Source organism: Bidens hawaiensis, unplaced genomic scaffold (genome assembly GCF_021521415.1).
Source record: "Bidens hawaiensis isolate Kalapana, Puna unplaced genomic scaffold, B.hawaiensis_p1.1 tig00041938_1, whole genome shotgun sequence".
Lineage (NCBI taxonomy): Eukaryota > Viridiplantae > Streptophyta > Magnoliopsida > Asterales > Asteraceae > Bidens > Bidens hawaiensis.
In genome coordinates, this window is record NW_027497442.1 from 16,398 (window position 1) to 88,486 (window position 72,089).

Below are 72,089 nucleotides of genomic sequence, written 5' to 3' on the forward strand. Positions count from 1 at the left end.
CAATGTTCATTAGATGGTTAATGTGATTATATTATTTTTTTTCTTTAAAATAATGTATATTATGGATTTGATCCTTTTTCATATAGTTACATACAATATATTTAGTTAAGTCTACATTTCATTTCAGTGACGGATCTAGAACCAAATGTTAGGGGTAACACTCAAAAAAAATTTTACCCTTTTCATACAATGTAAACTAAACAAAATTAGAAGCACGATGATAAATAAATTTGAACACATGGGTTGCGTATTTCTCCCCTTTGGTTTTTGAAAGCTTAAAATTGAGCCATCACATCCTCTTATTTTACTTTATCAAGCATTTCTTTTTCGACGGCATAAAGTAAAGCATTGTTCAAATACTCCTCACCCATTCGATTGCGCAAATCCGTCTTGATAAGCTTCATTGTAGAAAAACATCTTTCAACAGTTACAGTTGCATCTGGTAAAACCAACGCTAGCTTCAATATACGATAAACCAAAGGAAAAGTGGCGTGTTTTCCAGTTTCCACCATTACACGAGCAAGGTCACACATTCTACCCAATTTTGCAAATTTATCATCTTCCTTTAAAGTGTGATAAAAGGTCGTAAGGTCACCCGAAATACACCCTCCTTTTTCATTATTAAAGTCATTCGGATACATATTAGAAAATGTCACTATCTTCGATATGCCAAACTTAGAAAACGAATCACAAGTATTTAAACCAGACATATGTTCTACCAAACTAGTTGAGATCGCACTAAATCTATTTCCAAGTTCTTGAATTTGCATATCCAAACGGTATTAAAAACTTCAACCTCAAAATGATGTTGATTAGTAATGATATTCTTTCGGTTTCGTTGATTACCATAACTTTCCGTCATATCTAGCATCATAATCTTGTTTTTTTCACAAAAAATTTCACTCTAGCCAACATCTTGTCAAGCCCGTTTTGTCTTAGATTATTTAATGTCCGGTTTGTTCCACATATCAACTCAGACGCTTCTAACAAGTCTTGATTTTTATTTTTCTGAAGATGTTTTGATAGAGCATTTGTGAGGCCAAAAATATCGTCTAACAAGTGTATATAAAATACAAAATCAAGACTCTTAAAATACTTAAAAATACTTTTCACATTAGTTCGTTGTTGCACACTCTCCTTTTCTTCTTTAATAAAAACAAGGACCTCAACAACTTCCGGAAATAATTTTAAAAATTTATGATTATTCTATATTGACAATTTATATAAACAATTATAATTTTAGTTAAAAGTTAAAGAGAAATTATAGGTCAAACTGGTGAACAACCTCTTCTCGGCTGCAGCGTGGAGCGGTGGAGGTCACCTAGTCAGGTGACCAGAGGAGGAGGAGGGCAGACCTATAGAGGACAGCCCGTAGTATCGCAGTGGTGTCTAGTCACGGTGGTGGCAGTTTTTGATTAATTGAGGACCAACATTTTTGTTTTAAGTGGAAAATATATTATATTAGGTTAATGAGTTTTATTGGTTTGGGCTTTAGTTGGGTTGAATTTTTAAATTGGTTGGGCTTAAAACGCATAGGGGTAACACTATTTTTTTTCAAGGGTAAAGAAACACGAAAACCGACCTAATTTTTTTTACACTACCGACAAGAAGTTGAGGGGTAGCGGAGGCTACCCCTTCTATTAATATACATCCGCCACTGTTTCATTTGTTTTGCCTACACTATATTGTATAAGCGAACTGATTCCTACACAACATTAGTTTTAGTTATCACTACACAATATTTGAAAGTTTGTGTACACTACATTAGTTTAGTCTACACCACATTAGATATGTCTAAACTACGTTAGTTATGATCACACAAGTGTGTCTACACTATATTACTTTTGCCTACACTATTTTAGATATGCCTATACTACATTAGTTATGACTACAAAACATTTAAAAATAATACTACACTAAATTAGAAATGTATGCCCTACATTAGTTATGACTACAGAACATTTGAAAGTATTCCTAAACAACATTACATACTACGTTACTGAGATAATCCTACACTACATTAGTTGATTAAAACAAAAAGAAAAAACATTATGTAGGCCATTAAAAAAATTATATAGATATATGTTGGTTGTGTATTGAAATATATTTTATTAAATATATTTTGAATTTCCCTGAAAATGTGATATTCAAATTTGAGATTGAACTATCTACTAAATAATAATAATAAGTGATTTAAATAATAAAAAAGAAAGAAATTCAATACAATTTATATGAAATATAACAATTTAAATAAATATTTGTAACTTCCCCATGAAAAATGGCTTAGCCATATATAACGAAAACATCCTTTTACTATTATACCCATGTCATTAAATAAATAATAAAATAAAAGATAATTTGTGATTGGTCGAATTCATTTCTCGTATGAAGAAATACTTATGAAAAGAACATAATTCTATATATATATATACACACATATATATACATATATATATATACATATATATATATAGGGGAGAGATAATTTGAGAAACTTGTTGAGTTTTAGGAACTTTAAGAACCTTATTCTTAAAAAAAACATTTAATTAAATAGGTTAGATTATGTGGTTAATATTAAATCTGATTACAAAATTAAGTATGAGTGAGAATAAAGATGTATAGTGATTACACTAATTTAAACGTTCGTTATACCTATGTAAAACGTCAATTCGGCACGTAAAAAATGTTATAATTTTTTTACGTACATGTAACATACGTATATTACATATATGCAAAAAAATAAAAAAATATATTTGTTACGTTGAGTTCTTAAAATTCAAAGTGGTTTTCAAAAGAAATCAGCCATATATATATATATATATATGGTAAGGTTAATGTACAAATGAAATTAACATGTTACATGTGAGAATCAAGTAGAGTAATTATATATACAAGTAGAGTAATTATGTAATTACTCTATGATGTAATTACATAATTACTCTACTTGTGTATATATAATTACTCTACTTGATTATCATGTTTAGCACGTTAATTTCATTTGTATTTGATTCAAACCATATATATATATATATATATATATATGGGTGCGATTAAATCAAAACTGATCTTAAAGAGAAAACTTAAAAACTCCTAAAAAATTATTTTTAATTTTAAAAAAAAAAATTTTGTAGTTACTTTTTATTTCCATTATTCTTATATGTTGATATTGTTAAAAAAAAAAGAAGAAGAAAAACCTCATCGATGTACCTGCACATGTGTAATAGTGTGCATTACATATATGCAAAACTGTTGTATTGCATAAAATAAAACACTATTGCACATATTTGATACAATATTGTATACAATGTTTTAAAAACCGGTTTTTTACTCGTACCGGATTGAGCTAAAATATGGTATAACCGGTTGAACCGGGTTATATCAGGGGGTTCAACCGGTTTAATAGTTTACTTTATAATTTCTTATAAATGCAACTTCAACTCCAAAACTAACTTAAAAGTAAACGATTCTATAACAAAAAATAATTCAAAAGTTATATTAAAAAAAATAATTCAAAGCACTCAAGTTAAAAAAAAATAATCACAAAGTTTACACGCTTGATATTAATTGTTGGGTTAAAAATAATTTTGATAAAATATGGGCTGCAAATATCAAATATTTCTCAGACTTACAACCGGTTTGCTGGTATAAACCGGTATTTTAGAAAAAAACCGCCGGTACGATGTTTTAGCAAACTGACCAAAAATACCAGACTCAAAATACCGGCCTGCTGTACGAAATCCGGTTTAGCCGATTCAACTGGCTGGTTTGAACCTGTTTTTAAAACATTGATTGTAGATATGCAATATCTATATCTATACTATGTATAATGTATGAGAGAAGGACAAAATAAGACACCTTGTTTTTAGGGATTTACAATCTACATAACACATGATATCACATATAAAACATGTTGAAGGACAAAATGGCCTTTTAAACATAAAATCCCACGTGAATTTTCAATATTTTTGAAAATATTTATAATTTTTCACCCTCAACTCTACTAGACTTTTGCTAAATTTAATAATACTTGCAAGTTTGGTCCCTCATCTTTCACTATGTATTATTTTTTATTTTAATTTAAACCAACTTACCCCCCACGATTTTTAAACGACCATAACTTTCTCATACGTTAATATTTTTTCTAAAAAGTTAAACCATAAAATGAGAATTTTATTCTCTTTAATATGAGTATGAAATTGTTATAGTTTTTACAATAAAAAAAACATGTTACGTATGGTTGTTCACAACTCGGTTTTGACGATTTTTAATTTAAACATGTGAGACAAACCATTAGTAATGATTTTTTGTTGACGAAAATCGAAACTAACTGTTATAAATTGAAACCGATAGTTAAAGAAAAACGAACTGTGAAACCTAACCGATGACCGGTTAAACGATTTATGAACACACATAATTGTTATGCGATTACTAGATTCTGTATTAAAACACCCGCCGCATTGCGCGGGCTCCCGTCGAGTAAGACTAATACACACACCGAATACACATTAATACGTATGTGTAATACAACATTGACGCATATGTGCATTACATCGACATTTATTATTTATTTATTTATTTTTGCATATAATACAGCACCACTGCACATTACAATACACAAATATTGAATATATGCAATTAAATACTATTGAACATAAAAATACATAGTAATACACATGTGTAATACAACAGTAACGCACAGTACTATTGTCACACCCCGACTAACACAATGCGGAAGCGTAAAACGGGAATGTAACAGACACCTCTGATATCAACACATTGTTTATAAAGAAACATTACGAACTAATTTACAATATATTACATTTCTTTGTTCTATCATTGTTTAACAGTCTAGGCGATACAAATAAAACTAGTTCGTTAATTATACACTCTTACTACTATCGCCCTTGCTTCTATTCACGTAGCATCAACCACACACTTCAGGCAAGTAACAGGTCACCAAATCATTCCAATTTAGGTACACCTGAAAAGCAGTTTAAAACGGGTCAACTACTAAAGTTAGTGAGTTTCATGAGTTTCAAGAAATCAGTAATGAGTATTCACAAGTCAACACTTGTAATCATGAAACAAGTATGTATGTATGTAAATGATGTATGTGATGTAATTATGCTAAGCTACAGTGAAGCCTGGACTGTTCGTGCTGCGTGCCTCCATTTCCGTTTGGGTTTGTCTAACACTACATAGCCTGTTTGTTTAAATATGGTCATGTGGAAACGGCGCTATGTGACACGGCAACCAGGTCGATTCCGTTTGGGTTTGTCAAACCAATAATACTATTCACAAGCCACCGGCTCGAAGTTAATCACTGTGATTGTGGGGACTTTCGTGTGTTAGCACTTAGATAATTCACATCAGTACATGTTTTTAGGTATGTATATGTAATCAAACATGCTTTTCACCCCAAAAGTTCGTAAAACAGATTAAAAGTGGGGTCATGAAACTCACGGTTTAGTCGATAATCAGTACTGTATCAGCTCCTGTTTTGTTCGGTCCGCTATCAGTAGTTCCTATAATCAATATTATAATAATATTAATATTTTAATATTATTATAATCTCAATACTAAACTGGGCTGTATAACTAATCTGGGTGTAGCTGGAACGCCCAGAAAGTGGCAATAGGCTTAGGTTGTGATGTTGTTCAATGTCTAATACTTAAAATCGAACTTGGCTCAGACTCCCGTTTTCCCAGCTGGGCCAAGTTGTTCGTTTACGCGTTCAGAAAACAGTTATAGGAAAATAAGCTTGGGTAAATGTATTGGTTAACAAAATGATTAAGTTATAAAGAAAGATCACATATTGGGGTCCCGGATTAGCCACGAGGCCCGTTTCCGTTTATTCAGTTTGATTTAAGAAGAAACACGCACAATCCATCCGAATTGTCCAGGTTTTTCATAGAAAAGTTCGTTTTTTCCTTAATTAGTCAAAAAATATGATTTTTGATCACTCTTAGTGTTTTGATATTCCCGCAGATTCACTAGTCGCGAACTTGCCGGTTTTATAAAAACTGAATTTGTTTAATATTCAGATTAGCATAATTAATTTACCGTTAATCATTAAATTTTGAAAATTTAACCACTTGTCAATTAAAATATGTAGATTTTTATAAAAATATTTCTGGAATTTATTTACTTTTTTATTAATTTATAAAAATTCATTTTATCAGCTATATTTCACCTGAAAATCGTCCGTTTACCCCAACCAATTTCCAAAAATTCCAAAAAAATTCCTGAATACTCAAATCATGTCCTAAAACAAACTTTATCAATTCCAGAATGTAAAAAGTTCGTGCAATATTCTTTTCGGCCCAAATTCTGCTGTAAAAGTTCACACAAACACAAATAAACAAAACACCCTTAAACTTCTCCAAATGATCCCAAAATTCATATGTGATCAAAATACATCAAATCTGAGTTCCCAGAAAAGTTTCATAATTTTTGAAGTATTTTAGCTATTTTTCCCAAATAAACGTCCCAATTCGGTAATAAATTCGCCAAATATTCTCGGATGGTCGACAAATTACCAAATTTAAACAGGGACTCACTGACATGATCCCTGATGTCCCTGAAAAATTTCAAGTCCTAACAATATGCACATCACAACCTTAACCTAAATAGCCCGTAAGCGAGTGTTTCGGCATTACCTTAGCGGGTTTGGCTCGTTTCCGACCTTTTAATCAAGTTTTCATGTTCTTGTGCTTCTAATCAAGCTAGTTACAAATCCTATATCACAAACCAAGCAATATTTTATCAACATAACAGCCCTTAAGTTAGGGTTTCGGCTAGTGCACAAAAACAAACTTTTAAACCGTAAAAACGTCGTTTCAACCCTTTAATCCGTGTTTATGGCCAAAAAAATTATCAAAACAGGTTCCTTACCATGTGTATGATCAAAACATGTTTATGGACCATTTTTAGGATTTTTTACACGGTTAGGAATGATTTTTAGTAACCAAGATATGTTTTTATGGTATTAAACAAGTTTAAACAAGCATAAAAGCTACTTATTTAAGCCCCTTACCTTAGGGTTTGAGTGTTTTTGGCTGGAACAGAAGTGGTGTCTAGAGTTTTCCAAGAAATGATGTTGAAAATGGCTTGAACCTAGTTTAAATGTGAAAGAATAAACAAGGGGGGCTGCTGATTGCGATCGGACCATCATGGGCCCACCTTGGGCCCATTTTGGCCCAAGTTTCTGATTTCTCAAGCCCAAACACGAAAATCCCGGTCCAAATTTAGTTCGGGTTCGGTTTTTGGCGCGAAAAACTTATCGGGTGCGTTAAACAACGCGAAAACAAGTGTTTTTCGGCTAGTTTTGTGTAAAATTATAAAAACATACTATATGTTTATAAAAATCAAAAATATTTTCACGGATCGCTTAAAACATTTCAAATAAGTGTTTGGTAAGTCTTTTTCGGCTTAACGGATGATACAATGCTTGGTTTGTAACTATCTTTCGCGTTTAAATCTATAGCGGGTGGTTAAACGAGCATGTTTTCGTTTAACTTGTTTGCTATCAAACTAAGGCCATATTTCTAATATTTTAGCTTGTATAGATCGTATATCACTTATAAATGGCCCCCCGAGATATCTGGGTCATAACCCGACCCGCTCGGTTAATCGTTCGTTTGTTACGCAACAGGCGTTTATTTGCTTAATCGGTAAATACGTACTGAGGTGTACCTTGTTTTGGCTCAAATGTCACAACTATGTATGTGCATTACTACATTTTGTTTTTTTTTGTTTTTCGAGTGAAGGGCAACAAAATATAAGAATATTGGCAAAAACCGAAATTTGAAAATATTTTTTATTTTTAAATAAAAATAATTATTTAGGAGTTTTTAAGTTTTCTCTCTAAGAATGAGCTTTTTCTTTATCCTCTACCTACACACACACACACACACTAGGTTTTATCTCCCGTATTACGGGTGTTGTTTTACATTTTTCGTTTTTTAATATTTATTTTTTGTGTAACATCCCGAAATTTCAAGATAATATTAATTATATTATTTAATAATAGAGGGAAAGTTTACTCGGGTTAGCAGGAAATAAATAAAAGAATAGGAGTTGGTATGGGTCGGGCTAGTGTCGGGTAATGGACGTTGGTTATGGATTTGGATTAATTGAGATGGGTTAAATGAGAATGGGATTTAAGGGATATAAATATCCCCTAAACCCAAAATATCTTCATTCTCACCCTACACCCTAAAACTCCTAACACACATACACACACATTCTAACCGATCAAGATTCGGAGCCGAGACCCGAGATTTTGTTGGTAGATCTGAGTTGGTAAGGTAAGAACAAATCCAACAAAGCTTATATTACTGTAAATGGTTAGGATTGGATGGGTTAACCGGACCCGAAACCCAAACTGCCCAAATCGGACCCCTAAAACGTCGATTTTAGCCCGATTTGATGGTTGGGATTTGTAGGCGCCGATCATACGATTCCGTGGGTACCAAAATCGAGTTATTTGGCTAAGAAACGAAGGAGTTATGGGCAAACAGATCTGCAGCGTGACAACTTCGCCTGCAAGATTAAGTTCGCCTGATGAACTTCGCCTTCAAGCGTAACTTCGCCTACGGCCAAGTTCGCCTAAGGATAACTTCGCCTGAAGCCAAGTTCGCCTAAGGATAACTTCGCCTGAAGCCAAGTTCGCCTAAGGTTTAACTTCGCCTGAGGCCAAGTTCGCCTAAGGATAACTTCGCCTGAAGCCAAGTTCGCCTAAGGATTAACTTCGCCTGAAGCCAAGTTCGCCCGAGGGTTAACTTCGCCTAAAGCCAAGTTTGGTTAGAAAATAAATTATAAAGCGATAAGTTAAAGTAAGCTAATACTAGGCCACCAGATTAGATCAGACGAGTATTGATACGTGTAACTTGTACAGTCAGCCGAGCTCAGTTAAAGAAGGGATTTACAGATATCAGAGGAAGAAGCAGAATTCAGGTGAGTTTCTAGCCCCATTCCTTGTTATGTTTTCGGGGCTGTGTGCATACTTGATGTGTTGTTAATACATTTATCCTAAGTGATAAGTGTATGCCATATGTGATATATGTGATATGTATGAATGATTGCTTGATGGTACGTGAACGATCTTCGGATATTGCACGTACTGTCAGGTTGTAATGTTATAAATATGGTAAGTATGATATGTACGTTTATGTGTATGAACGTAATAAAGCTAAAAAAAGAAGGAAATGACGGTTGTATGGTTGTATGGTTACGAAAAGGGTACCGAGCCCTAATAATACTCGAGGTATGATGTATGGTTGTATGGTAACGAAGAGGTAATCAAACCCTACTAATATTCGAAAACAAGGGACCAGACCCTTATAATATCTGTGATGTTAGGGACCAGACCCTCATAATATCTGTGATGTTAGGGACCAGACCCTTATAATATCTGTGATGTTAGGGACCAGACCCTTATAATATTTGTGATGTTAGGGACCAGACCCTTACAATATCTGTGAGGATAGGGACCAGACCCTCATAATATCTGTGATGTTAGGGACCAGACCCTTACAATATCTGTGAGGATAGGGACCAGACCCTCATAATATCTGTGATGTTAGGGACCAGACCCTTATAATATCTGTGATGTTAGGGACCAGACCCTTATAATATCTGTGAAGTTATAGGGCGAAAGGCTCTTTAAAACGTATGATTATGAATGTAAAGAAAGTATGTAAGTAAGAAAGAAAGTATGTAAGTAAGAAAGAAAGTATGTAAGTAAGAATGAATGTATGAGTACTTATGTGTGTATGAAAGAAAGTTATGAGGTTAAGTACGTATGTATGTAATAAGGTATTGTATGGTATTGTATGATTAACTAGAACTCACTCAGCGTAGCTGACTTTTAGTATGCACGCAGGTGAGTAGGATGAGACAGCTGGCTTGAGTGGAGGACACATGGCAGAAGACTAAAGCCTGGCATCTGAAGATCTGATATGTTTTATAAGTTATGTTTAGATTTTGAAAGATAAGAGGAATGTTTTAAGACATGATTATGAATTGATATGTAATGTTTTATGAAAGTTTTATATTCCGCGAAAAGTTTTAATAAACTCTGATTTGAAGAACTGTGTTTATGAGTAAATCCGACGCTAAAGTAGGGCCACCGGGTTCGGGGCCTTACAAGTTGGTATCAGAGCATAAGTTCGAGAGATTTAAGCATCCTACATGCTTAGACTCGAACAAAAAATGGGATTTAAGTAAGAAAGGAAAGAAGATGCCAGTTCAAGAATGCCATGTGTCGCTCAAGCAAGAACAGTAAAGGTAAAGTGTATGATTAAATGATATATGTTAATGAGAAAGAAAAGATATGTGAATGATAGGGATAGGAATAATTGATTGTTTGATTTGACTAACTGCTTAAGTAGAACCAGCACAAATAGACTCATAAAGGGAAGTGTATAGGACACGGAAAGCAACGTGATCAGCTAGTCACAGCTGGCCACTGTTATTACCTGTTAGCCTTGCTATCCTTGTACTAAATAGTTCCTTGAGTGATGATGTTTGTGTTGTCCCTTTAAGAATACTGATGGCTGGAGCTGGAGAAGTTGTGGGAACTGGGGGTCGCGCTGGACGTCGTGGCAGGCCTCGTCTTGTCCGGCAACCCTCGGTAGAAGAAGCTTCCCACACCGAAGATGAAGGAAGCGCAGCTGGAGGAGACCAGAACAACAACGAGGAAGTTCAACTTAGCCCTGCAGTTCAAGCAGCCATTGTTCAGGCTGTAGTTGCTGCTGTGAAGAACCTGAATCCCGAAGGATCTGCTGGAAGCCGTGAACGAACTGCTGAAGGGGCGGGTGGAGATGGTAGGAAGGATGGGGAAGGTGAAAAGGGGGCCTCGAGTGGGGATAAGTCTGTGAAAGTCGATGATAGGAGAGGAGGACAAGGTGGGTGCAGCTATAAGTCCTTCAAAGGATGCGACCCGCCAAAGCTGACCGGGTTGGGAGACGCAATCGCTACTCTCCAATGGATAACCGCTATGGACAAGGTTATCCGCATTAGCGAGTGCCGTCCCGATCAAGCTGTCGGTTATGCCACCCAATCATTTGAAGATGAGGCTATGTATTGGTGGGAGAGTGTGGAGCAGAGGAAGACCCGTGAAGAGATCAAGGCAATGGGATGGAATGACCTAAAGGACATGGTGATGAAGAAGTTCTGTGCTGACGCCGAGGTTGAAAGGGCGGAGATGAAGTTCCTAAACTTGAAAGCTGGGATTTTGACACATCGTGAGTATACTACTGAATTCAACCGCATGTCTAGGTTGGTACCTGACATGGTGAACACTGAGGCTAAGAGAATCAAGTGTTACGTGAGGGGATTACCACAGAGAGTCCGCATGTTAGTCAGGACAAGCAAACCTGCCACCTTTGAGTCTGCGGTCGAGTTGGCGGAGATGGTCTATGATGATCTGGCGGCGGATGATGTGGGAGTGGAAGATGAGGAAAAAGGGAAAGGAACTAAAAGAGCTGGGGATATCGTGGAGCATGCAGGAAGAAGGACACAGAAGATGGCAGGGAATGGAGCATGTAAGGTGTGTGGAAAGATGCACTTGGGGGAATGCAAGGCTGGTCCAAACCAGTGCTACCGATGTGGGAGAAAGGGGCACCTCTCCCGTGAATGCACCGAGGACCAGAAGTGTTACAGGTGTGGTAAGTCAGGTCACATAGCTAGGGAGTGTGGAGAAGCCGTAGCAGTGAGGGAAGGAAGAGGAAACGCGTGAAAGGATGGTCTATTAACTGCTAAGGAGGTAGCAAGAAAGTAAGTGGCATGTCACAGTTGTTTTATGTTTAGTAGTTAAAGAGTGTTTTATGTTACATTTGAACCTATGTTTGTTTAGCAAGCTTGAATGATTTCCTTTTATGTTATGAGGTACTTGTGACTTCTTGTGCTTGGTATGAACGATCTATGAATTTAACTTGAATGCTTGTTGGTTATAATAAATAGTTGTGTGATGGTAAAGCGTCGCCTTAGGAGTTAGCGTTATTATTTAAACAAGGTTCCTCGGGAAGGCGATACGAGACTTGGTACATCGAGGGCTTCATGGACAAGCTACCGTAATAGCTAAAACACATGATCACCGCTCGATGACTACAAGTCAGGAGTAAGAGGGATAACTCAGAAAGCGAAGGCGATTCAATAAAGCGTGTAAATATAAGAAGTTTTCCTTTTATAGGGAATAAGTTAGGTTTCGGGGACGAAACCTCTTTAAGGAGGGAAGACTTGTAACATCCCGAAATTTCAAGATAATATTAATTATATTATTTAATAATAGAGGGAAAGTTTACTCGGGTTAGCAGGAAATAAATAAAAGAATAGGAGTTGGTATGGGTCGGGCTAGTGTCGGGTAATGGACGTTGGTTATGGATTTGGATTAATTGAGATGGGTTAAATGAGAATGGGATTTAAGGGATATAAATATCCCCTAAACCCAAAATATCTTCATTCTCACCCTACACCCTAAAACTCCTAACACACATACACACACATTCTAACCGATCAAGATTCGGAGCCGAGACCCGAGATTTTGTTGGTAGATCTGAGTTGGTAAGGTAAGAACAAATCCAACAAAGCTTATATTACTGTAAATGGTTAGGATTGGATGGGTTAACCTGACCCGAAACCCAAACTGCCCAAATCGGACCCCTAAAACGTCGATTTTAGCCCGATTTGATTGTTGGGATTTGTAGGCGCCGATCATACGTTTCCGTGGGTACCAAAATCGAGTTATTTGGCTAAGAAACGAAGGAGTTATGGGCAAACAGATCTGCAGCGCGACAACTTCGCCTGCAAGATTAAGTTCGCCTGATGAACTTCGCCTTCAAGCGTAACTTCACCTTCAAGCGTAACTTCGCCTTCAAGCGTAACTTCGCCTACGGCCAAGTTCGCCTAAGGATAACTTCGCCTGAAGCCAAGTTCGCCTAAGGATAACTTCGCCTGAAGCCAAGTTCGCCTAAGGTTTAACTTCGCCTGAGGCCAAGTTCGCCTAAGGATAACTTCGCCTGAAGCCAAGTTCGCCTAAGGATTAACTTCGCCTGAAGCCAAGTTCGCCCGAGGGTTAACTTCGCCTAAAGCCAAGTTTGGTTAGAAAATAAATTATAAAGCGATAAGTTAAAGTAAGCTAATACTAGGCCACCAGATTAGATCAGACGAGTATTGATACGTGTAACTTGTACAATCAGCCGAGCTCAGTTAAAGAAGGGATTTACAGATTTCAGAGGAAGAAGCAGAATTCAGGTGAGTTTCTAGCCCCATTCCTTGTTATGTTTTCGGGGCTGTGTGCATACTTGATGTGTTGTCAATACATTTATCCTAAGTGATAAGTGTATGCCATATGTGATATATGTGATATGTATGAATGATTGCTTGATGGTACGTGAACGATCTTCGGATATTGCACGTACTGTCAGGTTGTAATGTTATAAATATGGTAAGTATGATATGTACGTTTATGTGTATGAACGTAATAAAGCTAATAAAAGAAGGAAATGACGGTTGTATGGTTGTATGGTTACGAAAAGGGTACCGAGCCCTAATAATACTCGAGGTATGATGTATGGTTGTATGGTAACGAAGAGGGAATCGAACCCTACTAATATTCGAAAACAAGGGACCAGACCCTTATAATATCTGTGATGTTAGGGACCAGACCCTCATAATATCTGTGATGTTAGGGACCAGACCCTTATAATATCTGTGATGTTAGGGACCAGACCCTTACAATATCTGTGAGGATAGGGACCAGACCCTCATAATATCTGTGATGTTAGGGACCAGACCCTTACAATATCTGTGAGGATAGGGACCAGACCCTCATAATATCTGTGATGTTAGGGACCAGACCCTTATAATATCTGTGATGTTAGGGACCAGACCCTTATAATATCTGTGAGGTTATAGGGCGAAAGGCTCTTTAAAACGTATGATTATGAATGTAAAGAAAGTATGTAAGTAAGAAAGAAAGTATGTAAGTAAGAATGAAGGTATGAGTACTTATGTGTGTATGAAAGAAAGTTATGAGGTTAAGTACGTATGTATGTAATAAGGTATTGTATGGTATTGTATGATTAACTAGAACTCACTCAGCGTAGCTGACTTTTAGTATGCACGCAGGTGAGTAGGATGAGACAGCTGGCTTGAGTGGAGGACACATGGCAGAAGACTAAAGCCTGGCATCTGAAGATCTGATATGTTTTATAAGTTATGTTTTGATTTTGAAAGACAAGAGGAATGTTTTAAGACATGATTATGAATTGATATGTAATGTTTTATGAAAGTTTTATATTCCGCAAAAAGTTTTAATAAACTCTGATTTGAAGAACTGTGTTTATGAGTAAATCCGACGCTAAAGTAGGGCCACCGGGTTCGGGGCCTTACATTTTGGATTTTAATTTTTTTGTTGTTGTGAGAAAGATAATAATATACTTAGGGCCCGTTCGTTTCACATGATGGAATGGAATTGGAATTGAAATTTGCATAGGATTTGGAATTGGAAGGATTGGATTTGGAATTTGAACATTCCAATAGGATTGAAATTGGAAGGAATTGTAATCCAATTCTATTCTTGATGTGTTCGTTTGACAAATGAATTTTAATCTATCACCACAAACGAATTGAAATCGTTTTTTAATGATGATAACGGCGGAAATATTTTTATATTTTTTGTTTTTTATTTATATTTTGCATTATGATTTTTTTATTATTTTTTTAGGGGTTCTCTATTAAATTAAAAAACCCTTCAAATAAATATTCAGTAATAACAATAAATTCGTAACTCAAAAACAAAAAAAAAGTAAAAAAACTAATATGTTTATTCGTTGTCCTCATTCAAAAAAAAACTCGAGAAAAAATTCCAATGAATTCACTTGAAATTTTTCACATTTTGGAAGGATTTGGAATCTTGTTATTTTAAGGAATTGAATTCTAATTCCAATTCTTTGACAACCGAACACACTAAAATTGAATTAAGATTCCAATTCCAACGAAACAAACTCACCATGTCATGGGATTTTAATTCCAATTCCTTTGAATTCCCACGAATTCTGTGAAACGAACGCGCAAGGTTTGATGATGAAAGGGTTTCACAGATAAATGATATGCTATAACCCCTTTAAAAGCTATTTGTATTTAGTGACCTATGACCCGCTTATTTTTTTACTATAAAATTTTTTCTTAATTATAAATAATATATTTAAAAAAAAAGTCGGATATTAATTTTTAGTATATCTCTATTTTATAGGATTTTCATATCAAATATTTGGTAGGATTAAGTTTTAATTTAATGAGATGCTATAATCCGTTTAAGAGATATATGGGTTTGGTGAGACCAATACCTGTAAATTCAGGTCAAATGCATAAGAAGCTTTCATTTACAAATAATGCAATCTGATGGCTTGAGAGAATTTTGAGAGCAATTAGAGAGATTTTAAAGGTTTCGTTTATATATATATATATACACACACATACATACATACATACATATATATATATACTAGATTTTATCCCTCATATTACGGGGGTTGTTTTACATTATTCGTTTTTAATATTTTTTTATATATATATATATGTATTTGGATTTTAATTTTATTTATTGTAATAAAGTTTATAATAATTAATATACTTGAGCTTTGATGATTAAAATGGCTTCACAAATAAATGATATGTTATAATCCGGTTTAAACGTTATCTGGATTTGGTGATACCCATTACCCGTTTATTTTCTTTATTATAAAATTGTTTCTTAATTATAAATAATATATTTTTAAATAAAATAGGATATTAATTTTTAGTATATCCCTATTTTATAGGATTTTCATATCAAATATTTGATGAGATTAATTTTTAATATAATAAGATGTTATAACCCGTTTAAGAGCTATCTGAGTTTGGTGAGACCTTTACCCGTGAATTCGGGTCAAATGCGTGAGAAGCCTTCATTTACAAGTAAAGTAATCTGATGGCTTGAGACAATGGTTGTTTTACATTTTTCTCTTTTTAATATTTATTTTTTGGATTTTAATTTTCTTTATTATAAGAAAGTAAATAATATACTTTAGGGTTTGATGATAAAAGGATATCAGAAATAAATGATATGTTATAACCCGTTTAAAAGCTATCTGGATTTGGTGACCCATGATCCACTTATGTTTTTTACTATAAAATTGTTTATTAATTATAAATAATATCTTTTTCTTTTTAAATTAGATATTAAATTTTAGTATATCCCTATTTTATAGGATTTTCATATCAAATAATTGGTAAGATTAATTTTTAATTTAATGAGATGTTATAACCCGTTTAAGAGCTATTTGGTTTTGGTAATGTCCATACCCATGAATTTGGGTTAAATCAATGAGAGACCTCCATTTAAAAATGGGAAAACACTATATAATAGTAACCAAGTTTCAAGTTTGTTCTAATTAAGTCACTCATATTTTGTTTTGTTCAAATCAAGTCACTCAACTTTCAATTTGTCTCAATTAGGACACTTACATTTCAATTTGTGTTGTAAAACGAGAGGGACAACTACAATATTATCGTAAGTGATACATTAATTAATAGAATATAAAAAAATTTTGTTTTAATGACGTTTAAGTTATTTATAAACATATAATATGAAGGTAAAAAAGATAGTGTTAGAACATTTATTGAAATCTGAGTGACCTAATTGAGCTAAAATTGAAAGTTGAGTGACCTAATTGAGACAAAATTCAAAGTTGAGTGATCTAGTTAGGACAAAATAAAATATTAGTGACTTAACTGAAACAAACTTGAAACTTGGTTAATATTATACAAAGTTGTCCATTTAAAAATCAAGCAATCTAGTGGCTTCTATAAAAGAGGGGGGCGACCACATCGCGACACGTAGGATTTTAGGGGTTTCATTTATATATATTACTAGATTTTATCCCCCCGTATTACGAGGGTTGTTTTACATTATTCGTTTTTAATATTTATATATGTATATTTGGATTTTAATTTTATTTATTGTAAAAAAGTTAATAATTAATATGCTTGAGGTCAAGGTTGTAAAAGTTGTTAGGCGGCCCTAGGCAGTCGACTGGGGAGTCGCGAGTACTCGGGAGTAGTCGGGGATTAATCGGAAAATACCTAAGGAGTACTCGGCCGAGGTGGGGAGTACTCGATCTAGGCGGAGAGTACTCGGCCGCCTACTCGGTAGTTTTACAACATTGGGTTTGATAATGAAATTGTTTCACAACTAAATGATATGTTATAATCCGGTTTAAAAATTATCTGGGTTTGGTGATACTCATTACTTGTTTATTTTCTTTATTATAAAATTGTTTCTTAATTATAAATAACACATATAATTTTTAAATAAAATAGGATATTAATTTTTAGTATATCCCTATTTTATAGGATTTTCATATCAAATATTTGATTAGATTAATTTTTAAAATAATGAAATGTTATAACCCGTTTAAGAGCTATTTGGGTTTGGTGAGACCTTTACCCGTGAATTCGGGTTAAATGCGTGAGAAGCCTTCATTTACAAATAAAGCAATATGATAGCTTGAGAGAATGGTTGTTTTACATTCTTCGTTTTTTAATATTTATTTTTTGGATTTTAATTTTCTTTATTGTAAGAAAGTTAATAATATACTTAGGGTTTAATGATGAAAATGTTTCATAAATAAATGATATGTTATAACCCGTTTAAAAGTTATCTGGATTTGGTGACCCATGACCAGTTTATGTTTTTTACTATAAAATTGTTTATTAATTACAAATAATATCTTTTTCTTTTTAAATTGGATATTAAATTTTAGTATATTCCTATTTTATAAGATTTTCATATTAAATAATTGATAAGATTAATTTTTAATTTAATGAGATGTTATAAGCCGTTTAAGAGCTATCTGGTTTTGGTAAGACCCATACCCATGAATTTGGGTTAAATCAATGAGAGGCCTCCATTTAAAAATTAAGAAATCTTGTGTCTTCCATAAAAGGGGGGAGTGACCACATCACGACACGTAGGATTTTCGTTTATATATATATATATATATATATATATTCCAAATATTAACAATGTTTCTGGTTTTGAAATACACATGTGAAAATGTATGATAATGATGTCCTTTTTATATTTAAGTTGTATTGTTGTTGTTGCTGTTGCTATTGTTTGTTTAGACTGATCACGTTCGGACTACGGATCTATTGAGAAACACTTTTAACCTTGCTGGGTAATATACTAATGTTACACTTGTGACTAAGTTTTATGTGAGGGTAATTGACTAAATTTAAATAGATAAGCGCTTTCGGGGGGACCCGAGTACTTTTGTAGATTGTGAAGTTTAATAGGGTGTAAATTAGATAAGTGAGTTAGTGTTCTAATTAAAAGGAAGAAAAATAGTTATTACTTAGAGAACATAATTTTAGGTTTAAGTGTAAAACTAAGGTATTGTTTGGTATGCAGGAATGACATGGGGAATGAAATAATTCATTGCGTGGGAATGAAAAATGTGATGTTTGGTTGCTTAAGGGAATGGAATCATCCATTACACATGGAATCCCATTCCATTAAAACCATTCCATCAAAACGGTATACACAACTGAACCAAACTGTTTTGGCTAGTCTCATTGACCCAACAAACACAATCAGTTTAGTTTTCTGTTTTCCAAAACCATAGTGAGCAGTTCGGCCAAAACTTTAGTCAAACTAGACCGTAAACACCCCTACGACAACTTATTGGGTAAAGACATACAAATATTCTTGTAACTACCGCAAAAGGCGAGTGCAAACTAGTATGTTGAAACTAAACAGTAATCATTGAAGCTAAACAAACAACAATGTAACCATACATATTAGAAGTAAATATCAAACTTAGATTGCAAGGAATATTAAGATTGTTGGGAATACTGAGTCGACTCATGGCTATTGCGTGGAGCGACTTGGTATGCAAGAAACCGGTTATCTTGGCGTGCAAGTAATCAGGTTATTTATGGATAATTATTTTATGGAAAATCTATTTTAGGTTTAGATGGAGATAATTATCGTGTTGATTTTATTGTGTCCTACATATATTCTAACATGTTTAGGTTACTCTATACATACCGTATTTAGGGTATGGGACAAATTGTATCAAGTTTTTGAGTTAGATTTCTTGATCAATAAAGTTGGGGTGTTAGCCAAATATTGTTTCGTTGTTCTCATTCATAACGCGTCTTTGATTACCATAAAAATTTCTTTTCTTGCAAGTCAAACTATGATTTAAGTCTCTCTTTTATTTCCTTCCTTATCGTTTATGGTGGTGTAAATTTACTCGTTTTTGTCCGAAAAATTGAGCCCAGACCCAGTTCATGATTTTTTTTAAAATGCGTATTGAGTCTGGTTCCCCCGATGTTTTCTTCCAAGCTTCGCCATTGTCCCTAATGAAAGGCAATATTTGTTTGGGCAAATTCACTTTTAAACAAGATTCTGTGAATTCAATAATAGGTTATACATGAGGAAAGTGAATACGAGACTGATTGACACCTAACCTTAGGTGTGAAACCAATAAAAACTACTTTATTTGATTAAATCTTACTAAAAATTAATAATCCAAATCCTTTTAATTCTTCATTTAATCTCCATTCCATCGATTTAGCCAAATCCTATTCCAACATAGAACGACTGACTTCTAATTGGGATTATAAGCTTAGTGTAATCCAAATCCTAAGTTAATTATGTATTTAAAATTGTGTTGGAAATCAGTTTAAAATTTGCATGATGAACATTGAGTGGGGTATAATTGTATAAAGAGGCGCATAATCATTTTGGGTTTATTGATTTTGTTTCGGATGAATGAGTAAGGAGAAAACAAACATTAAGATAGGAGAAGAACGAATCTCTTATTATTCAAAACGCCCACAATTACAATTACATGAACTCTACAACTATAGTTTCAAACCTATCAAGAATCCACCATCTTATAATCTTCTTTCAAATCCTCGAAGAATACATGTGCGTATGAGCCCTTAACTGAAAATCTTAAAACAATTAATCCATAATTGTTGAAGTTTACTCACGTTAGACAATTGCTTTATGTAGCTTCTTTAAAAATTAATAGCCTTCGTACCAGTATTCAACTTATTGTTCATCTCTAGTGGTCAAACTATGGAATGAAGAGTAAATGAAGAATTAAAAGGATTTGGATTACTTTTATTAAGATTTAATAAAAACGACGTAGCTTTGATTGGTTTCACACCTAAGATTATGTGTCTAACAGCCTCATATTCACTTCCCTTTTATATAATTACCATTGCATGCAATGTTGCACAAGTCGTTAGGCTCTTCATATTCATAGACGGTCGACTGGGAGTTGTGAATACTTGGCCTAGTCAGGAAATACTCAGACATGGTCTTGGTTACAAAGAAATTAACTTTTAAGAAATTATATATATGTCAAATATCATAAGTTACCAATATTAAAAAAAAATACGTGAATATCAACATAAATAAAAATAGTACATATTTGAATACTAACGTATTTAAAACTTGGTATTCTTTTTTTAATATTATAGGCATAGCAATAGCTTAATTATTGTCTTCCATGCTATCTCCATGAAAATGAGAATCCAACAACCGATGAAAACAACAAAAATCTGTGAACAACATGGAAAATCCAACTTGACCGAGGTGTCCGAGTTTAACCAGCTATATCTAACCCGGAGTTGAAAAAAATCGCCTTGGCACTCTACTAAGTAGTGAGTACTCACCAAGTTCTCAGCTGCTTAGACCCACTTTTACAACACTAAGTAAATGCATATCTTATAGTAACCCCACCCAAAAAAGTAAAAGGAAAATTTCCCTGACATCTTATGACCAAAATAGTTTACACCAACAAAAAAAGTTTATGGATCCATCACAATACACGATTAGGATATTAGAGTGGATCGCTTTTCCTAAGTCCATGATCAATCTGGAATTCTTGAGTCGAAGAACACCACCAGGCTGCTCATGCCCAAAACTCATATATAGAGTATTAACATATTATTTGAATTCGATATCCGAATGGGCGAATGGCTTCGGTTCCAAAACTAACAAATATTCGAGTTCGGGTGCTACCTCCATTTGAATATTCAAAAACCAAATCCAAAACTTGAATTTTATCAGTTCAAATAATTAACACCATTTATTCTCATCAAATGACGGAATTGTATAACTCTCTTATGTTAACAAAATTCTTTGTGTAACTTTGTTAATAATTTTATAGCTTTAGCTCTATAATACTTCATAAATAATACAAACTTTTAACAAATGAAATTTATAATAGCAAACTTTGTTAAAAATATAAACGTATTATTCTATAACAAGCACCAGCAGCTGTCTATTATGTGAATGATAAAAGATCTAATTATAGATGACATGAAGATGAAAATTTATTGACAATTAACAAAAATAACACGAGTCTACAAACACACTGATTCAACATACCAAACTACACACTGATTCAACATACCAAACTTTTAATGGGACGGAGGAAGTAGTTGTTATTCCAAACAACATTTGATCATGCCACCACACGCCCCTTCTTTTCCAAATAGTCTACGAAATCGTCTATATACTTTTCTTGCAGTTTAGCATCCCCGAATGTTTGGCTCAACTCCATCGCATTTCCCTTGTAGATCTTCCCTTCGTCGTCAACTATGACTAACTGAAGAAACACCAGTCGAACCCCGACAGATTACGAGTAACCTGAGGGTTCGATAGACGTTTCCCACGAGGGGTTAATTCCGGCAAGATGGTTCTTCCGATAACCTGCAAAACAGACACCGTGAGCTCGTCACTAAGAAAGGGGGGGGGGGGTTCCTCCTTGTGACCACCCTCCGGCGTGAGAATCAGTCTATATTACTCTTTGAATATAAAAGTATATTATTAATGCTAGAGCAGTTATCAGGTAAATTATACAAGATATTAGATGATGAAATGATAATACCATTTGATGTCTTTTATAGCCGAATGTGGGTTTCCAAGGAGGTTTAGCCGGCCTACTACTCTGCCAACTGTGGCCTACGCACGTGCTCTGCTGGTAATTGGTGGATAGACAGCGGCTGACAGTGACCAGGCGTGCTGTTCACTTTTCCTTTTCCACCAACTACAGGCTAGGCACGTGGTATGGCAGGAGTTGGTAAGCAGGCGGCGGCTATTGGTCACAGTGCTGTGGCGTGTTGTCTGCCATGCTGCTATCAGTGAGCTGTCGTATCATTGGTCAGATCTTTTGTCCATACCTCGTCAGGTATCACACAAAAGATCCTCCATTATTATACGGACTGGCTCATTTAGGCGGGAGTTTTCCCCCTCCCGCCTTTATGCGGGAATGTTCCCGGCTTTGCTCATTCCTTCTTCAGGTGACTACTGAATTATTACTGAGTTTGAGCCTTATGCGTGTAGCCATGCTGCGCGGGTGGCCAGTCCTTAATGGCGGGTATCCGCACCTGCGGGAACAGGCGGATACTTGGAAACCATAGGGAGGCATTTCCTGCGGGACCAGCTTGCGTACCGCATGTGAGGTCGTCACAACTCTGAGCGTGGTGGGTCCTGCGGGTTTGGTAGGTCGCGGCGCAGACGTCCCTATGGTGAAGTCTGCGGGTTCAACTGCGCAGACGTCCGTTTAAGGAGTCTTGCGTGTTCAACTGCGCATACGTCTCCTTTTAAGGAAGTCGTGCGGGTCCTAACCACCTCTTCTGGGACCTACCTCTTCAAGTCCCCCCAGTCCAATGTTCTGCTCATGAATGTTTAATAAAGTGAGGTGAACTTTTGGACTTAAGCAAGGGGTTTTTGAAAAGGGTTTAGTTTTATGGGTTTTCCGCGGGAAGTCTTACCCACGGGTTTCCCAATGTCACGCAGAATTTCCCAATGTTCTGCTTGATCTCTGGGATGATGCGGATAGGTCTGTAACCTCCCCGCAAGTCAGGAGCGTTTAGAACCTTTTGTGTAGATTCTCCATGAGGTCTTGGTGGTTTTGAACATAGTGATCAATCATGTTATAACCACCAATTCCATCCTGAAGTTTCAAACAATCTAGTTCTTGACGTTCCCGCTATGCGGGGATGTTAATCCCGTTTCTGCAAGCATGGCCCAGAAGATCCTTCTTGGTTTCAATTCCCATGGAGTGCTCGGTATGCGAAGGGTTTTGCCTTGACGCTGTACCCGCACTTCGTCTTATTAGTTACTTTACTCCCAAGGTATCCCTGGCGTTAAATCCCTGCAGGGCTAGGTGCGTGAAGGGTTTTGCCTTAACACTGTACCCGCACCTGACTTATGGTTGCCGAGGTGTTCCTGGCGTTTAATCCCCTGCGGGCGCTAGGTATGTGAAGGGTTTTGCCTTAACACTGTACCCGAGCCCGACTTACAATTGGGTGCCGAGGTATGACTTTTTACGGGTGTTAGGTATGTGGAGGGTTTTGCCTTAACACTGTACATGTGCCCGTTTTGTAGTTGGGTGGAATGCCAAGATTTTCCCAGCTTCACTTCCCTGTGGGTGCTAGGTATGTGAAGGGTTTTGCCTTAACACTGTACCCGCACCCGGCTTTATAGTCGGTTTTTTCCGGTTTTCGTTCCCTGCGGGTGCTAGGTATGTGAAGGGTTTTGCCTTAACACTGTACCCGCACCCGGCTTCATAATTGGGTTTTTCCGGTTTCCGTGCCCTGCGGGTGCTAGGTATGTGAAGGGTTTTGCCTTAACACTGTACCCGCACCCGACTTCATAGTTGGGTATTCTTGGCCTCTGTTCCCCGCGGGTGCTAGGTATGTGAAGGGTTTTGCCTTAACACTGTACCCGCAGCCGTCTTACGGTCAACTGGATAGCCAGGATAAGGGGTTTTTCCCGCTTACTTTTCGAATCTTTTTGAATCTTTGAAATTTGAAAAGTTGGTGAAAGGATAAGAACAGTCGTCGTGCGACGGTTTCTTCTGACTGTGTCAGGACGTGCTGGAAGTTATGGTGACGTGACATTATATGGTCGTTTCAGACGCTTTTTACGGCGCGTGGGCGCGATTTTTCGGGCGCGTGGCCGCAAAATTAATGGCACTCGTCCTTTCAACAGCTGTTGCCAGCTTGCCTGGTGCCACATGTCACGGTTTCATTGCACCTTCAATTTCTCTCTCCTCCGCATTAAATTCATCGCATTAACTGCGATCACTATATAAAGGGGAGGAGGGTCCTTTGTAATTCACATCTTCACTTCTTCTCTTCATCTCTAAGGCGATTTCTGGTGAATACTCTCTTATTTAGTTGAGAATTCCTCCGAAATCGTTTCTTCTTCCTCTGCAATATGTCTTCCCATGATGCTGAAGCTGTAGCCGACGATAGGAGTACTGCTGGCGAGTGCCAGTGTGCTCTACCTATCGATCTGTACCAGTATGTCGTCAGGAAATTCATGCTTGAGTCTCTTGAGCCTGAGTTTCCTGAACCTCAGCAGACTGTGTACGATGCCCCCAGTGGCAAGATCGGGGTATATGCTGCATTCTTTGTTTATGGGAACCTTAGGTTCCCATTGACAAAGTTTGTGTACCGTGTCCTGGAGAGGCACGGTGTGCACCTGACCGAGGTGCATCCGATGGCGATTGCCAAGATTCGGCACTTCGAGTGGGTGTGCCGAATTCTGGGCATTGAGCCCTATGTGGACCGCCTGATGACCTTCTATACTTGGAGGTGCATCCAGGGGTGGTACACCCTGACAACCCGGATCAAGGGTTTGAAGATTTGCGCGACCGAGCGCAGTCTCCGATCGTGGAAGCGGGAGTTCTTCTACATTTCTGCCCGCGCCATCCCCATTGCCATGAAGTTTAAGAAGGGGCAAGCGCTTCCGAGCCTTCACGCTTCCAACTACCAGGAGGCGGAATGGTTCGCGAAGATATCTCGGGTCCAATCTCCGGTTTACCGGTTTGCGGAGTCCGGGATGGTGATGCTGGGGATGAGCCGGGTATGGAAGGAGGCGTCTCGGTTTCCCATCCTTCTCGAATACGGTTTGAATTCTATTCCTTATGGTATGTCTTGTCTTTCTTGCTGATATGAGTTTGTCTTCTAACTGTTTCTTTTCTTTCAGAGGGGAACGATTTGGAGTCGCTCCTGTACCCGCGGGAAGCTGACGGTCCCGTGCGGGTGGGTACTCGTGCTCTAGACGAGAACGAGTTGCCCATCCTGGAACAAACGGCGGATCGGTTTGTGGAGGTCTATCCGCTGGGCCACGAGATCCTGAGCCACCGGCGGCCAGGTAAGGCGTTATTCTCTCCTCCACCCCTCAATGCTGTACCCGCTGCTGGAATTCCTGACATCCTTTCTTCTGAGGAATCCGCAGATGGTCCTCCGTTGGTGCGGAAGAAGAGGGCTGCCGGCGGGAAAGGGAAGGAGAAGGTGGCCTCCACAGCTGATCCGGTGCTTCTATCTGACACCGAGTCAGATAGTGAAGAGGTGGCGGGGAACCCTGGTGGTGAGAAGACCACTGCTCCGGAGGCTACGACTGTTACCTCCGGAGAACCAATGACGACGACGGTGACCGGCATCAAGAGACCGGCTCCATCGGGTTCGTCCCCGCCCGTCCGTACGTTCAGGCTCAAGAAAACCCGTAAGTACAAACATCCTTCTTATCTTTGTAGATTTATCATACTTCATGAATTTATTGAAACACTTATCTTCTTGTGCAGGTGTGGATGTTGACGCATTCCAGGGTGGAGCGCAGAGGAGTACCTCTCCGCCAATGACGGTAGGCTCGGTCAGCCTACCTGAGGCGACGACCCAGGCGCCTGCGCCTGCTTCCGCTGGATCAGTTGCTCACTCCCTTGAGCCGACTGTTCCAGCTGAGATGACGTCACCGCCGGTGGTAAGTGCGATTTTTACAGCATCTTTCACCGAGCCGGCGGTTACGATTGCTGCGGATTCTGCGGCGGCGACCGCGGCGGCGACCACGGCGGCCGCTACTATGCCTCCGCCACCGGCAACGACGGCCGGCCCATCAGGTACGCGCAGGGCTTCTCGCCAATCTTTGTCACCTTCCCATCTGCCCGACCTTTTGGATGGATTTCCCTTAGGTTCAGGCGATGGGTTCGGTGGCTATCGGCCTGTGATCGACCCTACAGGTGCGTAGGGTTCTTTTGGCCTTTCTTATATATCTCTTCATCTTTTTCCTAACTGCTTTGTTTCTTTTGCAGTGTCGGATTCCAATGAAGTGTATGTTCCGCGATGGAACATCCGCCGAGGAACAACCCTTCGTACCCCTGTGGAGTGCGTGGAATGGGCTCGCCACGCTGCTCCCCATGGTGCGTTGGGGGAAGCCATGGCTAGCTACCAGGAGGGTAGGCTAACCAATGAGCTTCGGGTTCTCCAGGCCCGGATGCAGCCGCGCGTCGAGCTGCTTTGTCGTGAAAACGACAAGTTGAAAGCAGCTCGCGCCAAGGAAGTATCTCAAGCGCGGGCTCTTCGGGAGGAGAACCAACAGTTGGCCGCAGCTGCTGCGGAGAAGGAGAAGGCCTTCAAGGCCCTCGAGGTTGAGGTTCAAGCGCGACTCGAGGCCCGCTCCAAGGCTGCCCAAGCTGTTAACGAACAGCTTCGGCTGGCTAAGGAGACTGCGAGGAACGCAACCGAGAGGGCCACCAAGGCTGAAGCCGTTGCTGAGCCTTTACGCGTGGAGAACGAGGAGCTCAAGGCCAAATTAGAGGCTCTCCAACGTGCTCATGATGCCTTGGCGATGGAAGATGCCAAGAAGCTCCAAGAGATCCTGGACCAGAGGGGCGTGCTTGACCACACCGAGCGGAAGCTTAAGGGTGTTGAAGAGGCTGCTGCAAAGGAAGTGCTACTTGCCAACCTTAACAAAAGCGAAGCCGAACGCACCCGCACTCAAGCTCAAGCCGCCCTCCAAGAAGCTCTGGTTGCCAAGGAATGGCTTCTTCGAGAAGCGTTGTCTCAGGTATGTTTAGCTTTACGTCTTCATGCTTTCCTTTGTACATAGAAAAGGTGTTTGACACTTGTATTTTCTTTGTAGGTTGTGCATCGGGTCTTCTCAGAGACTACTTACGATGATGCCATGAGCGCAGCCCTCAACGCTTCTCATGAGGATGGGGAAAAGGCCGGCTTCCTGCTTGGTCTAGGGTTCGTTGAGAAAGGCGTCCCACCTTCCAACTTCCCTTTGTTCGATGTGGACACCGAAGCTGCATATGACCAAGCGGTGAACCAATATGCCGCCTTCCCGCATCCGGTGGTGGAGAAGGTGAAGGAAGTCGCTGCTGCTGATGATGGACTTGCTATCCTCAAGGCTTTCCTTGAACCGCCACGCTCTACTGATGGGGCGGGTCCAAGTGGAAGTGGTCCTGAAGCTTGATTCCGAAGATCCCTTCCCGCTACTAGGATAGACTAGATTTTGTTTTGTAGGCGGGTAGTTACCCGGCCATTCATGTAATATATCTTTTGTGAAATACAAATCTTTTTGTGGATAAGACTGTTATTTCCTTTGGGTTCATTGCTTTATAAACCTTATATGACTTGCATACTTAGTTTAAATTAGCGATTTCCCAAGTGTTTAGAATAAGTTAACCTTGAATGTGGTTGACAGTAGGTTGAAGTTTTGCTTCCCCCTTTGTGAGTGTGCGGATAGGACCGGCACTTGCACTTGGTAGGATGGCTAAACTTTACCTATGTCTGACCTGCGCGTAGGTTTTTCCTTATCCTTTCAGAATGACTTTTAACCGTTCGACGCGCGGTTGTTAATGAGTTAGTGTTCAGCTTCCGCTACCAGGATTCATGCGGGTATACCGGCACTTTCACATAGTGGGATGGCTGAACTCTTCCCCTTTAACTGTCCTGCATGAAGGTCTTGTCATTTTCTGGGTTTATGCGGGTTTTGCCGCCTTCCCCACGCAATGACTCTTCTTGATGCGATGACTACCGGCATTAGTGTTCGAATCGACCGTTCAACGCGTGGTTGTTAATAGGTTAGTGTTCAGCTTCCTCTACCAGGATTCATGCGGATATACCGGCACTTTCACATAGTGGGATGGCTGAACCTTTCCCCTTTAACTGACCTGCGTGAAAGTTTGATGCTTTTGGGTTTGTGCGGGTTTTGCCGCCTTCCCTGCGCAATGATTCTTCACTTGATGCGGCGGATACCGGCATCTCCATGTGCAAAGTTCATAAAATATAAATGTAAAATCATCAGCTTCAATTTGAAGGAGAATCGTTTCCATTAGAAGTGGCTCTAGGCCTTTTCTTTACAAATTTGGAATTGATCTACATACAAACTGTGTAATTGAGCTCCCATTAGGCGTGGCTTGGATGGGAGCACCATCGAGCCGACGTATCTTGTTCGGGATCTCGTTGTTTACGCAGTATGTGGTCTCCGTTGAAGCTGCGATTTTTATTCGTGCGTTTCCCCAGCTGGGGTTCACGCATCAGCCTGCTCGACGCTCACTTCGCCACAAGGTGCGCGAGTGTCCCATCCTTGACAAATGCTTCGACCAAGTCCTTTACGTCTAAGCATTCCTCAGTGTTGTGGCCTTTGGTTTTGTGAAAATCACAATACTTTCTCCGATCCGCGTTGTGGCGATGCCGGATAAACGGAGCCTTTGGCCACGGGAGCTCCTCCGTGGCGAATATCTCGGTCACACTCTTTGTGAGTGGCGTCCACCTGGAGTTCTTCTCCGGTTTTACGTTATCTCTTCCGCCCAACCGATGTTGGAAACCGGACGGGGTGTCAAAGTTTACCCTTGACTGCCAAATGCCCAGCTTCCGCTTTTTGTTTAATCGGGCGGTAAGGACGTTGTTTTCCCTCGTCTTCTGGGTGTAGAGGTTCGTGCTCTGTGGATGATCTCTACCCAGTTGCCTCTCGGTTTCCGCAAAGCGTTTAGCTGCGGTCATGATGGCATCCCATGTGGATGGCATGCCATCTTTGCCCGTCAGGGTGCGGATGAGTTCCGGGTCGTTTGCGCCCTGGATGAAAGCGGCGCGAACGAGATCTTCGCTAACGTTGCCCAGGCTTATCTTCTTCGAGTTGAAGCGAGTGATGAAGTCAGGCAAAGATTCTTCCTCCTCTCGGACGCACTTGAGGATTGTCCACTGCTCCTCAGTGTACTTTCTTTGCTGACTAAAGTGTTGGCTGAACTTCTGTTGGAAGTCTGCCCAATCGTAGATGTGGTGAACCGGCAGACGGTCGAACCACGCTCTAGCTGCCCCGACCAGCGTCATTTGGAACATATAACACCACGTAGGTTCCGTCCAGTTACTGACGGTCGCCCCCGCGATGAATCTGTTCAAGTGATCGTCAGGGTCAGAAATACCATCGTACGTGCCTATGTTGGACATTTGTTTGGCACTTCTTGGGGCGATTGCTTCCGCAATGTCCCTTGCGAATTTGGACGTTCCCGCCCTTGCCGCAGTTGGCGTGAATGTTTTGGAGAAGTCCCGTGGGCTGTTGCCCACGTTTATTGGACTGAATGCTTCTCCAAAACGCCTTCTCGGTTGGGGATCCGTTTCTTTACGCTTCCCTTTCGCCCTATGACGAGGGTTCGCGTCTTCCTCGGATTCCTCCGAATCATCGTCGTATTCGAATTCTTCCACTTGTTGGAGTGAACGTAAACGTTCATCCAACTCAGCTTGGAACTCTTTTTGACGTGCTTCGGCCCACGCTTTAACCTCATCGAGTGTTTGGCAGGGGAGCCTCGTCTGTTGATTTTCTAACTGGGTATCGGTGAATCCCAGTGTTTGATTATTTACTTCACTTGCCCCGGCTTGGGTAGCTGGGGTAGTGTTCGTAAAGTTTGTGTACTCGGTATTCCCCCTTATAGCTGGGGTCATAATTACCGGTCTCTTGGTTACTCGGTTTTGGGACCGGAGTATCCTTAACCATCTTTCCAGAAGTTTTGAAAAAACTGGAGAAAAATAAAGTTCTAGCTTTATGAACGGATGGCGCCAATGAAGAAACACCAGTCGAACCCCGACAGAATACGAGTAACCTGAGGGTTAGATAGACGTTTCCCACGAGGGGTTAATTCCGGAAAGATGTTTCTTCCGATAACCTGCAAAACAGACACCGTGAGCTCGTCACTAAGAAAGGGGGGGTTCCTCCTTGTGACCACCCTCCGGCGTGAGAATCAGTCTATATTACTCTTTGAATATAAAAGTATATTATTAATGCTAGAGCAGTTATCAGGTAAATTATACAAGATATTAGATGATGAAATGATAATACCATTTGATGTCTTTTATAGCCGAAGGTGGGTTTCCAAGGAGGTTTAGCCGGCCTACTACTCTGCCAACTGTGGCCTACGCACGTGCTCTGCTGGTAATTGGTGGATAGGCAGCGGCTGACAGTGACCAGGCGTGCTGTTCACTTTTCCTTTTCCACCAACTACAGGCTAGGCACGTGGTATGGCAGGAGTTGGTGAGCAGGCGGCGGCTATTGGTCACAGTGCTGTGGCGTGTTGTCTGCCATGCTGCTGTCAGTGAGCTGTCGTATCGTTGGTCAGATCTTTTGTCCATACCTCGTCAGGTATCACACAAAAGATCCTCCATTATTATACGGACTGGCTCATTTAGGCGGGAGTTTTCCCCCTCCCGCCTTTATGCGGGAATGTTCCCGGCTTTGCTCATTCCTTCTTCAGGTGACTACTGAATTATTACTGAGTTTGAGCCTTATGCGTGTAGCCATGCTGCGCGGGTGGCCAGTCCCTAATGGCGGGTATCCGCACCTGCGGGAACAGGCGGATACTTGGAAACCATAGGGAGGCATTTCCTGCGGGACCAGCTTGCGTACCGCATGTGAGGTCGTCACAACTCTGAGCGTGGTGGGTCCTGCGGGTTTGGTAGGTCGCGGCGCAGACGTCCCTATGGTGAAGTCGGCGGGTTCAACTGCGCAGACGTCCGTTTAAGGAGTCTTGCGTGTTCAACTGCGCAGACGTCTTCTTTTAAGGAAGTCTTGCGGGTCCTAACCACCTCTTCTGGGACCTACCTCTTCACTAACCTCAGCGATCTGGCTACCGAGTCCTTGGTGAAGAAGCCGTCTTCCTCATTTCTTGGTATCTCGATTCCCACCTGTTTGTTAGCTGGCACTCGAGAATTCAAGGCTTGCTCCCCCGAAATCGGTAGCATTATTAGAGGGTGGCCGAACTTTAGCCCTTCCACAATTGAACTCCAACCACTCTGTGTCAAGAAACCACCCACCGACTCATGGCTCAGTATTTGTACCTGAGGCACCCAACTCGTCCACACACATCCACGATCATGAGTTCGTTCCAAGAGCCCATCTGGCAACTCAATAGAGTCTGGGTCAGTAGAACCCGCGGGTTTTCTAAGAGCCCAAAAGAATGGCAACCCGGAGAGCTCAAGACCCAAAGCTAACTCAATCAGCTGGCTTTTGGTCACCATGAACTCACTTCCTAGTGCCACGTACACCACTCGACCTTTTGGTTGATCATCGAGCCACTTCTTGATTGTCTCATCTTTCTCGTCAACAACGTTAGAGGGTGTTTCGGGTGGCATTAACCCCACGGGAACCACGGGTAGCTGATGTAGCTTCTCTAAAAGGGTTAGCCATTGGGGTTCAAATTCATAGCAATATCTCATAAACATACACTCGGATCCCTTCAAAACCATCCCCATTCGACATGCATCTGAAACCTCTGAATCACCAGCGTTATAATGTCGCACCATCGAATCAGCCTCATGCTTCCGGTAGCATAAGTTGCTGGGAAAGGGAACCCACTTCGGCGGTGTCAAGAAATCCTCAGCTTTTATTCGACCATCGGAACTATTTATCAAGTCGTCTGGTGATGGTCCCAAAAAAGCAACAAACCATGCGGTGAAATTCGAGAAGTAGGCACGTGAAATTCCAAGGCCAGCCGCGATAGACGGCAACCAATAGGGAGCAAAGTCATAAATAATCCAGTCTGGAGACTCTTTCTCAAGAAACCGAGTGACCTCTGTCTGAAGACCATCAAAAGCTCTCTTGAGGAAATGAACATCATCGGTGCAGACATCCATGGTGGACTCTGCATTCTCGGGCAGCTCTTGAACGTGCGGAAGTTTGAGTTTAACAAGATTTATGAGCGGTGACAAATGAGAAGGGAGACGCTGAATGTTTCTAGTGGCGGAAAGAAAAGAGACTTTGTGACCTTTTCGGGCTATAAATTTGGAGAGTTCAAAGAACGGTAGGATATGGCCGAAAGCAAGCCAAGGGAACACCGCTACGTGAAGCTGTTTACGCCCGTCCAAGGAGTCAGGGGTAGCCATTGATGGAAGTAGTAAGGCGTTTGAGACTGTTTGCTTTGTCTTTGGATTTATACAGTGAGATGTGTCCTGCAGAAAAATATCCACCTCCCATGTGTTTTTAGGGACTTTTTAGGCTTATAGCAACTATCAAAAAATTTCTAATTGTTGGTACTTATTGTTTTCTTTTGTCACGTCTCTTGAAAATTTTAGGTATGCCATTAAGACCATTGCCGTGACGTCTAAGTTCTAACATATATTTTTCTCAATATTTTAGGTATACCATTAAGACCGTGAATTCTAAGTGCTATTCTAGAGGGTTATATTATCTACCTCTTCTGATAAAAGATATTTTTTCTTTTTATAGCATGGCTAAATGAGATTGATCCTTCTCAAAATTCACCTACGGACCTACCGTTCTTTTTTTTATTGGGCCATATACAAACTTCAAAAATATTCTAATGCTACGTGGTGTGATTGAGAGGGCATCACTAGTGATATTGATGGCATCAATGATGCCCTTCCCCCCCCCCCCCCTCACTAGTGACGTGAGAGGAATGACATGCAATCCTCATGCCAGTCATTGCCTAATCTCTCTCTTTCTTTAAATCACTTTTGACTTTTAAAAATATAAATAAATGGAATTGTGTAGAATGATGGATAGTAATGCATAACATGGAACGATGGGGTTGAATGATGAGAAAAGGCTAATGGGACTCTGATGGCTGATGGAGAATGAGGGAAATGACCACACTGCATAGCACTAATTTGTTCATTCTAGGATCTTATCGGTGTTTCCTTGCAGCTACCTCTCTCTGCGATTCTTGGCTACTACCATTACCGGTTTCTTCAAGTGAGGAGTCATATTGCTAACTCATGTATATCTTTGATATGCAAAAGCAGCTAGGGGTGAGAAAACAAAGTACTAGCAGTGGACAAAAGATTAAGCTAGAGACACAAAGATAACATTGCTTCCACCATTGGGATTTTATTAATTGCTTTGAAAGGTGATCAATTATTATAAAACTTTTATTTTTAATTCATTATAGGTAGAGAAAGAGAAAATGGTCTTTCCAGAAACAACCTCTTTCTGAGAATTTGAGATAACATGTCACCCTTCCAAGACGTATACGTATGCCATTGATGGGATCTTCTCCCTAAATATGATTGATTGATTAATTGAGTTAGGTGGAGAAACTAAGAGACTGGGTATGAAGAAGTTGTGAGGCTTGAAGAGGTAAGTGGTTCATTTAAGAAAGGCCTGCATCCAAAAAAGTAGTTTACATTTCATCTCAAAGAGTGAGAAGGAGAATTCAATTGGTTTTCAAGAACCCACAAGTGGTGAAAACAAGGGTTTCAAGTCACCACATAAGCATTTAGCTCTTAAAATAGTACATGTAAGGTTATTTTATATAACCACATCTTAATTTTTTTTAAAATTGGGTTTTTAATAATGAAATATGAAAAACCAGCTCCCTGGATTCTTATTTCGCTTTTGTCCTCGAAAATGATTGAGCCATCCTGGATTTAAACTTGGGTTTTTTTTTATTTAAACGAGTTGAGCTTACCTTGGCTCTTTACAAATCGAGCCAATTTCTAGCAAGCTCAACTTTTCAAACAACCCTAAATGTGAAGTACTTGCGATTGAACATTTTTCTCTCTGATAACATTTATTTCCACGTGTCAATTGACAGTTATTCGCTTTTTGAAACTAAAAAAACCGGTTTGAGTTGATAGATGTTTACTTGTATTGTTGGTCAACACGAGTTGGTCGTTTTGGGCTGACCTATAAACACTATTTTGTCAACTATTCATTTTATAAGAGATAACGGGTTTGAGTTGAAAGGAGCCCTTTGATGTTACTGGTCAACATAAGCTGGTCAATTTGTGTTGACTTTATAAACGCTATATTGTTAACTAGGATATAGCCCGTGTAATACACGGGTGGTTAAAAAAATGCAACAAAAAATTTAAATTTAACAATAGACATAATAGCATACCTTATGGATTCATAAGATATAAATAATGATATATAAAATTTTATAATTCATAAATTTATAAAAATCTTATTTAATACAAAATTTAAAGTTATATTTGTAACTTTGTTAGTAATTATATAAATGATAATAGTATGAAAATTAAATAGCTTATTAGATGTAAATTATAATTTTGAAAATTGTTGAGGTGGAACCTATGTAAATAGCTTAATTAAATGCCATATGAAACTATCTATTGCTTTAATACAGTAGTTAGATTATCCATAATTAAAAAAAGTCAATACGGGTTTGTGTTGAAAAAAACCCTTTTATGTTTCTGGTCAAAACAAACTGGGTTGGTTTGGGTTGGACCTATAAACGCTATTCTGTCAATTATTCGTTTTTTAACACACAAAATGGATTTGAGTTGAAACATGTTTATTTGTCTTACCAGTCAACTCAAGCTGGTTCGTTTTGTGTTGACCTATAATCACTATTTTGTCGACCATACGTTTTTATAAGAGAAAACGTGTTTTGAATACAAACGGGCCTTTTATGTTATGAAATTTAACAAGCCAGCTCGGCAAAGCTCAAAAAACTGAAGGAACTAGATATCTAACCGCAACCTCAACATGAATAAAACTAGCTCAGCTCGATAGATCATGAAAAAATACAAATAAGATAACTGTCTGATGGTCAAATGATCCAATCAGACTTCTCATTTAACATAAGGGGGCTGTGGGGCTGTGGGGCTGTGGGGCATTACATGTTTTATGGTAACAGTGACCATCCATCTCACCAACAATAGTGGTAGATGTTTAATAGCTTACATGATTTCATATATTGGAACAGTCTTGGTGAGGATCTGTTAGTTATTCTCCTTTTCTGTTAACCTTGTGTGGAGGTAGGGTCATAAATCCTAGTTACTTATTATATCACGTGTTGTGTTTATTATATTACTAGGTTATGTACCCGTGTTTTACACGGGGTTAACAAATTTAATTTTATAAAATGTTAATATATAGTAGATAAAATGGCAAAAGAATTCCTTTATGTTTGACCTGATTTTCATTAGACGTCATTTAACGAAAGAAATAGCAAAATGCATACTTCATGTTTCAAATTTGTTTCACATTACGTCCTTTGTCACTAACCCAGTTAAATTTTTTTTATTAAATCTGGTCATGTGCCTTGCACACGAGGATAGTGTGATCATTTTACCTTTTAAGGACTATTTGTGTTATTAGATTAAAGATTAAGTCTTAAATAATAAAGATCCTTCTATTTTTCATTAAAATACAAAATATATATACAACATCACTGTCGTCCCTCCCCATCACCATCATCACCGCCGCCATTATACGCTGTCACCACCGTCAACCTCTCTCCGTCAACCACCACCGTCCACAAACCCTAACCCTAACTCCATCACCTTCAACAAATCACAATCATGTACATCCTTAACACCAATCAAATCCTCCAAACACCACCAGACACCAAAATTAGCAAACTCTAGACCATTAACCTTCCTCAAAACCACCTTCAACACCGGTGTCACCGTCGCCGCCGTCTTCCTCTCACGTCTCACCATCAAACCATCCTTCCTAATGGAAATCAAAATAAAGTCCAGGAAGCAATTGGTTTACTAAACCAGTTAATCGATGTCGAACCGGAAGATGGCGAGTGGAAGTTACTTAAATATCATTTAAACTCGTACGCAGGCGATCACGAGTCTGCGAAGCTAGGGTTTGAGGGAATTATAAAGGAAGATCCTTTTCGTGTTGAGGCGTATCATGGGTTGGTAATGGTGGCGTCCGCAAGCGAATCTGTTGACGAATTGAAAAGTATCGATACTCGGATTGTTGACTCAATTGAGTTATGCAAGAAGGGGAAAAAGGTGTGTATTAATTGGGGGGGGGTGGAGAGAGAGAGAGAGGGAGAGAGAGAGAGAGATTAAAATTTTTTTAAAATATATTTATTTTTTAGTTTTAATTATTAAATAAATGTGGGAATTTACAAAAATACACTCATGTGCAAGGCACATGACCAGATTTAACAAAAAAATTTAACTGGGTTAGTGATAAAGGACGTAACGTGAAACAAATTTGAAACATGAAGTATATCTTTTGCTATTTCTTTCATTAAAGGATGTCTAATGAAAATCAGGTCAAACATAAAAGACGTCTTTTGTCATTTTGTCTATATAGTAAGTGCATAATGTTGGTGCTATGATATTATTTCATATTATATAGCATGAAAACAAAATACCATAAGTCATAAGTTTAACATTAAATATAAAAGGGTCTAAGAGTATTACCAATATAGTAAGCGCATATGTTGGTTCTATTATGATATTAACAAAATATTAAGAATTTTTCAACTATATTTATGAACATAAATCATATGTTTAATAGTTTCTTTGAGAACCATAACGTTTGTTGGTACCTACCTATTTCAAACATAATATTTCATGATCACACAACATCAAGTGTTTAAATAACTTAAAGATTTTAAAGAAGATAAATTTCTAAATGAGACATCGTTTCATCAAATAAAAAGTAGCCTCCTTAAAATCAGACGTCCGATAAAAGGAAAACATAAACAAAAACCCAAGAAACGTATCGTAAAGAAACATAAAATGAGTGAACACTGAAAAATGGATAAAAAAAAGGAATTTGTTTGTAACGATAAAAAAAACCTGCATCTACCTCTCAGTTTTTGGAATCATCAGTCTGCTATGTCAAGTGGCATCGGACACACCCATTGCGTCAATCTTCTTTGGTTCACTTGACGATAGAGAAAATGAGTCATCAATGCCATATACATCTTCGCTTCAAATCAGCACCGGTAGTCTTGCGGTCTTGCCCATACTATCATCATAATTGGAAAGTTGGGTTCCATTATTAGCATAAAAGAAAATAGAATCCTACATAAAAAAGTAAAGAAAACAAATATTTTAAAAAATTGATAACCTTCAAAGTAACATCAGTTTGTGGTGACAATTCTAAATTAGTTAGATTATCATAATCAGATTTGTCATCTTGCATTTGGCATTGTCATCTTGCATTTGGCATAAAAGGTAGTATGTTTTACTTGCACACATGACACATACAGCCAGTTTATTATATAAATGAAGAAATATTATAATGATGTTTGTAATAAAAGGTACCTGACTAATATGAAAGTTTTTTAAAGTTCAGCAATAGTTTTGGATCTTCAATCATTTTAGAAATTGAAAAAAATCAACATTTTTATCAATATTATTGTTCTTGATCTCGATCCTAAAGACGAACTTTCTTTCTATTAGGACATTGAAATGAGCAGGAAGCTTTGCAAATTCAGGCAATTGTGGAAAACATTAACTATATTTACTAAAAACATTATAAAGTATAGTAAAATTATTATAAACGGTTGAAAAAGACAATCAGTATACCTTTTCTTGTTTATCAAAGACTTGTATAACAGTTTGTCCTAAAAGCTCGTAAACCTCTCGTTCAAGGATAGCAAGAGTCACAGTCCCCGTGCAATCTTAGACTCTTATGGGGATCTTGTATCTAAAAAATAATACTTATAATAACTTTAAAGAATAATAAAGCATACCAATCTTGTGAAATGATGTATGCCACCTAGGGAATGAATATGAAAAGTTGCATTGTAGATAAGTAGGAAAATATTTAAAACTTAGGAATAGCATATGATACTATAGTTTGAGTGCATTTGTCATTGGCACAGTGTACTCCTTATTGACATCAAAACCACCTAGATCTTCTATCTTTTGAATTGTGACTAAATTAGTTTATATTCTGTTTTTACATAAATCATATCCAAGATAATATCATGATTCTTTAATGCATACAGCTTTGATCTACCTGCAACAATAATGGATTTCACCTATATCATTAATGGTATGTTAATAATTGGGTTTAGTTGAATATAAAAACATTAATTCAAAATAACAAAACATACCTTTCTTATTTCATTAATTTCACGAATGTTGACGAAATCAATTTCATTAAGAAATTCTTCTTCAAGTGACGAGACCATAGATATACCAACGGACCGATGAGAGGATGCCGCTTCACCAATACTTTTCTCAAGAAATCTGGTGTGAATAAATATTAACGCTTATGTTGATTAAGTAACTTTTATTAATTCCAAAAAAAGTATAAGTAAGGCATTCATAAATGAAATATTATATAATAATTCATCATTTTAGACTTGTAGTTGAATAATAACATACCTCTTCTTAGATATAAGAATATTATTAATCGGTGAATATATAAACAATCGTTACAGATCGTAAGCATTAGAAACACTCCTATCCTCTATGCAATAAACACAAATTCGTTTATTGTATGAAGTATACTAAAATAATCAAAATAAATTGGTAGATTTCTAATATATACTCAAATAAAAATGAAACGATAGAAATCAAATTAAATATTATAAGTTTTTAATAATCAATGCTTACAATAGGCTTTCATAAGAAAACTTTTATGAAAGACAAAAGTAAGAAAAGGTAGCAAAAACTTTATTGTTATTGTTATGTAAACCATATTGTTGTAATCAAAGTATTATGTAATCACAAAATGCTGTTAAGATTCAAAGCACTATTGTAATAAAAAGAAGAAATGCATGCTTGTGAACAATAATGTACCACGCAATCACACTAATCAAGATGGTCGAGTACCTTGTATCCTTTGTACAAAAACTGTTTATCCAAAAAACAATAATTCGCATCAGTTTTAGAGTTAAAATGCATCATATTTGTAACTGCAGATAGCATTTAACAGAAACATATAAAACGGAATCCCTAATTCACAAAGTAGTTGAATTTAATAAAATTTCAAAAGACAAAAAATTAACAGAAAGAGAGGTACCGGGTGAGAGAAATTAATTGTTGGTGTCACACCCTGACTAGCACAATGCGGAAGCGTAAAACGGGAATGTAACAGACACCTCTGGTATCAACACATTGTTTATAAAGAAACATTACAAACTAATTTACAATATATTACATTTCTTCGTTCTATCATTGTTTTACAGTCTAGGCGATACAAACAAAACTAGTTCGTTAACTATACATTCTTACTACTATCGCCCTTGCTTCTATTCACATAACATCAACCACACACCTCAGGCAAGTAACAGATCACCAAATCATTCCAATTTAGGTACACCTGAAAAGCAATTTAAAACGGGTCAACTACTAGAGTTGGTGAGTTTCACGAGTTTCAAGAAAGCAGTAATGAGTATTCACAAGTCAACACTTGTAATCATGAAATAAGTATGTATGTATGTAAATGATGTATGTGATGTAATTATGCTAAGCTACAGTGAAGCCTGGACTGTTCGTGCTACGTGCCTCCATTCCCACGCTCAATCAACCACTGTGGCCCCTTTCCGCCCACAACATGCCCCGGTAGCTATGTCTAACACTACATAGCTGGTTCGTAAAAATATGGACATGTGCAAACAGGATAATGTCTCAGCAACTGTGCTGGCCCCGCCTGAGTTTGTCAAACCAATAGTACTATTCACAAGCCACCGGCTCGAAGTTAATCACTGTGTTAGTGGGGACTTTCATGTGTTAGCACTTAGATAATTCACATCATCACATGTTTCAGATAAGTATATAGATATAAACAAACATGCTTTTCACCCCAAAAGTTCGTAAAACAGTTTAGAAGTGGGGTCATGAAACTCACGGTTTGGTAGATAATCAGTACTGTATCAACTCGTGGTTTGTTCGGTCCGCTATCAGTAGTTCCTCTGATCAATATTATAATAATATTAATATTTTAATATTATTATAATCTCAATACTAAACTGGGCTGTATAACTAATCTGGGTGTAGCTGGAACGCCCATAAAGTGGCAATAGGCTTAGGTTGTGATGTTGTTCAATGTCTAATACTTAAAACCGAACTTGGCTCAGATTCCCGTTTTCCCAGCTGAGCCAAGTTGTTCATTTACGCGTTCAGAAAACAGTTATGGAAAAATAAGCTTGGGTAAATGTATTGGTTAATAAAATGATTAAGTTATAAAGAAGGATCACATACTGGGGTCCCGGATTAGCCACGGGGCCCGTTTCCGTTTATTCAGTTTGATTTGAGAAGAAACGCACACAATCCACCCGGATTGTCCAGGTTTCTCATAGAAAAGTTCATTTTCATTTAATTAGTCCAAAATATGATTTTTGATCACTCTTGGTGTTTTGATATTCCCGCAGGTTCGTTAGTCGCAAACTTGACGGTTTTTATAAAAATTGAATTTGTTTAATATTCAAATTAGCATAACTAATTAACCGTTAATCATTAAATTATGAAAATTTAAACACTTAAAAATATGTAGATTTTTATAAAAATATTTCTGGAATTTATTTACTGATTTATTAATTTATAAAAATTCATTTTATCAGCTATATTTCGCCTGAAAATCGTCCGTTTACCTCAAAAAATTTCCAAAAATTCCACAAAAATTCCTGAATGCTCAAATCATGTCCTAAATCAACCTGTATCAATTCCAGAATGTAAAAAGTTCGTGCGATATTCTTTTCGGCCCAAATTCGGCTATAAAAATTCAAACGAACGCATATAAACAAAACACCTTTAAACTTCTACAAATGATCCCAAAATTCATATGTGATCAAAATACAACAAATCTGAGTTCCCAGAAAATTTTCATAATTTTTGAAGTATTTTAGCTATTTTTCCCAAATAAACGTCCCAATTCGGTAATAAATTCGCCAAATATTCTCGGATGTTCGAAAAATTACCAAATTTGAACAGGGACTCATTGACATGGTCCCTGATGTCCCTGAAAAATTTCAAGTCCTAATAATATGAACATCACAACCTTAACCTAAATAGCCCGTAAGCGAGTGTTCGGCATTACCTTAGCGGGTTTGGCTCGTTTCTGACTTTTTAATCAAGTTTTCAGGTTCTTGTGCTTCTAAGAAAGCTAGGTATAAATCCTATATCACAAACCAAGAAATTTTTCATCAACATAACAGCCCTTAACTTAGGGTTTCGGCTAGTGCACAAAAATGAACTTTTGAACCGTAAAAACGTCGTTTCAACCCTTTAATCCGTGTTTATGGCCAAAAAAATTATCAAAACAGGTTTCTTACCATGTGTATGATCAAAACATGTTTATGGACCATTTTTAGGATTTTTTACACGGTTAGGAATGATTTTTAGTAACCAAGATATGTTTTTATGGTATTAAACAAGTTTAAACAAACATAAAAGCTACTTAATTAAGCCCCTTACCTTAGGGTTTGAGTGTTTTTGGCTGGAATAGAAGTGGTGTCTAGAGTTTTCCAAGAAATGATGTTGAAAATGGCTTGAACCTAGTTTAAATGTGAAAGAATAAACTAGGGGGGCTGCTGATTGCGATCGGACCATCATGGGCCCACCTTGGGCCCATTTTGGCCCAAGTTTCTGATTTCTCAAGCCCAAACACGAAAAGCCCGGTCCAAATTTAGTTCGGGTTCGGTTTTTGGCGCGAAAAACTTATCGGGTGCGTTAAACAACGCGAAAACAAGTGTTTTTCGGCTAGTTTTGTGTAAAATTATAAAAACATACTATATGTTTATAAAAATCAAAAATATTTTCACGGATCGCTTAAAACATTTCAAATAAGTGTTTGGTAAGTCTTTTTCGGCTTAACGGATGATACAATGCTTGGTTTGTAACTATCTTTCGCGTTTAAATCTATAGCGGGTGGTTAAACGAACATGTTTTCGTTTAACTTGTTTGCTATCAAACTAAGGCCATATTTCTAATATTTTAGCTTGTATAGATCGTATATCACTTATAAATGGCCCCCCGAGATATCTGGGTCATAACCCGACCCGCTCGGTTAATCGTTCGTTTGTTACGCAACAGGCGTTTATTTGCTTAATCGGTAAATACGTACTGAGGTGTACCTTGTTTTGGCTCAAATGTCACAACTATGTATGTGCATTACTACATTTTGTTTTTTTTTGTTTTTCGAGTGAAGGGCAACAAAATATAAGAATATTGGCAAAAACCGAAATTTGAAAATATTTTTTATTTTTAAATAAAAATAATTATTTAGGAGTTTTTAAGTTTTCTCTCTAAGAATGAGCTTTTTCTTTATCCTCTACCTACACACACACACACACACACTAGGTTTTATCTCCCGTATTACGGGTGTTGTTTTACATTTTTCGTTTTTTAATATTTATTTTTTGGATTTTAATTTTTTTGTTGTTGTGAGAAAGATAATAATATACTTAGGGCCCGTTCGTTTCACATGATGGAATGGAATTGGAATTGAAATTTGCATAGGATTTGGAATTGGAAGGATTGGATTTGGAATTTGAACATTCCAATAGGATTGAAATTGGAAGGAATTGTAATCCAATTCTATTCTTGATGTGTTCGTTTGACAAATGAATTTTAATCTATCACCACAAACGAATTGAAATCGTTTTTTAATGAGGATAACGGCGGAAATATTTTTATATTTTTTGTTTTTTATTTATATTTTGCATTATGATTTTTTTATTATTTTTTTAGGGGTTCTCTATTAAATTAAAAAACCCTTCAAATAAATATTCAGTAATAATAATAAATTCGTAACTCAAAAACAAAAAAAAAGTAAAAAAACTAATATGTTTTATTCGTTGTCCTCATTCAAAAAAAAACTCGAGAAAAAATTCCAATGAATTCACTTGAAATTTTTCACATTTTGGAAGGATTTGGAATCTTGTTATTTTAAGGAATTGAATTCTAATTCCAATTCTTTGACAACCGAACACACTAAGATTGAATTAAGATTCCAATTCCAACGAAACAAACTCACCATGTCATGGGATTTTAATTCCAATTCATTTGAATTCCCACGAATTCTGTGAAACGAACGCGCAAGGTTTAATGATGAAAGGGTTTCACAAATAAATGATATGCTATAACCCCTTTAAAAGCTATCTGTATTTAGTGACCCATGACCCGCTTATTTTTTTACTATAAAATTTTTTCTTAATTATAAATAATATATTTAAAAAAAAAGTCGGATATTAATTTTTAGTATATCTCTATTTTATAGGATTTTCATATCAAATATTTGGTAGGATTAAGTTTTAATTTAATGAGATGCTATAATCCGTTTAAGAGATATATGGGTTTGGTGAGACCAATACCTGTAAATTCAGGTCAAATGCATAAGAAGCTTTCATTTACAAATAATGCAATCTGGTGGCTTGAGAGAATTTAGAGAGCAATTAGAGAGATTTTAAAGGTTTCGTTTATATATATATATATATATATATATATATATATATACACACACATACATACATACATACATACATACATATATATACTAGATTTTATCCCTCATATTACGGGAGTTGTTTTACATTATTCGTTTTTAATATTCATATATATATATATATATGTATTTGGATTTTAATTTTATTTATTGTAATAAAGTTAATAATAATTAATATACTTGAGCTTTGATGATTAAAATGGCTTCACAAATAAATGATATGTTATAATCCGGTTTAAACGTTATCTGGATTTGGTGATACCCATTACCCGTTTATTTTCTTTATTATAAAATTGTTTCTTAATTATAAATAATATATTTTTAAATAAAATAGGATATTAATTTTTAGTATATCCCTATTTTATAGGATTTTCATATTAAATATTTGATGGGATTAATTTTTAATATAATAAGATGTTATAACCCGTTTAAGAGCTATCTGAGTTTGGTGAGACCTTTACCCGTGAATTCGGGTCAAATGCGTGAGAAGCCTTCATTTACAAGTAAAGTAATCTGATGGCTTGAGACAATGGTTGTTTTACATTTTTCTCTTTTTAATATTTATTTTTTGGATTTTAATTTTCTTTATTATAAGAAAGTTAATAATATACTTTAGGGTTTGATGATAAAAGGATATCAGAAATAAATGATATGTTATAACCCGTTTAAAAGCTATCTGGATTTGGTGACCCATGATCCACTTATGTTTTTTACTATAAAATTGTTTATTAATTATAAATAATATATTTTTCTTTTTAAATTAGATATTAAATTTTAGTATATCCCTATTTTATAGGATTTTCATATCAAATAATTGGTAAGATTAATTTTTAATTTAATGAGATGTTATAACCCGTTTAAGAGCTATTTGGTTTTGGTAATGTCCATACCCATGAATTTGGGTTAAATCAATGAGAGACCTCCATTTAAAAATGGGAAAACACTAAATAATAGTAACCAAGTTTCAAGTTTGTTCTAATTAAGTCACTCATATTTTGTTTTGTTCAAATCAAGTCACTCAACTTTCAATTTGTCTCAATTAGGACACTTACATTTCAATTTGTGTTGTAAAACGAGAGGGACAACTACAATATTATCGTAAGTGATACATTAATTAATAGAATATAAAAAAATTTTGTTTTAATGACGTTTAAGTTATTTATAAACATATAATATGAAGGTAAAAAAGATAGTGTTAGAACATTTATTGAAATCTGAGTGACCTAATTGAGCTAAAATTGAAAGTTGAGTGACCTAATTGAGACAAAATTCAAGTTGAGTGATCTAGTTAGGACAAAATAAAATATGAGTGACTTAACTGAAACAAACTTGAAACTTGGTTAATATTATACAAAGTTGTCCATTTAAAAATCAAGCAATCTAGTGGCTTCTATAAAAGAGGGGGGCGACCACATCGCGACACGTAGGATTTTAAGGGTTTCATTTATATATATTACTAGATTTTATCCCCCCGTATTACGAGGGTTGTTTTACATTATTCGTTTTTAATATTTATATATGTATATTTGGATTTTAATTTTATTTATTGTAAAAAAGTTAATAATTAATATACTTGAGGTCAAGGTTGTAAAAGTTGTTAGGCGGCCCTAGGCGGTCGACTGGGGAGTCGCGAGTACTCGGGAGTAGTCGGGGATTAATCGGAAAATACCTAAGGAGTACTCGGCCGAGGTGGGGAGTACTCGATCTAGGCGGAGAGTACTCGGCCGCCTACTCGGTAATTTTACAACATTGGGTTTGATAATGAAATGGTTTCACAGCTAAATGATATGTTATAATCCGGTTTAAAAATTATCTGGGTTTGGTGATACTCATTACCTGTTTATTTTCTTTATTATAAAATTGTTTCTTAATTATAAATAATATATATAATTTTTAAATAAAATAGGATATTAATTTTTAGTATATCCCTATTTTATAGGATTTTCATATCAAATATTTGATTGGATTAATTTTTAAAATAAATGAAATGTTATAACCCGTTTAAGAGCTATTTGGGTTTGGTGAGACCTTTACCCGTGAATTAGGGTTAAATGCGTGAGAAGCCTTCATTTACAAATAAAGCAATATGATAGCTTGAGAGAATGGTTGTTTTACATTCTTCGTTTTTTAATATTTATTTTTTGGATTTTAATTTTCTTTATTGTAAGAAAGTTAATAATATACTTAGGGTTTAATGATGAAAATGTTTCATAAATAAATGATATGTTATAACCCGTTTAAAAGTTATCTGGATTTGGTGACCCATGACCAGTTTATGTTTTTTACTATAAAATTGTTTATTAATTACAAATAATATCTTTTTCTTTTTAAATTGGATATTAAATTTTAGTATATTCCTATTTTATAGGATTTTCATATTAAATAATTGATAAGATTAATTTTTAATTTAATGAGATGTTATAACCCGTTTAAGAGCTATCTAGTTTTGGTAAGACCCATACCCATGAATTTGGGTTAAATCAATGAGAGGCCTCCATTAAAAAATTAAGAAATCTGGCGTCTTCCATAAAAGGGGGGAGTGACCACATCACGACACGTATGATTTTCGTTTATATATATATATATATATATATATATATATATATTCCAAAAATTAACAATGTTTCTGGTTTTGAAATACACATGTGAAAATGTATGATAATGATGTCCTTTTTATATTTAAGTTGTATTGTTGTTGTTGCTGTTGCTATTGTTTGTTTAGACTGATCTCGTTCGGACTACGGATCTATTGAGAAACACTTTTAACCTTGTTGGGTAATATACTAATGTTACACTTGTGACTAAGTTTTATGTGAGGGTAATTGACTAAATTTAAATAGATAAGCGCTTTCGGGGGGACCCGAGTACTTTTGTAGATTATGAAGTTTAATAGGGTGTAAATTAGATAAGTGAGTTAGTGTTCTAATTAAAAGGAAGAAAAATAGTTATTACTTAGAGAACATAATTTTAGGTTTAAGTGTAAAACTAAGGTATTATTTGGTATGCAGGAATGACATGGGGAATGAAATAATTCATTGCGTGGGAATGAAAAATGTGATGTTTGGTTGCTTAAGGGAATGGAATCATCCATTACGCATGGAATCTCATTCCATCAAAACCATTCCTTCCCACCACTCTTCTTTTTTTTCATTTCATTCCTCCTTACCCTACTTTCTCAACAACACCATCACCTAACAACAACCATCACAACTACCATCGGCACCACCACCACCTCCGCCACCGCCGCCACCACCACCTTACCACCAGCGTTACCACCGTCACTGTCGCTGCCAACAACGTCGTCGTACCATCGCAACCATTGTCACCGCTGCTGCTTGACCATCACCGCTACCACCAATGTCGTTGCATGACCACCGCCACCACCATACCATACTACTATTGACATCACTACCAATTCTACCACCGCCACCTGACCACCACCACCATTTTCGTTGCCGGAGCTACCACCATTGCCATTGTAGGGTTTTTTTTATTTTATTTTTTTAAGATAGAAGTGTTTTTATTATTTCTATTTCACTCTTACAATTTTTTTTTTGATACCAAACAACATAAAGTAATAATTTATTTTATTCTCATATGTTAACCAAACAAGATAAAGGAATGTAATGATCCATTTTATTCCTTCTCTCATTCCATTCTCCCTTTATTTCATTACCTCCAACCAAACATACCCTAAATGGGAAAGATGGTCGGTCCTCTTTTCGTTTTAGAAACATTTTTAAAAGTGACAATTCAGTTTTAAAAAACTTTTCATCGAGGTCCAACTTCAAAGGCGTGTCTTCAGACTAGAGGAGTTTGTCTAAGACCATTTGACAAGGGCACAATGCATCCTTCATTTGTAGTCTTTAATAATGTTTATATTAGTCTAAGCCCATTTAATATTGGCTGTTTATAGGAAGCTAGACGTTTTTGAACCTCTCTTTGACTATGTGCACAACCTATTTGTTATTATATTTGGCTGTAACGTAGCTGGGTGTCCCGCATTGTTGACAATAATAACTTTGTAAAATCCAAATGTTAAATCCTTATCTTTGTGTATATCCAGACGTATATCCGCTGGTTATGATGTTGTTCGGAATTATGATCCACTTCTACTTTCTAATAGTCTAGACGAGGCATATATGAAGATATGTTTCGATTAACGTATGTTCCTAGGTTATTATATGAAGTTACGATCAATGGGCGATCAATACCTATATATTTCGAGAATAGTAAACTTGTGTGTCTTATTTTATTCTTGTAACTTTATTTATAGTATATAGGCTTACAAAGTTGTATATTACAACATACAAAGTCGTCTCGACTAGAGGTGCACAAAAAACCCGAACCCGGAACCAGACCCGAAAAACATACCGGAATTGGAAGGGTACGGATAGGGTATGCGTTATTTTTAATACCCGGGTTTTTAATGTCCGAACCCGTACACCCGTAGGGTACGGATAGGGTATGCGTTTTAGTACCAAAACTCGTGTCCGGAACCGGACCCGATTTATACCCGGTAATACTCGAAACCCGGAACCGGTTCCATACCCGGAACCGGGGTTTTCAAATACCCGATCTATACCCAAAATTACCCAAAAAAGACCTGAAAAATACCCGAAAATACCCCTAAAAATTGTAACCCCTTAAAAAAAATCCAATCTATACTCGAAAAAACCCGGAAAAAACCCCAAAAATCCCAAAAATAGGGTATTTCAATACCCGGAAATAGGGTATTCAAATACCTGGTTTTAGAATACCCAGTTCTATACCCGACCAAAACTTGATGCATAAGGTATGGTTTTTAGAGATAATACCCGTACCCGAACCCGATCCGAGTATTACCAATACCCGGTCATACCCGAACCCGGGTATCTGAAAACCCCGATTTATTACCATTTTTCTCCAATTTCCCACCTTTTCCCAATTTCCCTATTTTTCTTCCTTGCTTTGCCTATTAATCTGTGAAAAACATGCTTGCATTCTCCATTCTTCGGTGAAAATGGATACTGGGATTGTCACATCCCTTTCCGACTTCCACTCCGTCCCCTCTTATTAAAAGATTAAAGAGATCATGATATGCGTTCGTTTTTCTTTTTTCCTTTTTACATCTTCTTTAAGCATATTTACGTGTCATATCAATATTGGTGATTCAATGTATGGGAAAATTCCCAAAATAGTCTTTTTTAGAAAGAGAAGTCCCAAAATAGCCATTTTTTTCTTAAAATTTTTTATAATTTGGACTGTCAGGACGCATTGGGAATAGATAAAAATAAAGACGAGATTTTAAAAAAAAGTTAGGTAAAAGACGAGATTTGGGGAAATAATCCCGTGCAAGTCCAAATTATTTTGTAATCTTGGAGCAAAAGTCCATATTTTTCCAAATCTTTTTTATTCAAAAAAACACATTTTAAGAGACTGTTTTTTTTATGTTTCCAACATTTCCCGTCCATATTTTCAAATTCTTAGAAAAATATATTTTTTACAATTATATCCCTGAACCACCACCACCACCACCACCTTGAACCACCACCATCACCGACGCCGTCGCCCCCACCCCATCACCACCACCGTCACTACCACCATAGCCGTCTCCACCACCGCTGCACCATAGCCGCCGTCTCAGGGCTATGATGTTAAGAGTGTGGGCTGAAAACATATTCTCTAATCAATATAATATAATTACCTCCTTTAGGGATTGTTACTGGTACAGAAGGGGTGGATGATTTCCCAGTAGCCAAACTAGCTTCAACTTTCAAAGATCGGCATGGCTTAACCTGGCGAAGAAGGCCACGGACAGCAGATGGTGATGGTGGTTAAGGTACAATTGTAAAAAACATATTTTTTTAAGAATTTGAAAATATGGACGAAAAAGTTAGGAAACATAAAAAAACAGTCTCTCAAAACGGTTTTTTAAATAAAAAAGATTTGGAAAAATATGGACTTTTGCTCCAAAATTACAAAATAATTTGGACTTGCACGACATTATTTCCCCAAATCTCGTCTTTTACCTGACTTTCTTTCGAAATTTGGCATGCTCCCTCTTTATTTTTATCTTTTCCCAAAACGTCTTGTAAGTCCAAATTATAAAAGATTTTAAGAAAAAAATGACTAAAATATAATTTCTCTTTATAAAAGAAGGTTATTTTGGGAATTTTCCATACTTTTTGGGAATTTTCCATACTTTCTCTTTTTATGTGAACTCGAACTCGTAGTTAGATGATTGAAAATGGGTTTGATGGTACAAGTGTAAATGCTGTAACTTTTACATAAAGTTGGGACCGTACACGTGTCAATCAAGATACCTGTTTCGTGTTGCGAGTGACAAGCATATCATACAACGTACACCACACCACATCTGTAACAATCGTCTGACCCACCACCAGGGCCGTTGATTAGATATCTTCATCCACGTGTCACTTGATTACAGCCCCTACTTTGAAGACTTGTCCAGTCTACTGTTGATGGGACCATTATATTTATTTTACTTACCCTCAAAGTTTGCAGACATGTGTGTTGTGGGACCCACTTCCCCTTGCATACGACAATCTTATTAAAATATTAGAAAATAAACAACTATCTAGTTTTGTAAAGTTCAAACTTAAAACCCGTGAACACTCAAACTTTAATTTCTACTTACAACATTTTAGGGATATGGATGGCTATACGAAAGAATACTGGAGATAACTTCCCCTGAGGACATCCGGGTTACTGGTGATTTTCAGTTCGACCCTGAGGACATCCGGGTTTTACCATCAGTGGGCCTTCGGGCAGTAGGTTTTCCCGGAACTGGAGATAACTTGGAAGCGCTTAAGGGCTCCGTACGGCTGGGTTGGGCCAGCTGGCGGTGGCCTTTTGCCATTGGGTCATCTCGTACGGAATACCTAGGCATTGTATGTTTGTTGGCCGTTAAAAAAAAAAAACTTAAAACAATGTTTTAAAAGTTAAAACAATCATAGTCACGAATTAACTTGTCATTCACGTGTTAATAGAAACATGGAATTTTTTTTAAAGAGGTGAAGATTTTATTAGAATAAATCTTGAAGTTACTAGAAATAACCAGGTGATATAATTATGTTATAAGTAAGACCATAAACATTGACATTCCATTAAAGCTTTTAATTCAGATCTACCAATTTTGCTAGCCTGCTTAATCATAGATTTTTTTGGACGATCAAAACGAATAAAACCCAGCTACTTCGGTAACTTAATGACAAAGGTCGCACATACGTTCGCGATCGCAAACAATGCTAGGTAGCTCAAACTCACCATCTTTATTTCGGCCGCTCTGACGACTACTTTGGTAAGAACCGATTAGGAGCGGAGTCACTTCTTCTTCAATGTCAGTTAAGCTGAAGCTCATTGGCTATTTTATAACATAGATATCCTCCGCTATGTTAAAACAAGTCGTTCTTTTTTCTTTCATTTTTTACTTTTCATTTTTGTTTTGCTTTGTTTCTTTTTTTAAACCTTAATATTTCTAGTTTTCCTTAAGCCAAATAGTAGTGCGGAATATTACTAGTTTGTATGTACAACTATTTGGTTTGACTTTAATGTCATTTTTATTTATTCACTTACTAAATATTATATATAAAAACAAACAAAAATATCTAAATCTTATTGAGACTGAGAAATTACAATTACTATGCTAAGATATATATATATATATATATATATATATATATATATATTTTAAGAATTGCCAAATGTATTTGGTGAAATTTTCTAATGCAGCCCTTTTCTGGGGCGAGCAGATCCCAAGTCATCTAACCCATCCTAGAGTGGCACCCACTGAAATATTGGCCATAAGTGTAAGAAAACACAACACATAACTAGGCCCATTTTTGCAAAGTATAAGTATGAGGCCCTTTGATATTCCAAATCTTAAAGCCCAGACTTCAAGTCAGAATCCTAGTTCCATATAATATAACTAGTGAATGAGCTCGTGCTTCGCAACGGGTTCTACCTCGAGCTATAGGCAAAATCAACTAAGAGTTCAAATAAGGTGAAGCAATATAGAAGCAATGATACAGCATTCACACAAATATAAAACCCAAAAAAACAAAAATCAACATTAATCTAAACCTAACCATGTTCTACGCACCAAAGAAACACATAATCGAACACAACATATAGTCACAAAAGCGGGAATAATCGACATTTTACTATAATTAAAATAAAAAGATAGTCACCAGGGGAAACGCTCGTAGTGAGAAAAAAACGATAAAAGCCACAAAGGAAACAAACAATAGCGAGTCAAAATATGTACCAATACCAATACAAACTATCTAGCAGACATGTGGCTAACTCAGAGCATTATAGAATGGAAAATGTATTTTCATAACCCGAAAGGACTAAAGCTGCAACATTGAAAATATCAAAGGATAAATGTTGCAAAGGTATATATATAACTGTAGGTTTACAATAATATATAGTACAACTAGCTTGAGGCCCGTGTAGTACACGGGTAATTGATGAAAAAAATAATATTAATTATTAAGCGAAATACAAAAAAACAATAAATTATCATATATGTTAAGAGATAACCGTTGCACAATAGGATTTTAAAACAATCAAGATATTTATTAGTTATTTGCATTCTTCAAATTAGCATTTAATAGTTATTAATTAACAAATAAATGGTAATGAGGGATCTTATATATTTAGTTGGTTTTAAATTGTGAGGATTAACGTGGGAGTGACAAGTAGCAAAACATTGTAAGTTTTTATTAGAGAATATAGATATAGATGATTATTGTCATGTTTAATCTAAGCTTTCTTGTCTTTATATGTCTTCATATATATAATTGGTTTCATACAATCTGTCCTTGTCATTTTGAATTTAACATTTTAAGTAGCATGGGTTTAAACCTACCAAATAAGCAACAGGGCTTCTGCATGCAGAACAGTCTGGCGTTGGGCACAAAATACAAAAGCCTCGATAAGCATTTTACCACTACCATAAGTCCTTTGCTTGAGTTGAACAACACAACCGATCCTTATACGAACTTGAGTTGAACTAGGAGTCCCTTACTTGCATAATATAACCATTAGCTAACGGAGTTAGCCACAGGAATATACGAATAGTACTATTAGCCTTGACATTCCCCCTATTTTAGGTTAGTCGTGCTAATCTCAGATATTGCATCGAACCAAGGTGCGTATATTCCATTTGTGAGATTTGAGCAGAGCAAAAAAGATATAAGTCGTGGTTTGGTTATAGGCTCATGGGTCGTATATTAATTCGTAGAATTAGTGCACTCTACGGAGGATTACCGTATTTGTTTCGACAGAATCATATACTTGTTTGTGAACTGATTCAATGTTTTGTAAACAACGCGATTTTATTTTGAGTCTTAAAACTTATGGACCCACCAACCATTGTGTTGACCTTTTAAAATGTATGTTTCTTCTAGGGAATTAACAAGCTTGTAAGGAAATCATGGAACCGCGACCTCGATGCATAATTAGGATACCTATTTTGGAGGGATTGCAGATATAAAACCCGATTGATATCTGGGTCATATACGAGAAATCTCTTATTATGTATATTTATCTTGTTAAAAACATTCCGTGGTTTGTAAAACTCTTTTGAAAACTAATGGTATCCTAATATTACTATGTTTGTGATAATCATATGCTTATGGTATACATGACGTCGCGCGCCCGCGCTTCTGCCTTGGCGGGGTGTGACATAAACCTACCTAATAAGCAACATAGGCTTCCGCAGACGGGATAGTCTGGCGCCTGGTACAAAATACAAAAGCGTCGATAAGCATTCTACTAGGCGCCAAACATTTCCTGACGCCTTGGAAGAGTGATGCCGAAGATCTTCCTAGATATGGTGCAAAAATGAAGTAACTTGTTGAAAGGACGCTCAGCCAATGAAGGACTAACAACACATTGGCAATAGTACTATATAGTACAAATGTCACCATTAGCCAACCATTTTATCCACCAACTTCCCTGTGCACATGCAAGGCTTCCGATTGGTGGAATTCCTAACATGGCAAGCGACCCACACTTTCTCTCCTCCCATCCAGCTATAAATACCACTCAACCTCCAATGGTAATAGGATCTAAACTTCTACGCGCGAACACTCATTAGTGCTTCGCGATAACTTGTATTCCTTTATTTATTCAGTCATGTATTGATTCTTACGTCGGAGGGTGGTTACGAGAAGACCCCCCATTTTCCTTCTCGTAATGAGTTCACGGTGTTCTGTTTTGTAGGTGAAACTGCTCAGATATGTCGGATTATACTCCACCCCCGTGGGAAAGACTAGGTTTTAACATAAGGACTAAACGATTAGGCCGAGGGTTAAACTGATGCTTCTTCAGTAGGTTAAGTTTTATTTGGTTTAGGTATAACTTATAACTCATAGGGTATATAATAATGCTCCTTAACTTCACGTAGGCACTACATCATATACTTTACCCTATTTCATCTCACCTTATCATAAGGAAATTGTTAGCCCCTCTGTACCTCTCTTTATTTAATATAAAATTGAGTCTTGAGTTATTTTGTGTGCTTAGAGAATTTTAAAGCTCGTTAACATTTTAACCCACCTTACATTTAACTCCCCTTAACCCATTAAGAGAGTGATATGCCACACGTTAACTCTTACCAACTCAGCTTTAACGCCCTGGACATTAAGGTATACCCACGAGCCTAAGTGCCTTGTTCGACAGTTGATATTATTGTGAAGGTCAGTTTGATTGATGCATTAGTGCATTCATTAATATTTTTTTTTGGGTAGTGTCTGTTGGGAAAAACAACCACCTATCCACGAACGGTAAACAAAAATGCGGAATTAATCTTCGTTTGGCTAAACTTTTTCCCGACCCGAATGAACCAATGAGGATGCAAACAAATAAGCTAATATAAATGTAACAAGAGACACAAAAAATTTAGCGTGGAAAACCTCTCAAGGCGAGAGTAAAAACCACGGGACTACTATAGCCGCTTCAAATCTACTATCACCAATAATGAGCAATACAAAGTCTTCTCTAGGTAAAACTAGAGGCATACACAAATCATCATATACTTGGTACAAACTAACATCAAGTATATGGAATAAAACAAACGAGTAAAATGAATCACCAACGAGAGAATGAATCGATCTCTGGCACGTCTCTTATCTTCACAAAACACCAAAAGAATAACTTGGATCACAAAACTTCACTTCGTATCTGTTTTACTTTGATGGCAGAGGAATACTTAGAAAAAACGTGAACCAATATTTGTTGTGTTGTGCGGCTGGAATATATATAAATCCCAAACAAAATAAGCCTATTTATTTCTCGTCCAAGAAATCACCAAACCAACTCAAAGCCTACTCAACTCATCTTGTGTCTTGTGGGCCCAATAATCCACCAAACCAAAAAAACTGATTTGCTATACGGACGGAGCAAAACATCGCTAACTTTTTTTTCTTTTATTAATAATAATAATAATAATAATAATAATAGTAATAACCCATGTAAGATAATATTTGTTGGACTTTCTCATGAGTAAAAAAATATCCCAATAAATCTCTCTCTTTTTGTCTATGAGAAAGAACTCACCACCCCGGCCAGCGAGCAGCATATCTTCAGTTTCTCTCTTGCCAAAGCTTTAGTCAACATATCGGAACAATTATCATCGGTGTGAACTTTATCAATTTCAAATAACTTGTCTTCAATAGCATCTCTAATCCAATGATACCTCACATCAATATGTTTTGTTCTTCTATGATACATATAATTCTTAGCAAGGTGAATGGCACTTTGATTATACAAAGAACCATGTAGCGTTGTTGCATAAAGCCAAGCTCTTGCATAAATCTTTTCAGCCACAATAATTCTTTGCATGCTTCAGTTGCTGCCATATACTCTGCCTCGGTAGTAGACAAAACAACACACTTTTGCAGTCTCGACCGCCATGACACGGCTCCCCTTGCAAATAGCATCAAATATCCAGAAATGGATTTCATGTTGTCCTTATTTCCTGCCATATCAGAATCCGTGTAACCAACAAGCATCGGCTCCCATTTTCAAATATTATACTGTGACACCCACCAAAATTTCGTATCAAAAGTGCCAACTTATAAAAATTAAAGACCAAATGTATAATAACCAACCTAAGAAGTAGTGTAAACATAAAATATATTTACGCGAGCATTTATTAATAGTAATGATCATTTTAAATTTGAGTTGTTTTAAAGAGCATTTAAAATTATCAAGAATCATTTGTTTAAGATGAATCAACAATCACACACACGTGTGTGTATATATATATATAAATTGCATAACTAACCTAACATATATTAAAACTCGTCATGTAGTTTAATGCATAATATACATTTAATAATTATTTAAATAAAATTACCTAATAAGAAATATGTTAGCCGCCATTCCTGGCAAATCTATGAATATAAATTAAGTTTATGGATAACCAGGGCTAGATTCAAATAAGAAGTTTGATTTTTCTAAGAAGGCTAGGAAAGAGGGTATTTTAGTCTTAACACTTTAATATCAAAACTCACTTATTTTAATCTCAAAACCCACTTACATAAAACTCATTTACATCTTCACTCATCTCCTACAACAAACACCACTCCACCGCCCACCGCCACCACAACCGTCACCCACCGCCGCCACCTTGCCGGAAAAGTCTATGAAAATTTCTCCGGAAAATTTCACCGGAAAAGTCGTCTGAAAGTCACCGGAAAACAATCATCGAGAAATTTCACCGAAAAAATCGCCGAAAAATTCACCGAAAAGTCGTCGGAAAAAAGTCATCGGAAAACGGCCGCCGAAAAAAACACTATGAAAAACACAATTTAAAAAACACAGTGTAAAAAACACAATGGAAAAAAACACAATGGAACACAATGAAAAAAAACCACAATGATAAAAACACAATAAAAAACACAATTGTATGGCACAATGTAAAAAAACAATAGAAAAAACACAATGAGAAAAAAAACACAATGATAAATATAATTGCATAACACAATTTTGGTAAACACAAAATGGCAAAAGACGTCCTTTACATTTGACCCGATTTTCAGTAGACATCCTTTAATGAAAGAAATAGCAAAAGACATACATCATGTTTCAAATTCCTTTCACTTTACGTCCTTTGGCACTAACCCAGTTGAATTGTTTTGTTAAATCTGGTCATATGCCTTGCACATGAGGGCAGTGTGGTCATTTACCCATTTAAGGACTATTTATGTAATTAGACTAAAGAGTTGACATTTTGTTAAATATATATATATATCTCTCTCTCTCTCAGTTTTTTTTTCTTTGAACACAGATTGTTTCATCTATCCAACCAACCATCACTCGTACTATCACCAACCAAACAACCACCAAACCTGCCGCCGCCTCCACCCACCACCACTGCTACCACTCAACCACCAAATTCCTTTCACTTTACGTCCTTTGGCACTAACCCAGTTAAATTGTTTTGTTAAATCTGGTCATATGCCTTGCACATGAGGGCAGTGTGGTCATTTACCCATTTAAGGACTATTTATGTAATTAGACTAAAGAGTTGGCATTTTGTTAAATATATATATCTCTCTCTCTCTCAGTTTTTTTTTCTTTGAACACAGATTGTTTCATCCATCCAACCAACCATCACTCGTACTATCACCAACCAAACAACCACCAAACCTGCCGCCGCCTCCACCCACCACCACTGCTACCACTCACCACATGTCGCCTTCTTCTATAGCTCCAACAAATTACAAACCCTAAATCAACAATCAACACCGACTTTAGGCCTGACCACCACCGCATAGCCGGTAACCGTTACCACCATCGCCGGTAACCATTACCACCAACCCTCTCTTATCTCTCTGTCTACTCAAATCGGCCTTGTTTTCGTCGTCGGCTAAGGTCTATGCTTCATCTTCATCTTCTACAACTAGTTGCCCCATCTTCAAGTCAACCGAGTTTTAGGACGATTGGAGTAAACAGAGAGGAAGATGATAGAGGAACTTCAAATCCCCGATGACACAGTCCAGATTTACGGATTGGGGGTTTTCTTTAGGGAGAAATAATTGCAATTTTGGGGTTTTTTAGAGTGATAGAGAGAGAAGCACATGTGATTTGCGGTTGTCGCTGGAGTTTGGGGCGGAAATACAGGAACGGTGGTGGTGTCGGAGAATATATGAATGGTGGCGGCAACGGTATAGTTCAAAAGGGGGTTGTAGGCGGTGGTGGCTATGGTGATGCATTTCAGAAATCATAGATGAAGGAGATGGAGAGAGAGAATAGGGTAGGGGAGGTATTTATTTTTAAATATATTAATGTTTTTATTAAATAAATTGTAAAATTACAATACTAGCCTCATGTGCCTTGCACATGTCAAGATTTAACGAGAAAAAATAACTGGGTTAGTGTTAAAGGACGTAACGTGAAAGGAATTTAAAACATAATGTATGCCTTTTACTATTTCTTTCATTAAAGGACGTCTAATGAAAATCAGGTCAAACATAAAGGATGTCTTTTGCCATTTTGTCTTTTGGTAAAACACAATACGTAAAAAACCCACTAATTTTTTTTATTTTTATATAACAATACGGTACTCATATAAAAGATAAAAAAGACACTCGTTATTATGGTGAATTTGTTTTTCAATAAAAACGTCATAAAAAAAGTTATTGACGTTTTAAAATGATTGGGGAATTTTGCATGTGCCTTGCATGTGGAGAGAGAAAGTCAACAAATGTGTTATTCCTTTTATGCCCTTCCCCTTATTTTCACACATGATTTCCACCTAAACTAATCTCAACCCTCCATGTTCAAAATCAATGGACAAGATTACTTCCTATCCTTCCTACAAAAATTATACTTCTTATTATAACCTAACCCTGGATAAACATTTAATTTTTATACATAAGCATTATATGCCACGCTTTCACATTTGTGTCACGTTTTCACATTTATGCCACGAATATTCTTTTACGGAGACATGTCAAAACATATAAGATATTTACATACTGTATATACTAGTAGTTGTGCCCGCACGTTGCAGCAGGGACGCAATGGGGATGTGTGTGGTATGAGGTTGGTTTGCGGTGCGGGGATGATGCAAAGAGAATTCAGTCAGTAACTATTTAGGGAAATGTGGCAAGGGTGTGACCGGTGTAAGCAAGCAAATTGATTTATATAGTTGAATAAGAAACGGAGCTATTGTGATTAGAATTGGATGCAAGGAGTTAATTATGAACAAGCCATAACTATATGATGTTATAAAGCGGGTTAGTTGGATTAGATGTGGCTATGGATGCTCGTTTAAATTTGGATGTGTACTATCAGCCAAGCCAATATTGGTTTTAAACATTTTATTCTCTCCATCTAAAAATAGAGATAGAAGTTCAGTTGTATGGCGCGTATGTGTGTGTGTAATACGTTAATTTCATTCATTAGTGAGCCCCTCGTCAAATGTATATGACTTAGTATGTAGCATAACCGGACAAAAGAATGCATACGACAAGTAATAATAACATGCTATCATAAAGGCATGTTTTTGCGTTATGAAATTCACCCTAGCAGAGGGGTAATGGTTGGCTCACACCAATAACATGAAAAGCTAGTAAGGAGAACAACAGTAAGAATCCCATATATAGTTTAGAAAATGGGGAACCAAATCAGGGTTTACACCTCCAAACTTATAAAATTATCTGCACCTTAACTACTAATCTTATTCTTAGTTAAATCTAGCCCCCTTTTATATCAGGTGAGAATCACCTTGATCAGATAGGCTAGGTGGCATTATAAGTGGCAACTTCTCTATACACATAAACAACCTCCTTTTGTTTTATTTAGATACATATCGACAGTTTCTCTGGCCTCAAAGCAAACCCAGCGGTCGCTTGCTGTCACTTCTTTTAAACTGTCCCTGCAGAACGGGCATGATCGCGATCTCTCGGGCCTAGAAACACAAATTTGAACAAGAATTTAGTTTTATGTCAATTTAAGCGTTGGAGACGTGCTTGACTACTGCTGTAAACAAGCAACTCCTGAGCCCACCCAATGAAGATGTCTGGAGGTGTGTCTTGAGTGGGCTCTGTAAATGAGCCAATCTGAGCCACAATGGGGAGTGATCAGCCCGGTTCAGCAAACGAACCAAGCTGTTTCTTTTAACGAGCCGAAAGAGCTCGAGCTCAGCTCGTCAAAAGTTTGGGGCTCATGTATTCCTGAGTGGACTTATTTAACTTCTAAAAAATTTAAGTTTCTTAAACATTTTACTTTAACATAGTTATACATATATAAAAACTAAATATAATATTCATATAAAATACAAGATTCATAACTTAGTTTTGTTGAAGTTTGGGTTATGATTTCAGTTTACCCTAACGTGTTGAAATGCTTAGCTCAGCTCAGCTCATCAAAAGCTCGACTTTTATATTTTAAACATACTGTGTATGGATATAAAAGCTAAAATAATATACTTAACTTACACGTAATATATAATCTATGAACAACAAAATTCATAATTTATATAGTAAAATCTAGGTTATATTTTCAGGTTATATTAAGAGAATTTTTCAATAATATTTGAATTTTTTCATTAGAAAATGTCGCACACCTTTAAGTTACAAATATAAATACGTATAATTTTTTACTTTGATTTAAACGACCCAATGAGCCAGCCCGACTTTGGTTTGGGCTTGCTTCGTTACAGACTGAGCTAGCTTGGGCTTGACTTATTTAAAGGCCGAGCTGGCTCAGATCAACAAGATGATTTTAAACAACCATCGAGCTTTTTGCACGAGAAACAAAATTACGGACAATGTACACTTACCAATCCTGAAAGCACTTCAAGCATAACGAATGACCACAATTAGGTAAGACCACTTTGTTATTCGTTTCTAAGCAAATCCCGCATTTGGTTTCTCTTTCAACATCAAAAATTGACTTGGTTTCTCTTTCTAATGCTTGGCTCGTTTCTAAGCAAATCCCCTTGTCGAAGCAATCCTTACTCGAATATCTCTTTGAGCATATTTCTTTATGTTTCCTTTCTTCCAAATCGGTTATCCCGTTTTGGAGTTGCTATATCAAAGGAAACAACACATCTGGTCATATAATGCCCACAGTTTTAGTACCATCAAAACCCAAATTTCAAAATATTTAATCATTTTGTATAAATTTAAATCGTATGTACCAAACGCTCAAACAAATTGTAATTCATGTCTTCCAATCAAAACAAACAGAAGCAGCATATATTATTTAACACATCAATGGTGAGTTTACACAATGTTAAAATATGACATCATGAGAACACCAAGTGCTGCAGACTCCAAAACTACAAGTACAACTCAAAGCATTCATCTTTTCTAATTCATTGTTTGTTCAACAACATCCAAGGCAAATGAAACAAATTACCAAAATTGAAGCAAAGTAAACCTTATTATCCACCAATTAACCACAAGTAAAGCCAAATTGCCTAAAATTATATACATATAATTCTTTTAGTTCAACAAAGAGCTAGTGTCCTTGAACGTTCGTTCATTTATGCTCTTTCGTGATCGTTTACATATTAACATAAAATAATTAAATATTATTTGTATTTTACAAATTATTTCACCCTAATATGTTTATATTTATTCATTTGTGTTCACTTTGTTTGTTTATCTTTGTTCGTTTATGTTCGTGAACTGTTCATTTAGATTTAAATGAACCAACATAAATAAACACGAGCATGTTATCTTTTTGGACGAACATGAACACTAATATGTCCAATTAAATGTTCGTGTTCGTTTAAAATTAATGAGCAAACACGAGCATGCCCTTAGTGTTCTGTTGGTTCGTTTACAGGCCTATTAAGCACGATTTGATATAATCACATAATTTGATTGGCCTTAATCAAATAAATAATAATATGTACAATAATATGAGAACTGACACACCTAAAATCAGGTATAAATAAGCATAATATGATATAATAACAGAATTTAATATCTGCAATCATATTAATGAATAATATGTCTTCTTCATCACCTGAATGTCTCTCAAAACCTCGACTCAGTTTCAAACCGTTGGAGACAAAGTCTGAATAACATCAGAGTGCTGTACAGCCAAATAGTTAAGTTTATTATACAAGATCATACAAAAAGCAAATCAAAACGGATGTATCATGCATGATTATCAAAATGAAAAACAAAATGAAAAATGAAATCTAACAAATAAAAAATAATGGAAAATAATATTAATAATTCAAACCTTTATCAACTGTTCTTTCTTGTTGCTGCCCATGAGTTTAACAGATAACCTAGAGATGATGAGAACGATGTTGTATGCATATAATTTAACTGTTTTTGCATGAAAAGCAATAAAATATAAAAATGGTGGCACTTTCATATAGTTAAGGGACTTTAGTAAAATTGTATATATAAAATAAAACTCTAGTATTTCTCATTTCAACCCATAAAAGAAGGCTATATATATATAGGTTTAAGTTCAGAAGAAAAATGAAATTACTGTGAGAAATAAATATGGACCATTAGTTTTATTTTAGGTTTTAAATATTTAAAATAAATGAAAAAAATATAAATGTAACAATAAATGCATTCTCTCTCTTTAATTAATACAACTAATATAACCATAATAAATCACTCTCTAATTATGGATACACATATCCTATACGTGTGTAGCTTATATGTTCTTCGTGTGTAGGTAATATGCTTTCTTGTTCTTAGAACAAGTGTATGCTATATGTTTTTGTTTAGGTTGCATATTTTTTATTGATATTTAATGGTAACATATGTAAGATAGTTTTTTGTATTATTCATCACAATGTACCTACGTGTTGATTGATATTGATATATAATATATGAATAAATTGTATTTGTGTAGGATAAATTTTCGAACGTAGATTATATGCTTTTCGTGTGTAGGTTATACGTTTTCGTGTTCGTGTGTAGTTTATTGATGCTGAATTTTGTGTGTCGGTTATATGTTTTTCGTGTGTAGGTTATATGTTTTCTTATTATTAAAACAAGTGTAGGTTATATGTTTTTATGTAGGTTGTGTACTTTTTTGTTGATATTTAATGCAAACACGTGTATGATAGTTTTTTATACTATTTATCACAATGTAACTACGTGTTGATCGATATTAATATATTAAGTTGGAAGAAATTGGTTTTGGATAGAAAGAAATTTTAATGTATGAATAAATTGTACTTGTGTAGGATAAAAATTCAAGAGAGAAAAAATAAGTTATAAAAATAAATGAATTCTTATTATTTTTCAATTATAATAATTTGATAAGTTATATTAATTGAATAGATTACTATTATATTTATTAGTTATATTAATTAAAGAGAGAGCATGCATTAATACTTTCCTCATTTATCTTTAAGCATTTAAAACATAAAATAAAATTAGTGGCTCATATTTATTTTTCACATTTCTCACAGTATTCTCATTTCTCTCCTGAACTATATATATATATATATATATATATATATATATATATATATATATATATATATATATATATATGATTTAGTTATCATAGAATATACACCCGGGGCGTAGACATCTTTTGAGGAACGGGTTCGGCCGAACCATACAAATTTCTTTTTGGTGTTATATATTCATGTATTTTGATTTTTGACATCGCATCCGCAGAAATTCGACTCGAACCCGTAGAAAACCCAAACTTAAGTGATAGACAATCAGTCGTCCGTCCACCGAAATTTCCGAACCCGTAGGAAAAAAATTCCTATACACCACTTATATACACCATATAAAATTATAATATATTAGAAGGTGAATATAGATGTTTAAGGAGACACATGATCAATTAGGAAGGCGGGATCCTAAGATGGTTAATATAAAAGGTTATAGACAACACCAAATAACAGCCCCCAAAAAGAAAAAAAAAAAGTCGTGTCTAAAAAGTGTAGGAAGTTATCAGGATGCCCCTGATAAGGTAAATGTGTAAAAATAAATATGGGCTCGAATGACACATAATCCTAATGTCGTATTGAAATAGGCACGACGTCATGTTGAAATAAATATGACATCTTGGCATAATCCAAACGTATTGTTGAAATAATTTTGATTCACTTTTGAAAAATAATGATGTCTTGTTGTTTACACCCAGTTCAATGCACTTTAAAAAACCGTTGTTTGGTTATCACACAATCATACTCAAATTAATTATAAAATGCTTGATTACACTTCAAAATGATTGTAACTGTAAGTTGTACAACCATAGATTTATGTTTCTTGCTAAACCACTAAATTCCAAGTTTATCCTTTTAGTTTCTTGAAACTAAGATTATATGTGAAATGAGATTATCAATCATAAAGATACGAATATGGGTCTCAGTAACTTGATTTGAAGAAAACCTGGATGAGACCCATACAGGTAAATGGTGTAAACCGTCATATTTGCACAATATTTGAAGGTGATTGTTACATTTTTTTGGTTCAGTGTTGGGTGAAGAAAAAAGGTGAACCTTTGCCTCTCGATACGCAACAAGCAAGAGACAACATGATTTGGACTTCTGGTCTTTTGTTTATGGAAAAGGCCAGGTAATTTAACATTTTGGTAAGCAAAAAACACTTTAAATTGGTCTACATGGGCATACTGGTTGTATCAAATATAAGTGCACAGCAGTAATTAGATATAGCCATCAATTTTTTATTGTGAAGTTTGGGTATCCTAAAAGTGTAGCAGTAAGTAAACATTCTGCCATCATTTTTTTATTGTGGAGTTTGAGTATCATAAAGTTTTAGAGCCACACATGATGTAAATGAAAGTAACAACTAAAAGTGCACTAGCCTCTGAACTCGATCACTAATGTTGATGTGATTACTTTTGCCTTCTGAATAAGATTTGGTCACATAAAAATAAATTCACAGAAATATTTCTTGATTGCAATTTGAAGAGGTATGTACCCGCCTCAACACCAAGCAAGGCGGGTCAACCCACAAGATAAAGACATTATGAAGGCACAAAGCCAAAACCCAGGCGCATCGCGCATACAAAACATGCTCAGGCATCATATGCTCGCGCATCACATATGCGCGCGGCGCATATCGCATGCTCTTGCACATCACATATGCTCGCGTGTCACATATGCGCGTGGCGCACCAGCGCGCGGCGCATATCACACGCTCGTGCATATCACACCTGCGCATGAAATATCTGCGCGTGAGAATAAAAAGAAGACTTCGCGCATCCTCAGGATGGGCGCATATCACACGTGCACATAATCAACCTCGTCCTTATCCAAATCAGGATCAGGGCAACCTTGATTGTGCACGTCAGACACTCTTCTAGAAAGCATCTTTTTAAGGAGTAAGAATATGCTGTGTTGACAGCTGCCAAATGAAAGGTCGACAACTCAGCATGACACATGTGCTACCACATGATTTCAACCAACGAGAAAGCGCCAGGTGTCCCAGAGGACACGTGGCGCAGTGCGATTGGAGGAGGCCAACGAGGCTGAGCCCAGCCAGTGGAAACCCTAGCACTATAAATACAGCATCAACTCCACTTTGATGACACATTCATTCACACTCAATCATTGACAGTTACAAGCAGTGATATCACATTCAATCATATTGAATTATATTCACTCACAGTCAGTTACAGAAAAACACACAGTCACACAATCAAGAGTATTCAGCGATTCAGCAATACTCTTGAGATTTCACTGACTCACACTTTATTATCTTCTCCACAAAGATACTGATTCTCACGCCGGAGGGTTACCCCAAAGAGGACCCCTCTGTCCCTTTCTGAGGGGTAAGTAACGGCGCTGTTCATTTTGTAGGTGGAAGAACACGGATTCAAAGGAACCATCGGTGAAACAGTTTAATCATACCCGAGGAAAGAAGATCTGCTACCAGTGAGTAGATCCACGTTTCTTCATTGGCGCCATCCACTGTTACAAACGGCAATCAGATCTCATCCAGATCTACGAAAAAAAAAAAAATCAATCACCATGGTTTCTGGAGTTCGTAACGTTGATCAAGCTCTGGAGGATATTGAACGTGAGGGTGTTAACGACGGACAGCAGGTTCTGAGGGTTCCGCGTGATTCTACGCGTACCACCAGCAACCGTCCCTTCGTCACAACCCCTCACGGCCAGACTGAAACTCCTCCAGACGATCACACGTTACAAAATATGGCCGGCGCGAAGCTGAAATGACCAATGGGTCCAGAAGATGAAGCAAACGATCCGAATGAATGGCTCATAAATGAGCAGCGGCGTCTGATGGAAAAGTACACTGAAATGATCAAACAGAAGAAGCTAGCCGACCAAACACAAAGGCAAGCGATTGATAAGCAGCCTACAAAAAGGCCGCGCGCGCCGGAAGAAGGGCATTCTGTTCACACTGCACACACTGAGTTCAGTGATGAAGAAGTGCATAGCATGAGGAAGACAAGGGATACTCATGCAGGAGGCTCGCAGTTCCGCGCGCCTGTGAACATGGCGCCTGGGGCCAGAGCAGATCTGGATCTGCACATGCCATACAGCCCACCGGTCAGAGGGCAAGTTGACGTAACCACACCCTACAGACCAGCCATCCTGGTAAAACACTCAAAGTTTACTGCGCGCATCGCGCAGGCTCCCATCCAGCACAAGACCAAGATGCCAAGTGGTCTGGGCAAATATGATGGCACAACAGATCCAGATGACTTTTTGCAGGGTTTCTATAACACGGGAAACCTAGAGAGCTGGACGATGCCAACATGGTGTCATATGTTTGCTCGCTGCCTCACGGGTGCTGCGCGGGTATGGTTCGAAAGCTTGCCGACAGGGCAAATTGATGGGTTCGAGGAACTATTAGAAAAGTTCCAAGCCCACTTCGTACAGCAGCGCAGGCACACGCGCGATCCTGATGACATCATGCACTGCATACGCAGGAATGATGAAACGATTGAAGATTACATCACTCGTTTCAATCAGGAGTCCCTGGCAATCGGGGGCATAACTGAGCAGCTCCTGCGCGTGGCCTTTATACAAGGCGCGCGCAGTGATCAGTTACGACGAGCTCTCGTAAGCAAAGATGGTATGCCCACCACGTGGGCCAAGTTAATGGAGGCATCGCGAGTTTTCGCGAGAAATGAGAAACAGATTGCCCAAGATAGGGCAAGAGAAAGAGCGCATCAGGCTGAATCACCGCGCAGCAAAGAGAAGAGGCCCAAACAGAACTCTGTATGGTCCAGGTTGCAGCCAACAAGTTTTTCTTCCGCGGAAAAACAAGCGCAACCAAGCTCACCCCAGCCCCAAAAGGATGCTCGTAAACACGGGGAGGGTGACAAGAGGGAGGGCGGCAGAGATCCCAGCAGACCTCTGCCAAGAATATGGACTCCCCTCACTAAAAACACCTTCACAGGTGTTAAGTACTGAGAATGTCCAATTCAAGCCTCCCAAACAACTACACTACAAGGGACCGCAAAACAGTGGCAAATATTGTGAATTTCACAGGTCCCCGGGCCACAACACCGACGCATGCCATCATTTAAAGGATGCGATCGAGAAGGATGTAAAGTCGGGCAGGCTGGCTCACTTGGTAAAAAACCAAAGAATAGAAGATGAGCAACCGGAGGGAGCCTCTGCCAGCAAGAAGTACAAAAGAATCTGTGTGGCTGAGGGGGGACGACAAGGGCAGACGTCAAGAAAGAGAAGCGCGCAAATTCACGGAGATTGGCGCGAGCAGCAAGTCATCTTCCCAAGAATCAGGGGAGGCCCTTCAATAAGCAGTCCTCTAGTCATTACCACACACATTGCTCATTACGAAGTGTCAAAGGTCCTGGTGGACACTGGAAGCGAATCTGACATTATGTATGAGCAGTGTTTCAGAAAGTTAGACCCGGCAGACCAAGCGCGGCTCGAAATTGTGAACGCACCGATCTGTGGTGTCTCAAATGAAATCATACATCCCCTAGGCCAGATTCAGTTTGAACTAACTATGGGGGATGATGAGCACAAGCGAGCCGAAGTTGTCAACTTCTTGGTCTTGCCCACCACGTCATGCCACAATATGATCCTGGGTAGGGGAACGATTGCCCAATTTAATGCTGTACCGTCGCCAGCGCACGGCGCATTGGGGATCCCTACACCAACAGGCGTAGCATTTGTTTACCGCGATCATTTGTGCGCAGTGACAAGCACGCCGCGGGAAGGGAGAATGAAACTTACAATGGCTGACAATGCGCCAGAGAAGTGGATTTTAAACCCAAAATTCCCAGAGCAAACGGTCACAATTGGCGCAACCATTTCAGACGAAACGAGATTGAGAATGAAAAAGTTGCTTACAAAATACACGTCGGTTTTCGCGTGGCAACACTCCGATATGACGGGGGTCCCGCGAGACTTGGCGCAACATTCACTTAACACGTTTAAGTCGGTGGAGCCAATTGCACAGAAAAAAAGAATCATGGGGGATGAAAAGGCGAAGGCCATGAATGAGCAAGTGGAGGACCTGTTGCGCGCAAACATCATCCGCCCAATTCGATACCAGACATGGGTAGCCAATCCTGTGATGGTAAAGAAAAGCAACGGGTCATGGAGAATGTGTATTGACTTCAAGGACCTCAACAAAGCATGTCCGAAAGATTGTTACCCCCCTCCCAAACATCGACGCAAAGGTGGACTCCGTGGCGCCATTCAAGCTCAAATGTTTCCTGGATGCCTATAAAGGCTATCACCAGATTCAAATGGCACCACAGGATGAAGACAAGACGGCCTTCAGAACCGACAAGGGTGTTTTTTGTTACACAAAAATGCCCTTTGGTTTAAAAAATGCGGGCGCAACCTATCAGAGACTTATGGATTCGGTTTTCAGTGAACAAATCGGAAGAAATCTAGAAGTCTACGTCGATGATTTGGTGATCAAGAGCAGGGAGGAGAGACAAATGCTCAAAGACATCGAGGAAACCCTTCAGCGCCTAACGGAGGTTAACATGAAGCTCAACCCGAGCAAATGTACTTTCGGCGCAGAAGAGGGGAAATTTCTTGGTGTAATGGTCACTAAGGATGGTTTCAAGGTGAACCCTGAAAAGGTGGAAGCCATCCTTGACATGCCTTCACCATCCACCATGAAAGAGGTTCAGAAGCTGAATGGTAGATTGGTGTCAATCAACAGGTTCCTAGCGAACCACGCCAGCAAATCTACTCCATTCGTTAACACCTTGAGGAACTGTTTGAAGAAGAGCCAATTCAAGTGGACGCCTGAGGCTGAGCAAGCTTTCACTGAGATAAAAGAATGTCTCATTAAATTGCCAGCGCTCACAGCTCCACTTCCTGGCGAGACCCTTACATTGTACCTGTCAGCTGGAGACCGCGCGATCGGCGCAGTATTATTGGTGGATCGCAAGGGGATACAAACGCCGATATACTATGTGAGTCGGGTGCTCACAGACCCTGAGACGCGCTATTCCATAATGGAAAAGTTAGTTTTGTCACTAACACACGCGTCGCGCAAGCTCCATAGATACTTCAATGGTCATCCTATTGAAGTTCTGACTGGTTACAACATCCAGCAAGTTTTGCGACGCCCCGCGCTCTCCGGAAGGCTGACAAAGTGGGCGCTGGAATTAGGTGAACACACGATCACTTATAAGCCCCGTCCAGCGATAAAGGGTCAAGTTTTGGCGGATTTCATCACGGAAATCCCAGACGGAAAGATTGAAGAAGCTCAGCGCGAGGTAGATCCTCCGCGAGCAAATGATGAAGAAGATGTTTGGAGGCTATTCACTGATGGAGCATCCAACAGCGAAGGGTCCGGCGCAGGCCTCAAACTGATGGACCCTGATAATCGTGAATATACTTATGCTATCAGGTTGGACTTCAAGAGTACCAACAATGAGGCTGAGTATGAAGCCCTGCTGGCTGGTCTGCGCATCGCGCGCAAGTTTGGGGTTAAAAGACTAGAGGCGCATGTTGATTCTTACTTGGTAGCTGCTCAGGTCAACGGCCTATATGACGCCAAGGAGAACACAATGCCTCTGTATCTAGAGCAGGCAAAAAAGCTCGTTGAGCAGTTTGACTTCTTCAGAATAATACACATCTCGCGCAGCGAAAACAAGTCCGCTGACGCGTTGAGTAAAATGGCATCAACTAATTTTGATCACTTTGGCAAAGATGTCAGGGTGGAGGTAATGAGCAGCCCGTCAGTGCAAACGCAATCGGTCCTTGTAATTCATACAACCCCTTCATCCTGGATAACTCCAATAACAGAATTCCTGATGAAGGGGAAGTTACCGGACGATCGCGCACAGGCGAGAAAGATAAGACACAAGGCACAGAACTATGAATTACTTGATGGTACATTATATCGGCGCTCTTATCTTGGACCGCTCATGAAGTGCCTGGATGCTGAAGAAGCAACCTATGTGATTAGGGAGATTCATGAAGGAATCTGTGGAATTCACGCTGGCCCGCGCATGGTGGTTGCCAAGGCGATGAGCTCATGCTACTATTGGCCAGGCATGTACTTGGATGCGCTAAAAGAAATCCAAAAATGCAAGGCATGTCAGAGCTACGCGCCAAACACCATGCGTCCAAAGAACAACTTGATTCCAGTCACCTCCGCATGGCCTTTCCACAAATGGGCCATTGATATTGTAGGGCCCCTGCCGCAAGCGCAAGGGCGAGTGAAATTTTTGGTAGTGGCGATAGACTATTTCACAAAATGGGTTGAGGCCAAGCCACTAGCAAAAATCACAGCTGAGGCGATGAAGCAATTTATCTGGAGCCACATCATTTGCCGTTTTGGCCTTCCCATGGAAATTGTGAGCGACAATGGCAAACAATTCACTGACAGGAAGATATCAAGCTGGCTCAGAGAATTGCACATCAACCAAATCTTCACATCCGTCTACCACCCTCAGGGGAATGGTCAAGTGGAGCGCGCGAATCAAAGTTTGCTAAATGGGCTGAAGAAAAGGTTGGAGGGAGAATCCCATTCTTGGGTCGAAGAGTTACCTAATGTCCTGTGGGCGCACAGGACATTAAGCAAAACTAGCAATGGCGAATCCCCGTTCAGCCTAACCTATGGGACAGAGGCTATGATCCCAGCAGAAATTGGATGCCCATCCCATAGGGTACTCATGATGAGCAAAACTGATAACGAGCGCGAAAGAAGATTGGACCTTAACTTGCTTGAAGGGCGCAGAGAAGCGGCTATCATTAATGAAGCCAGATACAAGAAAAAGCTGGAAAAATATTATAATCAGCGCGTTAAAGAATGCCACTTCAAGAAAAATGATTTTGTCCTTCGAAACAATGAAGCTAGTCGCGCAATACCCCCAGGAAAAATGTCCCCCAATTGGGAGGGACCTTATCAAATTTCAGAAGATTTGGGGAAAGGCGCGTACGCTTTAAAAGATTTGAATGGAAAAAAGATACCGCGCTCGTGGAACGCGGCACAACTTAGAAAATGCTTCATGTAAAAGTTCAAATTTGTAATGAAGGCTTTTAAGCCATCATGAATGATGATTCGCGCTATCTTTCAATATTTGTTCTATTACCTTTGCATACATGTTTCACACTTCCTTTATTAAATTGGAACAATATGACAACACTATATTGACTTCAAAACAAAATAAAGTGAAGTAAAACATACATGCGCGAGCCTTAGCTCAAACGCGTTAACGAGTCTTAACTCTAAAACGTCAGGGCCTTAGCCCAAACTTACGAGCCTTAGCTCAAACACGTTAATGAGTCGTAACTCTAAAAACGTCAGGGCCTTAGCCCAAAACAAAGAGCCTTAGCTCAAAACACTCACAAACATCCATCTTACATCCCGCGCAGCCTGATCATAAAAATCCTTAAACATAACTAAGGCAAAGTACATGCCATATCATGTTAAGGTCTCAGGTCGAGGCCGCGCGCGGAATCATAGTGGATATCTGAGTAACACAAGCTGACATGTAATGGCTAAACTCATACTTCCAGCCCGCGCGACAACGACGCGCGAAAAGGAAAATAACGACAAGTTAGCGCGCATGTCAGCATGAGCAAGATACTGCGAGAACCACAAACAAAATAGAACAGAGGTTAAGTGAATAATTTCCATACAACCTTGTTCTTATTTTAACGTGCAAGCATATCTTATATCTATAAAACCAAACATGAAGAGATGAATGGAAATGCGCAAGATATGAAAACGAGAGAACAAGTTTCATTCCATTGGATCGAAATTTACAAGTATGATGAGTTACAAATTACAAGTATAAAAAATAAATATACAAAATTTGATGAAGGGCTTCTCAAGTCTCCACGTCGACGTCAGCCGCTTCATCACCCTCATCATCTCCCGCAGCATCTGGCGCGGTCTGCTCCTCATCCCCGAACTGACCATAGTCAAGTTCTTCCTCCTCATTGGAGTCTTCGATCACAACGGTGTCACGAGCAGATTCTTTCGCCCCACCAGAGCCGCTGGCAGGGGCAACATCCCCCGCGCCACCATCATCGCCACCAGCCCTCTCGCAATCATCAAGCAACTTCTTTAGCGCGCCGAGGTCGGGCTGGTCAGCAAGCGCAGCTATCTGTAAATCATTAGAAAAGTAATGAGTACAAAACACTTAGAAAAGTTAGTCAAGAAAAACTCATTATGATCAA

The 72,089-nt window shown here is 37.6% G+C and overlaps 2 pseudogenes across 1 annotated transcript; both read right to left on the reverse strand.

Annotated features, from left to right (window-relative positions):
* Positions 1-30,957: 30,957 nt before the first annotated feature.
* On the reverse strand, positions 30,958-32,262 carry LOC143593338 (UDP-glycosyltransferase 91D2 pseudogene; annotated as a pseudogene).
* Positions 32,263-59,222: 26,960 nt separating this feature from the next.
* On the reverse strand, positions 59,223-60,570 carry LOC143593339 (E3 ubiquitin-protein ligase AIRP2 pseudogene; annotated as a pseudogene). The gene is made up of 2 exons (XR_013146087.1): positions 60,300-60,570; positions 59,223-59,426 (listed from the first exon to the last, which is right to left on the reverse strand). The product of XR_013146087.1 is annotated as an E3 ubiquitin-protein ligase AIRP2 pseudogene (transcript).
* Between the last annotated feature and the right edge of the window lie 11,519 nt (positions 60,571-72,089).